The sequence below is a fragment of the Siniperca chuatsi genome, linkage group LG19 (assembly GCF_020085105.1).
Source record: "Siniperca chuatsi isolate FFG_IHB_CAS linkage group LG19, ASM2008510v1, whole genome shotgun sequence".
Classification (NCBI taxonomy): Eukaryota; Metazoa; Chordata; class Actinopteri; order Centrarchiformes; family Sinipercidae; genus Siniperca; species Siniperca chuatsi.
In genome coordinates, this window is record NC_058060.1 from 7,189,239 (window position 1) to 7,244,147 (window position 54,909).

The following is a 54,909-nucleotide window of genomic DNA, read 5'->3' on the forward strand; positions in this document are numbered from 1 at the left end:
TATGAATCATGTTTCTGGGAGAATGCTTGAACTCATACAAGCTGCCTACCACACTGTGGGGCCTGAAGATACGTTTCTGTCTCATATCACTTTTGAGTGAGTGTGGTTTCAGTGTGTTCAATAAAAGGAGTGCAAAGCAGGATTTTCTTGAGCGTTGCCTTTGTCGTACTTGTTTAGTTGAAATAAACCCTTAAAGGTGCTGTAAATGAGATTCTGAACACTAATATAGCAGCAAACAACTATTTGCTATGTAAAGATATAGTGGAGCAATGGCGTCCCGAGCAGAGAATGACTTCACACTCCCTCTGCCTGTGTGGATATGGCAGCCTCTCTGTGCTTTGTTTATACAGCCCCACCAGCTGCGCATTCATGTTAATGCACGTGAGTCCCTCGTGTGAAACTGTTTGTCCGTGAGTGAGGAGAGACGTTTTTTCCTCATTTAACGTGATGAATTAAGGATTTATTTCGACCAAATCAGAGTTGGTGATTTTTGGAGTAGCGGAAAGACTAACAAAGACGGTTTTGGTGAGTTTTATTTTGTTTCCGTCCAGTTTGAATGAAGTGTGTTTTACGATGATCTGCGAGGTGAAATTACTGCTTTTCTCAGTGGAGTCTGGTGTGCCGTAGCACCCATTTGTTTTGGTCTGAGATGCTGGTGCGACTTTTAGCGGCAGTGAATGTCGCTTACAGCTCCTTTAATTCACCGCGTTAGATGAGAAAAGAAACAGCTCTCCACAGAGCCAACAGTTTCACAGGGAGGAACTCACATGCACTAACATGCATGTGCGGCCGGACCGGCTGTATAAACAAAGCCCAGAAAAGCTGGATAACAACAAAGGCAGAGGGGGTGTGACATCATCCTCTGCTCAGGACACCATTACTCGACTATATTTTTAAATAGCAAATAGTTGTTTGCTGCTATATTAATGTTTAGAATCTCATTTACAGAACTTTTAACTTTTAACTGAGTGTACTTATTTGCTGTGTCTAAACAAAGAGTATCCACCCAAATAGACTGCTTTCACTAGCCAATGTTTATCTGCAGGACAGTGCCAAACCAGTAGTGAGAAAGGAAATAGGCTCTCAAATATGCGGTCTTGCGGACGCTCTAAAAGGAAAGCATACAGGGATTTTATTGTTATGAAAACATTTGACTTGACATTTTAGTCTTCAACCATGCAAGTCACAACACTTGCATATCCAAAGTTAGACTTCACACAGGTAGATTGCAACAGCTGTTAGTGAACATGTACTGTATTTATATATTTTTTAATCTTTAAAGTTTTATTTTTTTTATATATCGTTTTCTAATCTAATTATTATCCTTTACTGCCCACTTTCCTTTTTAGCTTCAAGAGTATGCCACCATGCAGTTCACTGCATGTGATAAATAACATTTTTGAATCAATATGCTAATTTCCCAATAAAGAAACACTGTGCAGTATATTAATGGCAGAGCTTCTGTGTTGCATTGCATTACATTGTACTGTGGTCATGTTAGGATAAGTTAGGTTCATTTTGTCATTTCAAAGTTTGGGTGTGGTGGTTTTTGACCCAACTCACGTTCCGTTGTGTTTGGTTGTATCATAGCAACCAAAGGGGGCGGGATATGGCTCGGAGAGGGAGCGTGTGGTTTCCAAGGACACCGTTGATAGCAAACTGCCGGTGAAAGTTTTGAAATAGAAAAGAAACTTGAAATACACGGTAGGTTTGCTCTTAAGTACACGTGTAGACGTAACAAATCATGGTAGAAACATGTAAAGTGTGTTTTATTGATGAGGAATGGTTGAAGTTAGTCTAACGTTAGCTAAAGACTGTAAATCAGCTTTTCTAACGAAACCAAAGCGTTAACTAACGTTATAGCATTAGTTAGCATAGTTAACGATGGCCAGTGTTTTGTCTAGTTAGCTAAACGTCGAAATTAACGGAAAGAAAACTTGACAAATAACACTGCAAGTATTTGTACAAATATTCAAACTGTTTAACTGTAAAAGGTTAAATAAGGTTACAGAAAATACTGTAAACCCATAGACATTATTGAGCACTATAAACACAACATGTCCTTATAGGTGTTTATTTTATATTAACGTTAACGCTTTAAATGCAGGGTAATATAGCTACATGTCCAGCTCTCAACAAACAGGTGTGCTGGAATTGCTTGAGAACATTAGATCTCCAGTATTGTCTGTTGTCTGACAAACTTAATCAAAGCTAAAAAAAAAAAGTTGAGCTTAGCGTTATATTTTGTAAGTTTAGTTAGTTTGAGTGACATGAAAGTCAGGTAAGGGCCCTGATGATATGTTTTTATAGTTTCTAAACCGTTTCATGGCCCTTTGACCTATTTTGAAGATCCCAAACCCTTCATGACCTTAGCAGCGTTTATATTCAAGTTGTCTCAATATTTGTATGACTTTAAATTATATAGCCTATTTAAAGGCTTGGAGTAAACACTTAATGGATTAGGTATAAATTCCACACCTGTTAAGCATAACTGGTTTAATTTTGGTTGAAAATATATTAGGGCTACAATTAGCAATTATTTTCATTATCAATTAATCTGCCATTATTTTCTCAATTAATCATTTTAGCTCTAAAATGTCAGAAAATGGTGAAAAATTCACAATTCCCTTAAGCCAAAGGAGACATCTTCATATTGCTTGTTTTGTCTGACCAACAGTCCAAACCCAAAGATATTCAGTTTGCTATCACATAAGACAAAATAAAATAGCAAATTCTCACAGTTGAGAAGCTGCAACTAGTTCATGTTTGGCATTAAATCTTTAAAAATGACAATCTGTTATCAAAGTAGTTGCTGATAAATTTCCTGTCGATCAGTGAATCAATTAATTGACTAATTGTTTCATCTCTGAAATATATCAAACAAATGTCTCACATGGCCTTTTCTTAATATCTACACATGGGGCCCTAAGCCCAAAGTTGATAAAATGTGAATTAGAGTAAAGTGAAGCGTCATGATGCTGAACCCTTATAAGCCACACACTGTTTTGTTTTAAATTTTTTGTTTCAGAATATCCCAGCCGGTGCTATGGGGGTATCACTGACCAGGGCAGCCCAGTGGACCACGGCCAGCACTGGTACTGGCAAACTGGAGGTCACACCAATGAATGAGTCCTTGTTGAAAGAAATCCTGTGCTTTGTGGAGCAGTTCAGCTCCAAACACCCACAGGAGGCAGAGCATGTGTTCGAGGAGCCGCTCCAGTGGAGTACCACTTTAGTGGCATCTGATTTCAAAACAGACTATGACATCAGGTTGGTCTAATCATGAGGCAGGCAGCTGGCTGGCCAGTGCTTTCAGTATTACGTGTCTGTGCAGGATATGCTGTCACCATGGTGTCCAAATGTATTTTACCTTGGCTATACTCAAAGCAGTAGGCTATAATTAATTTGTTTTTCAGCTTCAGTAAGACTGAGTACATTCCATTTTATTTCATCAGAAGTTCTGGTCTACTTTCAGTGTGCAGTTAGCTTTGTATCTCATAGCTGGGAAGCAGAGAAGTACAAAAGCACAAATACAGACTCTGATCTTCCTTAAGTGTGTTGGCATTTATAATCTAACACAAAAAAAGTCATAATGGGGATAAAGTATTAAAGTTTTTTTTGTTTTCTTTTCTCCTCAGTGACTCAGATGTACAGTCCCACGAGAAAGACAGTGGAGGGCATCCACTGTTGCAGCTCTCCCCTCCTACTGTTTATGTACGCAGCTTCAGCCAGCTCTCTAACCTAGTTCATCTGGCAGATGATAAGCTGGAGGAGGTTCGAAAATGTCTAGAAGGTAAGCATGATGACCACAGGATGAGATTTGAATTTGATTTGCATCCCAAGTAGTCCAGCCACCAGCATACCTCCATAACCCTCAGATTTAATTTGTTTGTCCTCCTAGTTATTCTCTACAACCATACAATTAGGCTGCCATTGGTAATTCTATGTATTTACTTTAGGGCCACTGCCAAAAAGAAATAAGGTGATATGTATTTGTCTGACAGAAGAATACATGATGAATATGGTAAAGACTCATTTCCACCGATGGTGGATTTTTTTATAGAGAGGGAATGTTGGTTTAGTTTTTTGAAAAAAAAATGTGTGTGGAAAAAATACAGTACATATCAGGCCTGCTGTATTGTTAGTTCGAAATTAACCCTACTGGCATTTTTGGAAACAGTGTGATCAGCTTCCGAATTTGAAGATTCACTAAAGCTAACCTCTTTTATTGTTCAGAAAATAGAGACCCTGTGGTTAAGATTCTTGGTCCGAGCTTTGCCAGCATCCTGGAGAAGGAAGACCATACTGATGTACTAAGTCTGGTAGACAAAGTGCAAGGGGAAGATAATAGCAAGGATTCAGAGGTCAAGGTCAAGCTGTTCCTTTTGCTACAAAATATGGATAACCAGCTCCTCAGCAAGTGTCTCAAAGAGATATCCGGGTAGGTGCTTCTTCTATCTCCAGCTCTCTCAGCATTCTATCTGATTATCTATCATCTGTCATGGCTAACCTCTTTCACTCAGACCAAACCATTTTTTACTTCGACATGTGGTTGTTTTTGATTGGAATAGGCAGTGGGTTTAGAAAAGGAACCTTAAATGATTGAGATGAACTGGACGTTTGTTTTGTTTTGTTTTTCTACATTTTCATTACAGACAAGTCAGGCTCGACCACACTGCAGTGAAGAATGAAGTGGAGTTGTTGAAACGATTCTGCAGTGAAGGGGAAAATAGGGTGTTGAAGTCGGTTCGATACACATCAGGTTTGAATTATCTCCACATCTCACTGGGTTGCAAGGAAAGCAATTGCTATTAACACTAATGCTGGATATTCCAAAGCATAAAAAGTCTGTGTTCTGCCGCCACAAAAGACATGGAAGTCATTATATCTGTCAGATTCCAGTTTACCAAGTCGTTAGTCAGTACATGTTTTTTGCTTCATTGCAGTAGCAATGAGCAGCATATGCACACCAAGTGGCCAAAGCAGTCTATGTCCCCTTTTCTCAGGTTGAATTGACACCTATGAAAATACTCTCCCAGCCAGCCTTAAAATATGATAATGTCATTATGTGTCTCTGTTTTTTAATGGATGATTTATATTGCAAGTGAAACTATGGCTCTACCCTGGGTTCATGTCTCAGACCTGTGCTGCTTGGAGTACTATGTCATCCTCTTTAGCAGCCCAGGCATTTGTGATGATTTCTCTTTTTGCTCCACTGTTTTCCCCTGTTTCCTTCTTCCTTTGGAGACAAACTTGTTGTGACTTGATATCAGGCTGCACTGCATAGTGTAAAGTTTGCTGCAAGATTTTCGCAACTGCAAACTTTTTTTTTTTTGCATTTCTTTTTAGATTATGAATTTTCAAATGGATGTCGCGCCCCTCCGTGGAGACAGGTGCATGGGGAGATTTGTTACCTTGTTATTGAGCCTTGTGACTCTGAGACCTTGTACATCACCTGCAGCACCGCTGGACTTTTTCTCAATGGGGTAAGACTAGGAAGATGAAGCACTGTGGACTACATCCGCAGCAACAGTCAAATATTGTTTTCTTTTCCTGTGTGTGAAAATGTTCAGGGAGGTTACTTTCTGGCAAATCATTTCTGATAGACCAATTCATCATTGTACAGTCAGTTAAGTGGCAACAAATGTTTGGTATGTAGTACTCCAGTGATTTTGAAAAGATTTATTCTGAGTTCCTTTAGTACTGTTCTTTAATCATAAATCTTGAGTGTAGGAGGTCGACCTTACCAAATTTAGTTACTGCGTGTATCCTCCTCCCTAACAACAATTACAATACCAATCTCATACCACCATCACAGTCAGTACAGTAAAATTATCTCAATTATCCATCAACAGAATTCATCGTCTGTTCATCTGTCTATAGTATCTCTTTCCTACACCTCATATATATCCCAGCATGTATTCCAGGAAAAGCAGGGAAACATTGTGGATATGTCACCACTATAGCCGTCCATCAGGCCATTGATTCAGCTAGATAAATTACTGAAGGAGCCACACAACTGCAAAGTTAGACAAGCCAGTATAATATTCAGTACTTATCGAACAGTACAATGCTCCTACAGTATATTAATCTCATGTTAATCTCTCTAATGATGAACACAAATTAAAGGTGCGATCTGTGATCTAAATGTAAACAAAATCCAGACCACCAAAATTCAAAACACAGGATCTGAAGCAGCTTTCATTCTCTATTTGATTGACAGGTCTTACACAGTTTTTTCTGTTTAAATTTTTCCTTTGTTTAACAGGTAATCAAACAACATAAACACACTAATACAACTGTCACATGCTACAAAAGAGTAGACACTACAATAATAATACTAATAATAATAATAACTTTATTTGTATAGCACTTTTCTAAAAACAATGTTTACACAGTGCTTTGCATACAGTAAAACCCAAAACAATAGCAATACAGAATGAAATTAAAGGTAATATATGAGGTAAACCGATACAGCTAAAAATACACCAACAAACAGAGATACTATTAAGAACAGATCAAAAACTATACATACAAGTTCACATAAAAGCCAGTTTATATAAGTGTGTTTTGAGAAGGGATTTAAAAGATGAACCTGACTTTGCTAGCCTAATTTCCTCAGGCAGGCCGTTCCAAGGCGCCCTAATAAAGAAAGCGCAGTCATCTTTAGTTTTCAGTCCGGACTGTGGAACAGAATATGCAGTTAAGATGCATAAACAATTATGAGTTTCCAAAACTATCAAAATAAAGTTAAAAACAATACATTTAGTAGCAAAAGCATTGACCAAGAGTGCTATTTTCCAGATCATTTAAAACTGACTTGAGTTCACCAAGAATAATCACTACTGACATTTTTAAGTCCCTCGGCACAATGTGCCAGCTGGAAGGGGCAGCATATTTAAGCAAAGTACAGTGGTCTACAATATATCCACACCCAGTAATAAATGTAGAGCACAGTGGTATGCTGCATCCAAGATCTTTAGACATTGGGCATGTGCCCAGTCATTAAGAGCAGATCACCATAATTCAAATTAAAGAAAGTTGCAGATACCAGTTTACAATACATTGTCTACCTTTAGACATCAACAAAATCAAAGTTACTAATGTATTCTGATGCTGTTAAAAGTCTCTTAACATAATTAACGCTTGTAGCATAATTAAAACAAGGCCTATGTTTTTAATTGTGATCAGGTGACAATCTCAGTCTATAACTTAAAGTTTTCTGTTATGTTCATAAATATACCTCATATTTGTATGGTCAGAAAATCCCAAATCAGGATTTTAAGTGTCCTGCAAAAAATCCCTAAGGGTACTATTATATAGACAGTTTTCAAATACTAGCCAAATGCCAGGAATCTCTCTGAATGTGTTTGCAATCATTTCTAAGAGAGGATTTTGCATGCTGCAGCAGCTTTCACTCTTACCCTGACTTTGCTGACAAGCCATAGGTTTCCTGCCTCTGTTTCTTCACCTGGAAATGGTTCAGCCAAGGTGAAAAAACTACAACCTTAAACCGATTGGGTGACATCGATGCAAATGAAACCTCAAAGAGCAGTAGTGTCTTAAGCCTAATTTAGCGGTTTACATGGTTTTTCGCTTCCTCTTTGAGGCTGCCTGGAGATACTCTGAGCTTTCTAACCTCAGCTATTCCAACTGACATGTGGGTCACATTATAATTGTGGTTTTTAGAATTAATGAAGCTGTTTTTCACTTTGTTTTCACAGTGCATAAAACAGGAGGGGGAGGAGAGTGGTTATGAGCGAACAAGTGATATGTACAAAGACCTGGTAACACTTCTGAAGAGCAGATCTCCACATTTTGCTGAGAACATAAACAAGCAGGTACAGTGGAATACAGGCAGATGTAATTATCATCAACACATTAAGACCTCATTTTGTAGCCTTGAATTTTAGCTCTCAAACCAAAGATGTGTGGGTGTTGAAATGTGTCTTTGTCCCATGAACAAGGTCCTTCTCTCTGAGCCTCTGATTTGATCCCTGATGCTGTGTGACTCATATTCGTAAACAGAGTTAGGATTGTGTAATCAGTGTCTGTGCTGTTCCACTAGTGAGCTAGTGTCTGGTTGTCACTGTGTTGAAAAATTTCTGAATTGACCTCCTCCGTGTTCCAACATCAAAACAGTACAGACCCATCCCACCCACCATCCACCCCCTCAACACACACACATACAGACAAACACACACACTCATTTCCAGACATTGAAATACGCGTGATTTATTCAGTAGTGCTATTTCCTGCTTTAGTAATTTGACGATATAACAAATCGCCTCAATAATAGATTCCAGCTGCACCCAAAAATCAGCAGAAATCTCTTTTTTTCTCACTCACACTGATGTTTGTTGGAAAATGTGGCATCATCACAGGATCATCAAAGCCTTTAAAGACCACTTACTGCTCACAGCCTGCACTGGACATCGGTTCTGTTTCTTACAAGAAGGAAAGGCAATAAGTATATTATCTTTTTTAAATTGTGTAGTTTTTTGTCATGATGTCATTCTCAGCAAAATAATGTCTAAATATGATTCAGAATGATATAATGTACCCAGATGTATGTACAGAGTAATAGAATTTACAGATAGGATACTAGGATTGACATGGAGATTCATTTTTCCCCGTGATTTTTCAAAACTATTTGACTTCTGAAGGGCCAGATGATGTCACAGAACTATTCTGCAATGTGAAGTGCCTTCGGGACAAAAGACAACAGAAACATTTTTACAAAACAAAAATGCTTATTGAATTGAGGGATTTTCCATGCTTGGATTTATTTGTACAGTCACTGCTGTACATTGCTGTATGTTGTCTCTAACAGCCATTAATGCTCAACCTGCTAGCCATGCTAGCAGATTGGCTCCATGGATGGTGATGTCGGTCCACCACTTTGGTCCAGACTGAAAAATCTCAACAACTATTAGATGGATTGCCATAAAATGTTTTACAGACATTCATTGTCCCCAGTGGATGAATCCTAGCGACTGATTTCCTGACTTTTCCTCTATCGCCATCATTTTCACTTATCCAGTGAAATATCTGAACATCTACGAGGTGGATTGGACAAAATGTGGTACAGACATTCATGGTTTCCAGAGGATGAATCCTACTGACTTTCAGGAGGAATTGTAATATATTTGTTGATTCCCTGACTTTTCCTTTAGTACCATTATCAGGTCAAAATGTTTATTTGTCCAGAACTTTGGTTCATGACCAAATACCTGCAAAACTAATGGCATTACCATCAGCCTCAGCTGTACTTTGTGTGAAGTGCTAATTAGTGAATGTTAGCATGCTAACATGCTAAACTAAGATGGTGAACATGGTAAAGATTATACCTAGTAAACATCAGCATGTTCGCATCGTCATTGCGAGCATGTTAGGATGCTGTCATTAGCATTTAGCTTAAAGCACTGATCGCGTGGCTGTAGATCATAGTCTGTATATAAAGATGGACGACATGTCAGCTCCCTCAAAGTGAAGCCAAAACATCTCAATTGTCTGCTGGTGGCTGGCTGCAGTACAAGTCATAAACCCCTCAGATAAGTTAGGTTTTAATTAGTTGTTTGATGCTATAAAAACGGGTTTTCACGTCATGATTGACAGCTGAGCTCTGCTCGCGACTAAGTCGACTGGGTGTATGGGCGGGACCTCGATACCGCGGCTCCAACTCCGATCACTACTGGCTCCAAATGAAGTCAAAAATGCAAGATGGCTGTTCCCGTATCCGGGATATTTTGGCTTCATTACAGTCTATGGGGAGGAAGTGGAGACGTGTTGTCCATCTATATATACAGTCTATGCTGTAGACTCTTCTACACTGCAAATCACGACCTATTTACTATATAGAGCACTATATTTACCCTCCACCATTTTATTTGATTGTCTGAATTCTGAGTGTGAAAATTATGCACAATACAGTATAGTGCCCTCAAAAATTCCCACAATGGAAAAAAAAGAAGTGTTCCACAATGCAATGCTCCTCAATTTATAGATGCTAAAATAGTCATTGTGTAGTCACCTGTCATTGAAGATGCAAAGTGATGATAATTCAAAAGTGTCCGGAATCTCAAGTCACTGCTCACTATAGAGTAAACTATTGAGAGTCTAGTATATTGGACGTAGTGAATGAGTGAACGACGGAGTGATTTTGGACACAGCCTTTTGTTTTGTTTTGTTAAAATTAAATTATACTAAGACTATACTGTATAGCGTACACAGTAGAATAGCGGTTCCATTATATCTGTGAAGTTGTGATGTGACTTCTTTACAGTAGGTGTTAGATCTAAATGTGCTCTAATAAGCTGGAAGTGAAGACTTTAGTAAACCAATGAGTAGTGCCAGGCTGAACCGTGTTAAAAAAACACATTCAGGCTTTTATGTTTTATGAGTCCTGTGTGAAGAGTGATGCCTTGAGATCTAAAAATGATGGACAGACACAGTAAAAATTGCTGTGAACGAATTTGTGGAGGCACAAATCATTGTCAAGGTCTTTTTCTTCGGGATTCTTTAACTCCTTTGATATGTGCCTTGCAGTGTCCTGTAACTTTACTTTGACTCTCACTGCTGAATATTTTCTCTCTGCCTCTGCTTGAGCTAATCACCTTCATATGATGTGGTCAACTTAAAAACGCATTGCTTTGAAATTAATTTGATTGATTGCTGACGACAGCAATCAAATGGTGCAATATGCATCCTATGTCTGAGATATTAAGTAATTGCAGTCATTCTTGTGGACATGATCCATTCCAGTTTTAATTTGAGAGAGCAATAGCAGCGGTGTCTGTCAGAAACACAATCTCGCATAGCTCCGACTCAGTTCCCTGATTGCAACGCAGAGAGCCCAAACTTGGAAGCTGATAGCCAAAGATAACAACACCTAATCTCCAAACATATCTGCTTGTTCCCAATGTGAGGAAGCAGGTCTTTTTTAGCAGTTCTATTAGATTAGACAGCCTCAATCAAATGAGCAGAGGCAGCCAAAGGAGACGAGGGCTGCTACACAGGGAGGAAGCAGACTCGCCTTCTCTATTCATTGCTGTGGATTCGTTTTGACATCACAGCGTGATTGGAAATTGGACATGCTGTGTATTTGCATGCACAAGATGCTCACTGAAAAGAAGAAACTCCCTGGGTTGTAGATTTGTTTTCGTTATTCACATCCTGAAATTAATATAGACTGCCTCACTGTCATAATCAGTCAGTAGAGACTGCTTGAAACTTGCCTCTGACAGATGTTTTATGGCCAATGGCTTCAGATTTGCTGCCCTGCCGGTTTTCCATCAGTATGGATCAAGTAATTACATACAAGTCTACCCCAAACACATGCAAATAGTTGGAGTTTAGGTTTTAGTAGCCAAATGCTTGGAAAAAAGGACAAAGAAATAAGAAAAGTGGTAATGATTGAATGTCACCTGCTATAAAAAAAAAAATTCAGCTTAGAACTGCAGGCGTCAGTCCTGCTTAACACAGCATTTGCCTCCAGGACTGTAGTGTTTTCAGATGCAGAAAGGCACCTGTAATAGGACTTTTTACTGTCGCATAACAAGGAATTTGGAGTGTTCCCTTCTGTGTATGCACATGGACTTTGTCCATTTCACATATAATAGAATTAAAGAATGTTGGTTAGCCTAATAAAGTCAGACTGTGGGTATGTGGTTGGGTGAATTGACTTGTATGTTTCCAATAGCAGGTCACTTTGTGTTTTATGGAAAACAAGTCTTTTAAAAGTGATTGGGCATGCTTGGCTCCAGATTGTGCGTGAACACAAGCCATAGAAATACATCTTAATTCTTTTTCCCTGCCCTTAAAAATGTTGAGCCCCTAACAAACAATGACAGTCTGAGCTATTTCAGCAGAGCAGGTGTCTGTGATTAAAAACTCTCCTGCCTGCAAACCTTTCATATGTGTCTTATTGGCATTCGTATATAGGTTGTAAAGTTTGGTATAAAGACCTTCAAAACTTAAAAAGAAAAAAAAATCATAACTGAATAACTGACACAAAGGCGTTACTTTGTCTGTGCCAAGCTGCAAGGTTTTAGGTGAAGGACTGTACAGAAACAATACACTTTTTGATATCGTTCCGCCAATTAACAGAGGGGGACCTCTTCTGTGTAAAGCATTGGGAAAGTGTTATTTTTTCTCAATAAAGACTGACTTGTTATGCAGGTCTGCATATTGTTGAGAAAGGGCTTTTATGTGAATTTTATGTTTTTCATGTGTCACTGATACTGCTCTGTAGTTTTTATATGCCTCTTTTCGGAGTGAAATGGCCAACACGTTGTCAGACATTAATATGTAATGTGCCTCAAATAATGAAGAGAGAGGCATCTTGTCAGCTGGGTGGAAAATATGGCGCACAGCTTCACAAGAAGCACAAGTGAACATCAGAATGACTATTTAGTTTTAATAAGCATCATTCAGAGAAATTTACAACTAGAGTACATACGCTTTTCCAAACGAAATTTATTGTATATCTCACCACTAGAATTTTGGTGCGAATTGAAAAAAGGCCTTTTTCCTCACTCTCCAGCCTTTGTCTTTTTCCACTTACCAACAGGATTTTGCAGTTCAAGAACTTCCATCAACACAAAAGATCCAGCATGTGGAATCGGTTGATGCAGAGGAACAAGGCCAACCCCAGAGGTCTTACGAGCAACAGGAAAAGAATGTGCATGAGAAGGCGAGACAACAGCATACGCCGAACAAGGCAGGCGGCAAGAAGAAATATGAACCGTGTCCGAGATGGAAGAATCTTGGTCTCATGTCTCCATGTGGGTATGTGATAATTCCTCTCGTAAGATGTGTCCTGAAATATCTTCAGGCAACCACGTAATGTGCGTGGCGGGGATCCCTCTTGTTGAGGAGATGAGCTTTAGCTGATAGTAATGCCAAGCCTCCGTCACATGTGCTCAGTGTGTCTGCCAGCAGTCACACATTATAAAGAGATGGTTATATGGTTTATAAATTTTAGGGCAAGTGCAAATATTCCTGATTACACAATGATCTGAGTTAATAAATACGTTCACATTGTGGAAACCCTTGTACAGACAGAAATCTTGGGAAAAAGTCTTAGAAAAAATCCCCAAAAGATCTATCACATATGGTCTTTGATTGATAAATAGATCTAGCAAGGGCTGAGCTGTTGCAGCTGTACCTTGTGATAACTATACCCATTTGAGGAGAAACTGGCTCAAGATAAAAGTATCTCAATTGCTAAAAAAAAAAAAAAATGCCAGCTGAACCCTTGTCTTGAATTGTTATATAATGATTATGTTAGAAAAATAACCATTTTTAAAATAGAAGCAGGCATAATGACTCTTATTTCACATCATTATAGTAAAGCAGAGGAAAAGAAACCCAGTAAGAGCTCTGGAGAGAAGTCTGGTGAAATACAGAAGAAAAAGCTGGGAATAGGAGCCAAGAGCAAGATGAAAGCAGAATTCTCTGTGTCCTCTTTACCTGAACGCCTGTCCTCCCAGAAAATGTAAGTGTTCCGATATAGTTCTCCTTTGTCAGAATCTGTAAGGACTGTTTCTCTGCAGGTGGAGTAACCTATACAAGATTTAGGAACTGATAAGAAGAGCTGAATGCTGTTTTACCAGTGGTGAAATTTGTAGTGGAAAGTATAACCTGCAAATATATTAGCCATTGTAGTGAACAAGAACCTATGTAAAAGCTTTTTCCCTCTCCGGCTCTTGGCAGCTATACTTCCTCAGCTGTCTCCATATGTGCAGCTGCCAATGAATACAGACTGCTAGCATCATCATCGCTAGCCACTGTTCACTGATAGCATCCTTTACTGCTCATCAGTTAGTGTACAGTACATGCAATAAACACCCCAGGGTGCATTCACTCAGTCACAGTCAGGACTGCACACCACCCAGGACAGTGTGTAGGCCTGGCAGCTTCGTTAAGGTCTTGTTCGATGTTAATCATGTTGCTTCCTGTAAAACACTCCCTCACATTGGTTGGCTCCTTCTGATAATGCGCTCCCCTGGCAATGCTGTTTGTACGAACATGAGAACTGCCTCTCAGCGGCCCTATTTGAATGTGTACCAAATTTCATTGCTCCATAGTGCCCAATTTTCATGATACAGTTAACCAAGTGGCCCGAGAAACTTTAAAAAGCCATCTGCGTTTCTGTTTGCATCAATAGCCTAGCAAGAGTCTTTGCTCTGTATATGATGACGACTCCAGTCCTCCCATGACATTATTCCAATCTTTATTTTCCTGCTGCTTAGCTCCTGAGGAAGTTAAAACTTGACACTTGAATTTCAAAATCCTTAATGAGTCTCCTTGTGTGTGAGATGAGCAGGCTGTTTTACACAGGAAGAGATTTCATGATATTATATTCCATCCATTTTGTTTGGCTATGTATTGTGTAGTTGTTACACTATCCCACACCTTTGTAGATTGTTATCTGAGGTCTAAAGTGCACTGTTATCTGCGATTTTTTGTTCAGTAAGACCCCAGCAGGAGCCATGCCAGTGGGCGCTTTCAGTGAGAGTTCATCAGAGAGTGAGGAGGAGGAGGAGCAGCCAGAGCGCCGTCCAGAGAGTAACACAGACCTGCCTTCTGAATACTGGCAGATCCAGAAACTGGTCAAGTACCTCAAGGTACGGGAACGTTACCCAGCACACCACTGTTTCCTTCCTCTGATGGATTTCAACCCAAAATAGTGATTTGTACAGAGAGCTGTACTACTGAAGGTGAAGGCAGGCCACAACTGACAAGAAACAATAAAGTCATGCTCTTTTCCTGTCATCTACACAAGAATTTTGATGCTGTTCTCCTGAGTCAGTATTCAAATTTCAAAAATCTCTTCAGAATTGCAATGCATGGAAAATAATAGTCATGGAGGTTCAGGAGAACTTAGCTGGTATCACAAAAGGTAATTTTCCAATCACATAATCCCACCTGTCTGTTTTGCCTCAGTCATATCAAGGTGCCACTCAGTAAAAAAGAGGATGTCAGATGAAGTAAAGTATGGATTGGTCCCATTTAAAGCGGCGCTTTGTTGGAAGATGCTTATTGAAGTGGCTGGCTCGGCTCGTGGATTCTTGGTTTCTGACACAGGCCTGTTTGGTCGCACATGTGAGCCAAGACACAAGGGAAAGAGCTGTCTGACGGCAGCAGCTGTACGCACTGTTTGCCCACACCGCAGAAGCATAAAAATGAAGCGCGCCTGTGATAGGTCTGACAGGGCATATGGTGAATATTAATGTGTCAAAACATGGAAGGAAAAGAAAAGAGGATAGAAAAGCCAATGACCCAGACTGGCTGGGAATACCTCCGACCACTTGACTTCAGAGATTACTCTACCTCACTCAGTGGTCCCTATTATCTATTTATCTGGACAGTATCATTCAGACAGATTATATTAAAACAGATTGTTTACTTTATATTAACAGGAATCTGCTTTGTTGCGCATTGCAAACCTGTCCCCTTCTATTTAACAGTAAAATACATTAAAAACTGATTCAACTTAAAGAAAATTAAATGAGTTAATGTTATTACATATTTTAACAGTTTGGGATTTCTTGATATTAGCAACAGATTTGTGTTCTGTGGCTTGGTGCTAAATAAGATCGTTTACTGTGCAACCGAGTAAACCTTTTATAGAAAACACTGCTGTAAAGTTCAGCTGTAGGTAGATATTTTTAGCTTAGCAAAATAGAATATAATAGAAGGAAATTCCCACTCTAAAAGCAGGCTGCTATTCCTTTCCAGAAAGGAAAAAAGAAGATGTAAATGATATGAAAGAGGCAAATTCAGATAAAAAAACCTCACTGGTCTGTATATTTTATACTTTTCAGTGGTATTGTGGCATGAGCTTTAGGGTTGTGTGTGTGTTCCTGCTTCAACAAGATGCAGCACTGCAGTAACCAACATGTCCCAGCTTTCTATCTGTCTGGAAACCACACAGCACAGTTATTTATGGGGTTTGTCCAGTAGTCATTTTATAATATCATTACCATCAGACGCTGAAACTTACCATGAGCCAAGTTAAATATCTGTTTTATTTTAGGAGGAGATCTCCCCCCCCCCCCTTTCCCTTGCACTATAGACAGCCGTTTGTACTCTAGGAAGTTTAACACTTTTATAAAGCGACACATGGATGTTCTGTTTTGTGTTTTAATGATATTTATGTAGGAACATTTGCCTGGGGTTCCAATGTGTTTGTTTTTATATTTGTATGACTGGAGATCTGTGCCTGTAAAACGGTTACATGGTCTCTCACGAAATCCAGAATGCAGATTTAAGTGTGTGTCTAGCAAGCATGGGTTTATACAGTATGTGTATGGAGATGTCTGTAGAACACTGTCATGGAAAACGAGTTTTAACATAATTTACCTTCCTTATTCCAGTCTGTAATGCATCAGTACCACAGTATAAGCAAACATTTTATCATACTTAATATTTAAGCATACATATTTACAGGCTGTGTTCTGTAAATATATAGTTATATGTACAGCATATAGGCCTTCAGTAAATTATGGAAACCAGACTGGAAACAAGACACGCTAAGTAACAACTTTGCTAAAAAAGACTAATGGGTTGTTTTACTAGTCAGGACTGAATAACTTCACATGGTAAGTTTAGCAACTAAGCCATAAAATATTTTGTCTCTGTTTAAATACAGACAAAATTCACCAGCTGCTATCAGTTAGGTTGGCCTGTGGCTTTCTAAACATAAAACAATTTTCATATTTTCACAAATATAAATATTATGTCTAATATACAATCTGTTACTAGTTAACATATAAACAATTTCAATATTGTGTGTTGTAAACATTTTCATAATTTACTTTTCATAATATTCATAATTTCTTTTTTTACTGAGCAGATGGCTTTTTCTCATCTTTTCTGAAGAGTCACAATGAAAGGATAATTCACCAGACAGCTTTTAAAAAGTGTCACTGTCAGTGCAACCTTTCTCCATAGCTTTAAAATAGTTACTATCTAATCTATTACTATAAATTTAGTTTAAGTGTAAACGCACTGTAGATTAACAAGCTGAACTGGGTCCTTGACACACATGGTATTGTTTTCAGCCCTCATTAAGGTTGCTCCCCCTCTGCTGGGCAGTCACAGTACTACTGGCCTACTACTTCTCTCATGAGAACCATTCTACTAATTGCTACACTAAAACTAATCCTGTCTCCAGTGTACAGGAGCCAGTATCAGCTCATTTTCTCAACAGAAGTGAATTTGTAGCTAATTATGTTTTAAGTAGTTAAGCATTTTTGCTTTTTTAATAACTACAGCACTCAATTAAAACATTAAATTTTTAGTGCCTGTAATGCATTTACAACATGTCTAATCTGTAGAATTTACTCAAGAATAATTGCATCATTTCATTCTCATGAATTAAGCAACTTTTCAATTCAAAGACCTGACTAGACGTTTGCTCAGCTTGCACTGCACTCATTTTATGACAGCAAGGCCTATTAAGTGATCAAGTTTTATGTTATAGGAGATCCTATATCAAATATGAAGCAAGAATCAGCCAGTAATCATTCATTCTGTCCCTCCAGTACCTTTCCCATAACAGAGCAGGAGATTGGGTTTGTTCTTGTCATTAGTAGCCTTCCCTCTAAGTCTGCTGCAGACTGCAGAGAAGTATGAAACCTCATGCATTCTCAATGGCTCAATCCTATGCCAAGACCCGCTACTTCTCTCTTACACTAAGCTCTACTCTGAGCACTACTCAATCTGCATAGTCATGCACAAACATGCACAACAAAACAGTATTAAGAAAAGAGCCTGAGGTCAACAGGGTATCATTGACAGCCATATTAACCCCATCCCTTCTACCACATGCTTAGTGCTGTGATTTATAGGAGTAGAGTGGCTCAGGCAGGGCAGTCTGTGTCTGCAGAATCCAGTCTGCTGCTCCAGAGTAACCAGACTAGAATAAGACCTCCATTCAGTAGTGTGAAGGCATCAGCTATTTAGTAGCTCAGGCCAAGACACCTGCAGTAAAGGAAGAGAGAAAATGTGTAAAGCATCTTTAAGTGGCTGATATCGAGTTCACCTCATGAATGGAATTTGATCCCTCATACAGCTTAATCTCTTTTAAATCCATTTTTGATTATGTAATTCCATCAGACAAAGGGATAAAGTATTTATACAACTGTCTTTAATCATTACTAGATGAGCTTCCATTAAACTGCTGATTAATGAGTATCTACCTAAATAGCATGCTGCAAATTCCAGAGTGGTAATCCTGTAAATTCTCTTAATGGGATGTGTTATTGTAGAGGTGACTGTAGTTGCTTAGTATTGCTATTTAGATATTCACTAATGTTTTACAAATTTTACTTCTTTTTTAACTTCTTTTTACCTTTATGTTTTGCATTATGATTTATATGTATTTTTTTATACACACCGTGGCTCTATGGATGGCAATGTCTCTGACCTTGGTCCAGACTTACATAACGCAAAAACTACTGGATAGATTGCCATGACATTTTGTACAGACATTCATGGTCCCCAGAGCAGGAATCTGGCTGACTTTGGTGATCCCCTAACTTTTCCTCTTGCACCACTAGGAGGTTAACACTTGGGGTTCAGAGTGAAATATCTTGACAACTATTGGTTGGATTGCTGCCAAATTTGCAAAAGATATTCAAGGTGCCTAGGGAATAAATTCAAATGATTTTCTGACTTTTCCTCTAGCACCACTAACAGGTCAATGTTTTCACTTTGTCAGTGAAATAGCTTGACATGTAGATGGATTGGCACAAAAATTTGTACAGTCATTCATGGTTTCCAGAGGATGAATCCTACTGACTTTGGTGATTCCCTGACTTTTCATCCATCTTCATCAACAGGTCAATGTCAATTTGCCTTATACTTTGTTTTGTGTTTTCAAAAGTCCCTACAAAACTAATGACATTCCCATCAGCCTCAGCTGTACTTTGTGTTTAGTGCTAATTAGCAAATGTTAGCATGCTAACAGGCTAAAGGAAGATGGCGAATCTAGTAAATATTACCTGCTAAACACCAGCATGTTGTCACTGTGAGCATGTTACGCTGTCACGCTGTCACGCTGATGATAGCATTTAGCTCAATGCACGGAGCACAGAGCACAGAGCTGCTAGCATGACTGTAGACTCTTAGTCTTGTTTTCCGTTGGGTGAAGTTTTCCAAGACATTCAGCACTGCTGTTGTTAGCAAATGTCTTGACTGGTGGAAGCTCACTTGGGTTTCTGAAGCAGACCCGTAAAGTTTTCATTTGGTTTTTAAAGGACTAAATGAAATGAATGAAGTTACATCACAGGTTATGTTTCCTAATACATCATTTATTAAAAGAAAATTAACTTAGTATTGGTATTACATATTGATTATTGAAATGCCAAGCCAGTTGGTCATGGCATACAGTATCTATGCAAAGTTAATATATCCCCATCAAGACAGTGCACAGATATTAAAGTACTCTTTGAATTTTGTTGTTCAGAGGTCGAATAGTGGTTGAATTGGTTCCACTTTGAGCATCTGCCCCTATCATGCTCAGAGAGTCAAAGATCTTTCACCGTAAAAGATTGTCAGATGTTGTCAATGTTTTAAAGAATGTCGACAATACTTCAAGACCAAAGCTAACAAAAATGAAAGCACATGATCTGTTTTCTGTTCTCCCAGCTATCACTCCTAAACATAGCTTTTTTTGTTGTTTTTATAAGGTACGAACCTTGCCTGCTGAATCCTTTGAAGAGTGAGAATGGAGGAGACAAAGGAAGCAGTAGATCCACTGCTGTTAATGGGCAAATGGTTCACATTTAGGCTAGCATCATGATATGGAGAACACATGTGGCCGTTATCCTGCTGTGTCAGAGCACTGCTTTGTGAGGGAGATATGATCAAACACCACTTGAGACTGTGGTATAGGCCTACACTGATGAGCCGGCCCCTCCAACAGCTGCATGAAAAAGATTACTGCCCCAGCCTTCTATATAGTAATTTTTCTACTTATATGGGTAGGTGATAGCAGGACATGTTACATTCATGAATTACATACATGAAATAATCTTTTTAGGATGGTCTCAGATTGTTTGGGAAGTGTGCAACTAATAAAGGCTTATGAAGCTTGGAACGGTAGAGGCGGCCTTGAATCCACTAGATGATAATTCTATCTGTGGTACATTTAAACCACTGCAAAAAAAGGAATAATATTTGATTGTTCAGTTGCCAGGATTGGACTGGATGTTTCAGTGTCACATATCAAAGCCATGTAGCAGGTCTAGTATTACAGCAGCTAAGTATTGCATTTTCGTGCCATGAGCTTCTGTTTTATCTGACTACTGATTTTTTCCCCTTCTCATGATCAAAACCACTGCATGTCAACAAAGTTTGTTATCCAATTGCATATGATACAGACAAAATATGATAATATAAAAAACACCATTGCTGCCATCCTGGACGGTATTTTACCATGTCAAAGTACTAACCTTAAGACTGGTATTTTAAGTGCCATAATGCTGTCAACATCCATCCACAGCTAGGACATTATGTGGATTTATGCAGTGTGTGGAGAATCTGAAAAAGACAACAAGTATTTGGACACTAACTTTAGGAGAAAACAGTAAAATAGAGTCAGCTTCTGCCACTGCCGCACATGTCAGGATTTGACCACACATGGCCAATTTTAAATCTCTATATTATTTATTTTTTTAGTGAACACGTTGTAGTTAAGTGGCAATAAAAGCTAATCAGTTTTCTGCCCCAAGTGTGTAGAGGGGCTTGAATTTAAATCAAAGAACAGATACCCCCCCTGAAAGCACTTAGTAGTGTTGTAGTTACTAAGTTGCTAATCACTGGGGTGCAGGTCTAAAATGATATGTGTTTATATAGCAACTGTCAAAACATATTCTGCTTTTGAAATGCTAACTCATCATTAGTTTCAGGGTTTCAGTGCTAAAAGTGTTCTTTTTCATCTTAGGGGCAAAATCTAATGGTTTCTGGGCTTGGCGCTGCTGTCAGATCTCAGTGCTCTGTTAGCAAATAATTTCTTTCCATCAGTGTTTACCACCACAAGCTAAACACTTACCATGTTGTGGTACAGACAAAACAACCCCAGCAGGAGTGGTATTATGGGGGGAAATAACAGAAGGAGAGAAAGGGTGGGGAAATGGGGGGAAGTGTGTATCCTCCTCCCTTTTCCAAATGTCTGCTTAATGTTTAATTTTCTCCTCCTCTCTTCCTTTTTGTCTCCCTTTTTCATTCATTCATGTTTGACATTATTATTTCAGGGAGGTGACCAGACGGCCACTGTGCTCACTTTGTGCGCCATGATGGACTTTAATTTGATGCAGGAGACGTGCCAACTGGCCATCCGGGATGTAGGTGGCCTTGAAGTCCTCATTAACTTGCTGGATACAGATGAAGTCAAATGCAAAGTGAGTAGCTGTGCCAAAGCTGGACCTGGATGGCCTGCAGGCATAAACAGAGCCAGCCGTGTGTGCCAGCCTGTGTTTTAGTTACAGAAACACTAGTGCTGGGTAGAGAGCGTGCCTTTAAAGACACAGGGTAGCAATTATTCTCCAGTGTGCCTAATGACATGTGGGTTCTTTTTAACCCGATTTTATTACGGCTTTTTGCCCTGTCTATTTTTAGTAGAAATGTGGGTGATGTTTGGCTACTAGATATCTCTGTATGTACTCTTAGTACAGATGGAGGCTTCATGTTGGCATAGACACAACGGTTTCCATAAAACAAACCTATTATTTTTAAAATATCTTACTGAGTGTGAAAGTTTATTGTGTGTGTGTTTTTAGATTGGATCTCTGAAAATCCTGAGAAAGATAAGTCACAACGTGCAAATCCGTCGAGCCATAGTTGACATGGGAGGCCTGCAGAGCATCGTGAAGATTCTGGACTCTCCAGTCAAGGACCTCAAGTCCTTAGCTGCTGAGACCGTTGCCAACGTGGCCAGGTTCCACAGAGCAAGGAGAACCGTCAGGCAATATGGGGGTATCAAAAAACTGGTGAGTATAAGCACAGAAAAATGTAAATTCAGGTTAGTGTAACATAAAAAACTGGATGAAAAATCTGCAGACCAGAATCTGATCTTTCTGTATTGGCGTAAATGAAAATATGTTGTCCTACAGTGGCAGATTTTCCATTAAAACGCTTGTCTGTTTATGTATGTGTCAACTAGTTTGTGATTTAGTACAAACTTTTTTGTACTAAACCACAGACAGCTTGGGACCTTTGGAAAAACAGGATGGTGCCTTATTCCGATGTGATCCACATATTACCATTACTATTCTGTTTAGAGTGTAAAACACATATCCACACTTAGCTGAACTACATTTTGATGATTTGAAATCAATCACCCTTTCATGTCCTTTTCACACTGTATGCAATTGCTAGATAGTGGCCCATCCATCCTTTTTCTCCCAGTCTTTGAAAACAGCAGAGTGGGTGCTGGGGTAAAAAAGATAGAATGTCCCCTACATCCTCTGACCTGCATTCATGTTTGTTGACAGAGCAACCTGTGATTAAAGCCTCCATGCCTTGTATATTTTCCTCAGCCCCAAATCGGATGTTCTCATGTGCAAGTCACTCACAGAGGCAGATTAATTTCACGCTATGCTACAAGACCACCTTTGAACTATGCTGTGTGTAATAGCTTTGCCTGCTCTGTCTCACTGGCCAGGAACTATGGATTAGAACACTGAATGATGGCCATAAACCGTCACACTAGGCTTTTCAGGCCTAACATCAACATCTATCCTGACAGTTTTCCACTCCTAGCATCTCTGGCTTTTTCATCCTTGCAGACCCAGTGGTAATAGAATTTTAATTACACCCTTAATCATAGCCAACAACTTGCTATTCCCATCTGGAACCATCCATTATCACTCCAATCCTGCAAGCAAACTTTTCAGAGTCCTTGAATTTATGTCAAGTTCATTGAGTTTGTGTAAATGTGTGTATGGACGTTTTCTGCTTAAACACTCTGCCTGCTTGTTTGCACACATTTTCATGTTTATGTTTATCCACATGTAAGTCTGGGTCTCTTGTCTCTCTGCTCAGGTAAAGCTGTTGGACTGTGTCCCTAATTTAGCCAACCTGACTGCAAACCAGGAGAAGGATGTAGAGGTGGCTCGCTGTGGGGCTCTGGCACTATGGAGCTGCAGCAAGAGTACCAAGAACAAGGAGGCCATCCGTAAGGCAGGGGGTATCCCTCTGCTGGGACGCCTGCTCAAGTCTCCACACGAGAACATGCTTATTCCTGTGGTGGGCACCCTGCAGGAGTGTGCCTCAGAGGTGAGGGGGGCCACATACTGTATATTGTACTTAATGTGGCACAAGTTGTCAAGCCATGATCTGTGAAATAAAACCTACAAGTCTGACATTAAAAATACAATAGAAATATATACTGTAAATAATGTAGAATGATTTTATTTTAATTTTATTGAAGGCTAAGGCTGGTGATATTCCACTATTTTTATTGTCAACTAATCCAATTAAAGACCCAAACCAACAATGAATTGATCCTACTGTACTAACAAGTACTATGTGTTTATCCAAAGCCTGGTATATCTTATTCCTCTTTGCTATAGAGCTCCATTGTTGTCTAAAAACTATTCAAAACACATCAATGAGCCACACTGTTGCACTGGGTGACATGTTCCTTCATTACCATGAACACACACACTGTAATTTATTTTGACTTAATCTCACATACACTTTCCTGCTGCTGGAAATGACCTGTTTGTAAAGGTTTGCGTCTTTACAAACAAGGGGCAAATTGTCTTGGGGCTGGGTACCACAAACAGTCACAAAGTCTTGACAGATGGACTAGCATGGGATTTGTTGACAATAAGAAAATTCATAATGGGATTGAAAAGTGAAAAATATGTGCAGAATAACAACAATGGCACGTAAACAATAAAAGAGATGTAAAGATATGTTTAACAAAAATATACAAAATTATGAAATATTTAAGGGTAGAAAGTAAATATAAAAGTATGATATTTACCATGAAATATATGAGAAAAATATTGAAAAAATAAAAGATACTAGCAGTACATATGTGAAATAGTTATAGATTAGTTCATGTTGTTCATGTGGTCTGTTAATTGTTGTGTCACTACAGGAAAGCTACAGGATTGCCATTCAGACTGAGGGCATGATCAAGGATTTGGTCAAAAACCTAAGTAGTGATAATGATGAGCTACAGATGCATTGTGCCAGTGCAATCTTCAAGGTACCCATTTTCCACACTTCTGCCCTTGTCATATGCATAGTCTATTAAAACATTAACAGAATTGGGGGAAAAAGGACAGAGTAAAATAGTTTTTCTTTTTCTTTTCTCTTAATTAGACCCAGCTTTTAGAGGAATTAATGTAGATCTTGATTCTCTCTTTTGCTTTGCAGTGTGCAGAGGACAAACAAACTCGTGACATGGTGCGAAAGTACAAAGGTCTGCAGCCGCTGGTTTCACTGCTGAGCAAGGCGGACAACAAGCAGCTCCTGGCCGCTGCCACCGGAGCCATCTGGAAGTGTTCCATCAGTATGGAGAATGTGACTAAGTATGCCGGACTCAGGGTCTCACTTTATTACCTCTCATTAACACACATGGATTCACACACACACACGCACACACACAAACTTTAACATACCAGAGATACAGAAACGCATTGTAGCCATATCTTTTGGGACGTATGCCTATGTTTGTAATGAGTGGTAACAGATTAGTATAACTTGATAAATCACTCATTGTACATAGGAACAGCAATCTAATGAGTCTCAGTGTAAAAGGGGGTTCACTCACATGTGTCTATAACTTTTGGAAAATATGTTTGCTAAGGTGATGTGGTTAACAGCAGTCTTACAGTATGTGAATACAGAACACCAATGAGGGGTTCAACTGACTTGCGTGCATTCTGGTCGTCATGCCATCATCACATATGTTACTTTTATGGGGGCCTCTCATTTGTTCATGACTAGCTGGGTCACTTTTTCCACTCACATGCTGTTGTCATATCTCTCTTTCCTTTACCATTGTGTCTGGTTGAAGTGATTATTTGCGTAAAATGTAAAGTTTTTGCACAGATTCTATTAGCTCTGATCTTTTATGTGAGTGTTTGCCTCTAGAATTCAATCTTTTCCACTGTTAACAAAGGCTCAAGTCAATGTGCTGATTTTATAGACTTCAGTGATGTGTTAGTCAAGGCATGTTAGTATTGAACCAAACGTAGGCATACTGAAAGAATCAGCCTTGAGATGGTGATTTTCTAATGTCAGAAGACGCAGGCTGACAGAGCCTTTAATCATTTGTCATGTAAGGCAGAGGTTTATTTAAGTGTCATTTAGCCTGGATCCTTCAGCAGTGACATTTCTGGATTGGTTTTTGACTTGTACTTTAGTGTCAGATGAATTTTAAGTCAGTAATTTTCCCTCTAAAACAAATAATGCCCGAAGACCGTGCCCTGGCAGCCCCATACATTTCCACTAGTGTTCCCTTGAAAGAATGATTTAGCTGTATTTATTTTCTTATTCAGCGTTAGGCTGGAGACATAAAATATAACCCACATGCTGCTGTAATTTAATACCTTGGTAACATATTAATCAATTCTAAGCATATTCTCTACAGTGTAGCAAAGAAACTGATAAGACATTGTCTTTTAATCATTTTTACGATTAAGAGTTTTTTTGAAGTTTAAGGCTTTTCTTCTGACTCCGAAATGCTGTATAGTTCAAATTGCAGTGGATTTCTAAAAATAACACGAAAAAGGAGCAGTAGCTCTCACAAGGATCTTTCTTCACTTCATACATCATAACTGACAGAATGATATCCTACATTTAAAGTCTAAGTTAAGTCCTCCCAACTGGAACTGAGTGTCTGCTGCCACATCGAGTTAAGTGGGGATTCCTTTACAGGAGCAGAAGCATGACAATAACATTCTTTTGAAGCAAGATGGACAGATCACTGTCTATTTAAACCACGTCATGACAGAAAATAATTTGGGGGAGTTGAATTTATTTAAGTGTTTTCAAATGATCGTTATGATTAAATGATTAAAGATAGTGGCATGGCTATTTCTCTATAGACAGACAGTTCTGTTTCATGGTACAAAATTAAGCTCGTAAACTGTCTTCTTAATAATTTTCTTAAAAAAACAACAAAATTGGCACAGATTGGGAACCCTTTTGACTACAGCTTAGCGTGATGATAAAACAAGTTAACTGCACTGGCCATGAGTAATGTGGCAGCTTAATACACTTAGCCAGTACAGGCTCTCTGCCATATGTAATGACTTGTCACACTGTTGCTATGTAAAATACTTGTATTACTACTGATAATAACAATAATAGAAATAATTATAATGATGCAATTAATCACATGTAAACCACATTTAGTGACACTTCATTTACAAACACTAAAAAACACTTTGGTTGCCCTCACTCTAAATTTAACATGTCACAAAGGTATCTTAGTGAGATTACCAAAGGGCCATAATATTAATAGAGTTCTCATTTCGTGGTTTATTTCCTGTGTGTGTTATGTTTTATTTTGTTTTTTGGACGACGTGGGCAGTTGGGTGTGAATGAATGTGAAATTTGGCCACCTCTTCAGGAGGAAAACAGCATGATGCACAGCAAATGTTTTTAATGCAGACTTGAATGTGTAAGTGGATCTGTTTTTTCATACTCTCTCAGGCTTATTTGAATCACTTAAAATGTCTAGGTCAGGCAAAAGCTTGGAATGAAGTGACCGAGCCATTACTGTCAAAAAGGAAAGGCTGCTAATGGTAACAGGGTTTTAGGGGCATGCGCTCATTTCAGAATCAATCACAGGCTCAGTGGTGTACTGAAATGAAAATCATTTTGGAATATATTTTGCTACAGCAATAATGGGAGGCAGAGAGAAGATTTTTTCTCTTTTTTTTTTCATTAAGTGCATGGTAAAGTGAAGCAGACCTTGTGGACATTGCAAACATGATTTTTTCTTTTATGTGTCTGATGATTTGCGTGATCTGGTCGGGGGACCTCCACTCAAGACAAGCAGCAGCATGTGTTAGCCATTTTCCTGATTAATGATGCATCAAAATGAGAGATGATTGATGCCCCAAAATATAATTACATTCAAAATGTAAGTGTGTTTGTTTAAATATCACATAAGCTTATGCTTTTCGTAGGACTTCCAATATTACAGAGAGGGTTATACCTGGGCCAAGCTTATACTGTATGTACTAGGAAAATGCTTGGAAACACTGAAATAATATTTTGTGCAGATTTATGGATGCATCGATATGTGGCCCCTTGAACCTGTATATCAAGGTGTTATGGACACACAAAAATGCTGTAAAAAGCCTTAACAAAAGAGTGAGGGAATAACTTTGCAATGGAAAGTCATGACTGCCAAGTCTCAGACTGTATTTGCCAGTGCAGTAATGTTTGGGGTCAAGATTGTGGGGTTCGCTTCCAATTACTGACTACCCCTCCATCTTACCTCTATTCCAGCCCTATGATGAGCACACAATAATTGCACCTCCAAATGATACTTCTCCTTACCTCACAAAAGGTCTGTGCTCACCTAAGTTGTTCACTCCTCTGCTGTTTCCTTTCAAATGAATTAGATCAATCTGTCTGTTAAATTTCAGACTGAACAAGCGACTAGCTCTCTCTTCATGGTCATTGCTAAGCGTCTGTGGGTCCCTGAAATGGCTTACTTTCACTTGGGCCTTCCCTAAAATGAGAAAAGGAAAAGGCAGGCAATCAATCATAAAAATCTGCTGCACAGAAGCCTCACTGTGGTTCCTGTGTCTTCTGACAGGCTTTAATAAGTTTCCCGTTGCGTGTAGCCTAGTGTTTGCAGTAGAAGCCGCTTCAGGCAGCCTTGTGTAATGTTACTCTTGCCATCACGTAATTACTTCAGCTGAGATTGGCTTAACAAAAATAGGCATGACTTACCGTTCATTTATCAAAAGTTATGTCTATGATTACAAGATAATTCTATTGTAGTCAACTGCAGATGACACTTCAGTGATGGCATAGGAAAACCATTGTTTTTCGTTATGGTGAATTTCACTGAAGTTAACTTTGGCAGCTCCTCTGTTCATTAGCAGTGTTTTCACTTGCAAGAATAGGCTGTGTGTCGGTGGACCCTAACCAAAACCAAATGACCTTGGCCATCTACAATAGCTTACGGACCATGATGCCAGCAACCGTAACTGTGAATAAAAACAGTCGTAGAACTTAACTGTACATCAGAGGTTTGTTGAGGTTTTTTGCAACCGCATTATATCCCTTTTAAATGTTTACTATAGTTTACCACTCTATAGCATTGGCAAACAAGGCAAAATCACAGCAAAAGAGGGAGGGAGAGTTTCCAAGCCGCAGCAAAGCTTTGGTTATGCAAAGTACGTACAAGGGACAACTGTAAGCAGCCGTGGGAAAATTGCCTGTACTGCTGGGTTACAGTAAGAGATCTATGCCCATGTGGCTGAGGGCACTTAAACAACTAATAGGACTTTTAGCCATGCAAGTGGTATGGCTCTAGTGAAGGCAATATTGTCGGTATGTTGGTCTGTCTGTCAGTCGGTTGGTCCACCACTTTGGTACAGACTAAAATATCTCAACAACTATTGGATGCATTGCCATAAAGGTTTTCACAGACATTCGTGGTCCTCAAAATTTGGTGATCCCCTGACATTTCATATAGCGCCACCATGAGGTTGACATTTGTCGTCTGAGTGAAATATCTCCACAACTATTGGTTGAATTGCCATATAATTTGGTACAGATATTAATGTCCCCCTCAGGATGATTTGTAATAACCCATTACTTTTTCTCCAGCGCCGTCATCAGGTCAAATTTTTCATTTGTCCGATACTTCGGTTTATGACCAACGCCTGCATTAAAATGACATTCCCATCATCCTAAGCTGTACTTTGTGTTTAGTGTTGCTTAGCAAGTGTTAGCATGCTAACATGTTAAGGTAAGATGTGTTAGCATTTAGCTCAAAGTACCACTATGCCTAAGTACAGCCTCTCTGAGCTGCTAGCATGGCTGTAGACTCTTAGCCTTGTTGGCTGACAGCACACTCAAGCACCAACACCAGTCGTCCACTTGAGTGGATTCAGTCTGAACCTGAGCTGCAGACATTGCAAATGTTAGTACGCTAACCTGCTAAACTAAGTTGGCGACTAAGTTAGTGAACATGGTAACCATTATACCTGCTTAACATCAGCATGTTAGCATTGTCATTGTGAGCATGCTGACGTTAGCATTTAGCTCAAAGCACTGCTGTGCATAAGCACAGCCTCTCAGAGCCGCTAGCGTGGCTGCAGACTCTTCATCTTGTTTGTTGTTCAGTTGCTGTAATAAATATAAGAAAACAATCTTCCTCTTCCTCTCTCTTCTCCACCCTTGAAAGGTTTCAGGAGTACAAAGCCCTGGAGACCCTGGTTGGCCTGCTGACTGATCAGCCTGAAGAAGTGCTGGTAAATGTAGTGGGAGCCCTGGGAGAATTTGCCCAGATACCTGCTAACAAGGCCACCATCCGCAAGTGTGGAGGCATCAAGTCACTAGTTAACCTGCTCACTGGAACAAACCAGGCATGTTGAATTTTCTCTTGCTGCATAAAGGGTCATCTCATCTTTAAAACATGCTAACATCCTATATTGAATCATGCATGTACTTTTTATTTCTATGATTTAACCAGGCGCTGCTTGTGAATGTAACCAAGGCAGTGGGAGCCTGTGCCACAGATATGGATAACATGGCGTAAGTCTCTTCCAGGGCATCCAACCTGCTAACATGGTCTTTGACATTTAGAGTACAGTCTACACAAGGCACACAGCCCCATGGGAGGTGTCTCTTAAAATGTGATTAGTGGTTTACTCACTGTCATTACTGAATTAGCTCCAAACACATATTCTTGGCCGTGTATTGATGTCATATGTTTTGACAGGGGAATGACACCAATTCCAGGATCCAAACACATGTATCATTAACTTGTCATGGGCTGATGCTTAAAGAAATCTATGTTCTTCCAATTTGTAATTATGCAGGTACTTTTCTCTTTCATCCCCAGCTTAATGACATATTTTAAAAGCTTTGTTTATTGTACCTGCTGTGTTAAATATGGTTGTGGTTTAATTCCCAGTGCTTTACTATAGCTTTGTGGTCACTGTCAGGACTTGAGCTGGTCAGACGAACATACCTAAAGCCCTACCCTGTCCAAGACTACATGGCTGGGAAAACACAATGAACCACAGTCCAGAGCAGTCTTTGTTTTGTGTTCATTTAACCTCACCCTCAATATTGCAGAATATTGTAGAGCTTCCATCTGTGCCTCATTGCTTTTACAAGGCTGTTATGGACTATAAGACCCGTCTTAATTAGCACTGGACACAAATACAACTTAATGACTGAGTTTACATTGTTAGTTAGCTGTTAATGCTATCATATGAGCCTATAACATTTGTTTGGAGGAAAAACCAAGGGGTTCAATAAAAAGTGAAGCATGTCAAAATAAAGCCACTAACTGTGGTGAACTTCACACAAAGTGTTTTACTTTGGTTCATCATGTTCTCCATGTTTTCTCACGGTATGTATATTTAGGCCAGACTTTGTAATTTTTCAGCCTTCACACTTAGCTGTAAACAGAAAGTTCTTATTTCAACGGCCACTTTTTGTATGTTTTGTGGTGATGGCTTATTTTGACACATGTATGTGTACAGTAGTTTGTTGAGCAATTAACATAACTCATATTTGATTGTTTCCTGCTCCAACCCAACACTGCTGAAGCTGTTTTTCAGATTCCCCGTGATTAGACGGTGTTTAGCTAGCTAACAAATATGATGATGATGTATGCCTGATACCACACAGTTAGCTACAACATTCCTGTCAGTTAACATGACTTAATTTCACCAACGGACACTTTTTCTCAAATACCACCTTCTGCTGATCAGTGCAATCATTCTCTCATCATCATTCTGATGCAGGTCATCCATAACTACTGAAAGCCCAAAACAAACACTGATCACTTTCAAGTTTTCCATGAAATACTCACATGTTTGTTTTCATTCTCGACCAGTAGGCAGTGTGTGGTTAATGACATAGCACTTCCTCCAGTGAATCCTGTGTAGCTACAAGAGTGAACACACGTTGTTTAATGCCTCCAGGATTTGTGGTCTCCTCCTCTAATCCATCACTGTCAGCTGCAACTTCATTGCTAATCTGTTTCATACCTGCTTCATGAGAAGACGGAGCTGTTTTGGCGGATGATATGACGCTTCACTTTTGTTTTTGGTCCGGATTTAAGAGGCCCTGCAGACTGGAATCTGATGTTATGATCCCTCTAGACTGATTTATGTGCAAACGGAAGACAGATGGCGCAGGGGACGTCCCTGATGAGTGTTCGCTCGTTGCCAGTCACGGAGATACTGTGATTAGGGAGTGTTTAAGTAATTATGACAGCATTCAATGTCGGCCTTGTTGGTGGAAGCACACATGGGGAACACGTTACATGTTATTTATACCAGACAACGGGTGCACTGTGGCGTAATTCTTTGGGTTCCCAGACCCTGACTGCAGTTTTGACTACAGTCATGTATATGACATGAAATACAGCTCATGCCTAAGTAAACTTCAGTCAGACCCTATGAAATATAGAGCGACCTGTCTCTGGCTCTGTTTGATTTGGAAAGGGGTCGTCTTTTTGGCTCAGGTTGAAAAACAAGCCACCAACATAAAGTGTAAGCTTGTCTCAGTTTCTATTTATAAATCCATGTATGAAGCACTATACACAGATGTATGCGAGTTAACCTCTGGCCCTAGCATCGCCAAGCTTTTCCATGGAGAGTGATTTGAGTGAGCAGACAGTGTGTGGGTTTCAGGCCTGGAGAGTAACTGAGCAGGACTGAAGAAATTTGTAATGAAAAGCCAATGCTGAAATCGATCGATGCTTTGATCCTACTTGGCTGTAGTTGTGTTGAGCCTGCTGCAGGCCAGGCTGATACAGCCAGAGCTCTGAGAAACAAACATGATCAAAAAAATTACACTCTTAAATCTTTCAAGCGGAAAATTATGCTTAACGAAAGATCTGATTGAATCACAAGACTTTTTTTGGTCTTGCTTATTCTTTCATTGTTTATTCCTTTCTCTTTTTTCCTTCTTCTCCACTCTCCCTTCTCACACTACTTCTGTCTCTTTCTCCCTACAGAATCATTGACCAGCTTGATGGAGTCCGCCTGGTGTGGTCCTTATTGAAAAACCCCAGTGCAGATGTTCAGTCCAGTGCTGCATGGGCCCTTTGTCCATGCATTAAGAATGCAAAGGTACAGTACAGTGAAGTACATTTGTCTTCTGCCTCTGTCCTGTGACTGTGTGAGTTAAGCACACCAAAAGCACATAGATTGCCTCTAAATCAAAGAGGTCTGCAGAGTTCGTGTCGTTTCAGAATAAAGGGTTATCCCACTCACAAAACAGAAGCCAGCTTATATCACCATGCTTGTCTCCTAAGCTCTCCCTCCAACCTGCTGCTGCTGGGAGGTTAGCAGGGGCAGAGCTGTGTCAGAGGAGGCTTACATGAACCTCGGGCTAATATGAAGCAGAGAAGGCTCCTTGGCACACTGGGACTGGTGAATTGGGAAGCAGGCAGGGAGAAAGCCTGAGTAATATCCTGTGGCATTGCTTCTCTCTTTCCCAGCTGAAAATCTTCCCCCAACAACATGCTACTAGTTACAGAGGCACACAATCCATGCATAGAGCATAGGGTACCAGACAGTTTCTGTGAACCCACTGCACAAATAACCCACAACATGTTCATGAATACTACTTTTATAGTTTTAGAGATAACTATTTATAGAATAAAATTAAAGGTTTGGAGGTCCATAAACATGACAAATTTTACACATAAAAGTTTGTTTGGGGAGTACTACTGCATATGTTAAAAATAATGTATAAAGTTTTTTGTGTCTCCAGAGCAAGCTGTGTGAAATCTGATCAGTGTCCTCAAGTGACGTCACTTGAGTCAGCGTCGGTTGGGGCTGAAGACTATAAGTTTGAAAATTAAAACAAATCTGGGGGTGTGGAGTTAGAAAGAAGTGAGCTTACCAGACCTCTGTAGCCCGCTCCTCATCTCTGCTTGAGGCTAGAGGCTCGAGGCTACGTTAGCTGCTACTAGCATAACACACCCGAATCTCCAGCTGAACTGTCGGCGGCTGAGTTGCATTGTAGGTAATGTAGGCACCAGGTTTTGACAAGGAAGAAGACATGGAATGAAATCTCTGGTTCTGCTGCATCGATTTTGATGCTTTTTTAAAAACTGTCCATTGTGAGTCAGACAATGTTATAGGAGTGCAATGCTAAATCGGTGGAAAACTCTTTTAAAACATTATGAGCTCTTTTATGCCATCGTCACAGGCCTTTAGCCTAGTCTTACACAGCAGTGTTGTCAGTCAACTTTAATTTCAGTTACACATCAGCAGGTCTTTGATCCACTGAGCACTTGTATCAGTTCCAACTACAAACGTATTGTTGTTCTATTAGATTATCGCTGTGATTAAGGTAAACAGCTTGTCAGTGGGACAAGCTGGTTAAGTTTATAGATATATTGGGCCCAGACAGGTGTCTTGGGGGTGAAATCCTTTTTTCGCTGGCTGGAATTTCTCTGGGCCAGAAGTGTAGCGAAAATGATGCATGGCAACCATATGGAGGGAGAGGGGGACTACGGAGCCACTGTTGAGCGCTAACAAAGTTTGACAATGTTTGTCTGAACGTCAGTGTGCCAATTTTGAGGGAAATTCATGAACATGCTTTTTGGGTGATTTTTCTGGGACAGGGGCAATGACAAGAGCTAAATAGTGCTCTTTGCCCATCGAGTTGAGGAACCTGATACAGCTGCTTTGGTGCAGTCGTTATTTAGATAAAACCCCCATGTGGTTTGTGTTAGCAGTTCCATAGTGGATTTATGAGAGAGCTGTGGTATAAATGCATCTGCTGGATGCTCCCTCCAGTATTGCTGCCCCTCCACAGACACAGACAGACACTGTGCTCTATGCCCACAGGTCCACAACTTAAACTGACTTAGTACCATGCCAGTACTAGTGAATCATTCAATTATCTTTTTTCTCCAATCAAGGAAGTAGAACCCTCCCAGTCACATGTAATGAGGTGTATCATTAATTTGCCTGGACGCAGAGGCACATTTAGATGCTTGATTTATTTTTCCTTTACATAGTAGCCATGTATGTTATAAAAACCTGATTGCTCCAGAGAAGGGGTCAGGGCACGCTTTTGCCATTCTGAGCTTGGCTTGCTCCCCTCAGCTTGCGATCACGCACAGCAGATAATGTGTTTTCTATTTCATTTCATCCTGGGTAAGAGGAGGGGAGAGAAAGGATAGCGAGAAAGGCCTTTCCGTGTGCAGCCTCATAATGTTTGCGGTTTTCAGATCTGGGGGCCCGCCCAGGCCATGAAAGAGATTCTGGCTAGTCTATCGCAGCTGGTGGCTTGAGAGAGCTTCCTCTGTCGCAGCGACTCCCGGCCAACCGTCATCAGTATTCCTGAGGAAGGGCTTCCTGTGTGTCGGGGGTCAGCTCCTGGCCCCGGCACCCCCTTCACTACCCTGCACTGCACACATGGCTCATCCTCTTGCACGGCATCACAGGGCCCATACACTGCACCCTGGCCTGATCTCAGCTGTGAGCTCTCTGTTAGAGAGGAGAACACAACAGTGCATCCAGCTCCCCCAAAGTAGCTGTACACTAAAACTGTAAATCAGCTATTGCTTTTTGTCAGTGCTGAATTTGATGAAATCCCTTCATTTATGCAGTAATGGGATAAAAACAACCTTACAGATCACATAATAAATTCTCTGATTACTGTACTCTACAGTGCCATACATCAGCTCTGGACATGTAGATTGATGTTGAAATGGACTCAAATTAAGCGTGCTTTGTGATTTGCATCCATAATTGTATGCTTTTGGGGAAATTTCTGTTCTATTTTCAAAGCACTGAACATTACAGACTCGGCCACCTTGATGTATTCTTCCGTGGCTGGCGATACGGTGAGTTGTGATTTTAAACAGCGGCTGATCTGCCAAGCCATACTGAAGACAGTGTCTCTGCCAGCTCTTCCGCTGTGGTTCTCTCAGCACTCCCTACCAGCCAGTTGGTTTGGTAGGCATTGCCCCATAAGTGGCTGTCCTGTGGTACCAGCTGGTGCCATGAACTCAAACCATGAAGCCTTGAGTCTACACTGTGTGTCAGCAAAGTTTGAAACAAAGTTTTCAATGTCACTTCCAAGCTAAGAGGTTGACAAAGATGTCAAACTTATTGCTTGTTTGCCCAGATCCACAATACAGTTCTGCTGTAAAAGAGGGCTTTGTTATTTTTGTTTTACACAGATAAAGATACTTTTACTGGTTGGTTTGCACTGATGGGACTTTGATTGTTGCCTGGGCTGATGGAAATACTTTGTTTGTACTTATTTAGTGTCCTTTGTTTTGTCTGCCTTGCTCAAATGCCCCTGCCTCCCTCTCCTCTTTCCTCAGTCATTACACTACCTCTGTCTTCATCATCCTCCTTATTCATTTTGACAGAGCACCAGCTAATAACAAACTCTTTGACTATAGGATGCAGGGGAAATGGTGCGCTCCCTCGTCGGTGGATTGGAACTGATTGTTAATTTGCTGAAGTCAAAAAACAACGAGGTGCTGGCAAGCATTTGCGCCGCCATCGCCAAGATAGCCAAAGACAAGGAGAATCTGGCAGTCCTTACTGATCATGGGGTTGTCCCATTGCTAGCCAAGTTGACTAACACAGTAAGTACACCTCACTGCTGGAGACAAACAACAAGGTTTTACTATTCAACAACACTGCAGTTACTGTCACTATACACATAACTGTCTTTACAATGGATTTTAGTTGCCCTTTTCCTACTCAATACAGCAGAAATCCAGCTAATGAGAAGAGTCTGTTGCAGAGCTGTAGTAGAGCTTGTTGTTTTCTACTTTGTAAAGACTGGCGTCTGGGGACCAATAGCATCCTGTTCTCCTCTCCACAGACTGATGACAGGCTCCGTCGCCACCTGGCTGAGGCCATTGGCCACTGCTGCATGTGGGGCAGCAACAGGGCGTCCTTCGGTGATGCTGGAGCCGTGGCCCCCCTGGTGCGCTACCTCAAGTCAAAAGACAAGGCAGTCCACCAGAGCACAGCTATGGCCCTCTACCAGCTGTCTAAGGACCCCAACAATTGCATCACCATGCATGGGAAAGGAGTGGTCAAGGTCAGTTGTAGTGCTGTTGAAGCTGGATTTCTGACTCCTTACTCCTGCTTTTTTGGAAATAATGTATAGTATATATAGTATATATATATATATATATAGATAATAGATATAGATAAAGTAGTTATTTCTCTAGTTTATTTGGTGCTTTTGAGACTAAATCTGGCATAATTACATTGAGGAAAATGTGATTTGGCCTCCCACCACCCTTGTTTTAGCGATGTGTAAAAAACACTGAGTAATAAACTTTGAAAAGCTGTGACTATTTTCAGAGCCTTTGACAGATGGAGCAGAAACAAAGTGGGTTTTATTCGGCGGCGGAAACATGACTCCACTTTCTAGCCGTCATGGGAATTCAGAAAAGCAAACAGCTCAGTGTGTGCGCAGTGCCATTTCTCCGGTAGACCCTAGATGCCATTACAACACAAGTCAAAGGGCTGTAGCTGGGGGTAACTGTTGCTAAGGGCTGTTCCTGGACATCAGGGTAGAATGCAGCAGCGATATGGTTCAGTCCAAAGAGTGGGGTCAGAGCTGTTCAAGGCTAAAAGAGAACAATGTTTTTTTATGGTCAACTTTTTTCCCCGACTCTGTAAAGCTACATCCGCCAGATTTCTTCATCATTGCAGTTGTGTAGTGCTCTTCCAAAAAGAAACAAGCTTTGTTTTGTCTAATATTTGAGCCTGTCGGGCTGTTTCCATGCTCAGCTCCAAAGACTGTTTATGTTTGTCTCTGACAGTGATGTGGAGATTTTATGTTAAGATTACGCTGTAATTGATGTCTTGTCACAGATGATCATGTACCCATATTTCAGCATTTTAGGAAAACATTGCTATCTTATTCTCTAATTCAATCATGTTTCACATAGAAAGTCTTTCACATGAGAAATCTTTTTGTGGCCATAGTGAGTTTAAATCCCCCCCCAAATAACAACTGCGATATAAATTATGAAGTGGTTATGCCATTGCAGCCAGATATTTTTTTCCCATGTTCATTAAATGGTGTACTTTAGCTTGATCTGCTGTTACAGTGTATGTGGTTCAACACTAGCCATAATTGGTAGCTGGACTGAACATTGGGTGTTCCGAAAGAGTTATGTCCAATTTGCAAAAGTCGTTAAGTTGAATGCTTTTTGTAGTTTGAGCCACGACAAAAACTGGACAAGCCCTCTTTTTGCTCTCAGTGTGTGTGTGTGAAATTCTAGTGTGAGTTTGTGTGTGTGCATAAGGCGTGAGTGTGTGTGTGCAAATGCAAGACATGCCACCCTTTTTAATCTGTCTCTGTGTTTGCCCTTATTAATGTACCAGTTAAGAGTTGCAACACTACTCCATAATGTATTTTTGGACTTTTAAAGAGCTTAATTACCAAAGGCCACGTAACTGCACCAACATTGCATTTGTTCTTAATCTCAGACATGGAAACACAACACAGGCAGCCTCATTGTTCAGTCTGGCCTCGGTCTCCGCCAGTCTGGGAGGGAGGCTGATACTTACCTGCCTGACCCCGGAGGAAACATTACAGTGTGAGAGCTTGTCAATCTCCTCGATTCAGTGTGCACTGTAATGCTCTGCTTCATGATATACAGGAGCTCGGTAGAGAGAATGTGTTAAAACAATATCACCAATATTTCTGAATAGTTCTTTATTGAGGATTGATACAGTGCCCTGTGTCTAATTTATGGCCCTGTGTAAAATTCTGGACTGCCTCTTGTATTATTGCAACCGTATTTCAAAGAGGTTTTCTGTGCCGTTGAGAAGCTCTCAAAACATGTTCACCCACGTGTAGTATATGATTTCGAATGTGCGAAGGTCTCTCTTACTGCAAAGTTGGTTTAGAAAGTAACTTTCCTCTCTAGCACACTTAATGGTGTATGGCCCAGTCCCTTAAGATTCACAGGGGAAATCAAGCATTGAGAAGAAAGTATTTCACACTGGAAAACACATTAGTGACCCGTCTTAGTCTTTTTATTTGACCCCTTCCAAAGCCTTCAAATTTGGTCCAGAGTCAGAAATTAGTAATGTAAGTAATAATAAATAATAAATTAGTTAATGTAAGTACTACATATTAAACATCTTTAAATAAAACACTTTGATTTGTTTTGGACACAACCTGCTGTCATTCACAAGTTCTTTTAGTCTCTGTTATTTTGTTGCCTAAATTTTCTTTCAGCATATTTTCCTTGGAATCTGCCGGCCTCTCAGATCAGACCTTGTTTAAGAAAAGGGATTCAGGTGCTCGCTCTCACAGAAAATACATACCAGGGAAAAGAGAATTTTAGCCTGAGAGATGAATCGCCCTCGCCGTTTGATTTGACATCCACTCTTGGTATCTCGCAGTTTTATATGGATGTGCTTCATTTTGTGTCATATACAATATCAACATTCCTTACCCCTGCGCTTAACATCACTTCCAAAAGGACTGGGGATTGTTTGCTGAAACCATAAATCCTTGTAGACAGCTTCAGCCAGCTTTTTGTATTAAAGAGGCTCTTTCATAAGAAAAGCTTTGTGAAGTAAATTGATGAAAATTACAAAATGCAGATGGTAATTATTGGTAATTTTCAACTGAAGGTATTCCAGAGCGTAGCTTTTGCCAGGTCCTGGTATGTATTTTAGGCTTTTACTAATCTAAATGAGAAAAACGTTTGCACTTTTGTTGCCATGAGCACACTTCTGCCCCGGCACGGTTAGTGTTTGTTTTAAGTTTTTTTTTCTCTTTCTCTTACAGAGTCAAACTTCAGGAGTGAAAGTGCGCAGTGAGGCTGTGGGGGGCACAAATTACATCAAATGGGAGGGAAGGAATAGAAACCAAGCAGAGCATCACAGGTTTACTTCTACAGTTTCCTGCTGGTTTGTGTGTAACATGACTTCAGGTTGAGGGTGTGGTGAGCAGATGATACAGGCGCTGTGCGCTGCCTGCTCTGTTATGACTACCATGTTTTTGAGATCCATGGAGTGTAATGTTTTAGAGCCATTGACTTAAGCCTCTCTCCCTCATGCCTGGACTAGAAATGGCCAACCATGGTCTTCAGGTTGAACAGGCTTAGGGTTCAGACTGAAACTTTTGCCTTAAAGTCATTGATTTGAAAGCTGCCCTCCCTCCTTTTCCTCTTCCTCTTTAGAGACACAGAAAAAGCAGCTTAACAGTCTCTGGCTCGCTGGAAGTTGCAGGGAATGTTGTTTACCTTGACTTCTCTCACCAACTTCCCCTCAGCCCAGCTAAACACTGCTGTCTGTTTGTGCTGTTTGCCTCCACGGTGGAATCTAAAAACATGGGGATGCCATAATGGCTGTCAGACCTGGGGAAACCACAGGGGAATTTAAGCCTGAACTGCAGGCAGACACGGTCCAACAGAGCGCACTTAACACCATGACACCTCCATGTGCGATAGGATGTGTGTGTGTGTGTGTGTGTGTGTGTGTGTGTGTGTGTGTGTGTGTGTGTGTACACATGCAACAATATGTCCAGCCATCCCAGACTGCACGCCTGCTCCTCCCCCTCCCCCCTCAGCCAGTGGGGGAAGCATGTTCCCCAGCTCCCTTCTTGGAGGTCAGGACTCACCGGAGTTCTCTGAAGTGCAAAAACCTCAGAAACTCACGATTCAGTTTTCAAACGTGGGGCAAGTGTTCATGTTACCACGGTCAGGGAATATCTAACAAGTGGCGTATTATATTCCTAGAGATCCCAGCTGGGAGGGAAAGAGCAAGCTAGAAAAAAAAGGCAGCAAAGAGAGACACGCTTATCTTAGCCTAGCTGTGCGCTTCAGGAGACCTTATTTGGCGACGTCTGAATAACATGCTATGAGGTTGGCAAAAACTCTGCCTCTGGCATTTCTCAGGCATCCTCTCTTTTCACAAAAGAGACTTGTTTAGTGAGTGTGGATGTAAGTTTGCTTTTGGAGGTGTTTTGGATGCTATTTAAAAATCATATAAAACCTGAGGGCAAATGTTTCACATATACTACTCGACACTGGTGCATTGAGAGGAGCTGACATCTTGGACTGCTGTATGCCTTTTTCCACAAAATGCTGTGATTATGATCAGGAGGAGGAAGAATATTATTTTCTCAGTTTTTAACTGGACTTTACTGTAGGTTCGCAGTCCTTTCATGCTATTACACACAAGCTGGCTCACCTCATCTTTCATCTGTTTTCCTTTCACTGTTTATCTTTGCGCCGAAAATCCTGGGAATGTCTTCTCTCCGCTTCTTTGGCTGTTTGCTAACCACACAAATGTGCGGAGCAGCGTTTTAAGTTTGCATGTAACATGGAGAGGGGTCAGGGTCAACCTCAGCTCTGCTCTGACATGCATTATGAAGTCTCAAGTTCGCCCTAAGTACTCATCAGCTGGATAGGGATTAGGCAAAGTCTATGCACAAAATATTACTGACAATGATTATTCAAGTTGAGAGTGACATTTCACTTGTGTGAAAGCAACAAAGGAATCCCATCCCTTCCTATGTTGATACAGTATGTGGAGCCAGTGCTGAACAGGATGGGAGAGTTTTGAATAAGAGGGAGACGAGGGGAGAAAAACTGAGAAAATGGAGGTTAGAGAGAAGCTTTTAGAATGATTCTGCTGCCTTAAACTAAATCTAAATTAGTGGCTGGATGTACATTTTAAAGAGGCTTAGTTCTTGGGTCATTTCCTTTGAGAGTGACAGTCTAGATATTGTCCTGTGTGTCGCTCAGAATCTACAGGAATGTGACATTGCCGCACTGAAACCAGGGAAACAATCCCGATGGTGTTCAAACACCAGTTGTAAGCCTGTGCAGCATGATCTTTGTTAAAGAAATCTTTTTCAAATCCCTTTTCATTCAGTGGAGAAGAAGGCCTTGATATATGAGGCTTAAAAGTGCCTCAGACTTTTCAGTTACTGTATTTATCAAAGCTTCCTATGTTTAGGAGCAGAGAGTCCTTAAGTGCTTAGTTGAGGGATGTAATGTTGCCGTTGGTTCATTATGGATGTAAACAAGACGATCTGAAATAATTGCAAGTGTGGCTTAGGAAACCTCAGTGGCACACCATTGTGATTTTACCAAGGAGCACACATTGAACAAATTTAGATTCATCCATTGCACCAGAGTATTTGTGCTTTCATTTACTTTTATTTTGATTCAGCCCCACAGCCGCCCATAAACATAATGTAGTGATTTTGCTGCTGATAAAATAGGGAAAAAAGCTCACCCTTCCAAAACACATGCCACTCAGTGGTATTCCATATATCCAGTGTGTTCCTTTTTGCTTATTTCTGCATAAAACGCAACTCTTTGAACGTACGAAAATCTTTTAAATGTTCAGTTTTATGTAACCCCCAAAAAAACTTCCAACGCTAGAGATTTCTGGAGAGCGCAAAACCTTGTTCTGCAATAAGATCTAACGAGATCCATTACACAAGCCACTAATAGTCGGATATAATCTGACCTTTGGAACGGCGGAAAGGCTGTCAAGTGGTGTGGTTCATGCTCAGGTTTTTAATGTCGAGCCTGCCCTGCACAGCTTTCATCTGAACAAACTTACAGAAGCATGTGTGCTTGCAGCTGTAACCCCTTTGCTGAGGCATGGTTTGGAAGGGTAAAGTGGGACACACACGCACTGAATACACACACGCATACACACACCGAGGGACACGTGCCAGTGCAGCCTGAGACTGTCGCCACACAGCCACTGTGTATCTTTGCAGCCCACGCTGGTGGTAGTGTGCAGCGACTGCTGCTGACATGGCAACATGTGCAGCAAGCTACCTATTTGGGCACTAGAGGTTTTTCCAAAGGTGTATTAGTACATTGTTTGGAATCTGTTCCTGCTGCCACTTGTAACCTCTGTCCTTTGTACTCCCGCAGCCCCTCATCCACATCATGGGCTCTGATGATGAGATGCTCCAGGAAGCTGCTGCTGGCTGTGTGCGCAACATCCGACTACTGGCCCTGGCTAATAGGAAGGCCCAATTATTTTATTGACAATCAATGATCACAGCACCCCTGGAAAACCAATAGGGAATGTACAAAAATGATTGGGGTGGGGAGGGGCGCTCATTACCACTGTCACTAGATAAGGGAGCGCGGCACAGGCAACACGACAATATGTTCACTTAGCCAGTTAGTAAACCAGGCTGGGTTGTGCTATATTATGCGTTACCTTTGCATGAAAATGTAATCTTTCTGTTGTTCTGTGTCAATGTGAAGGCCACTGTTGGCTAGTAAAAAAAAAAATGGTGTGCTCTTTAGAGAGAAAATGTTAAATCCCTACTAATTGTAATGATCCACATCTGCTGTTTCTCAAAACTGCATATGGCAGTGTGCAGTTTTCATCCACGGCGCACACAAAAGGCTTGTTTTTGACATAACTATTAAATCGTTTTTTCCAGTAAATTTAGCAAGAAAAGAATGAAATAATATATAAAAGTAAGGCAAGTAATACAATTAAAATAAAAGACACTCCCTACTCTCCCAAAGCAATCAGACTACCTTCCATTCAGCAAAAAGAAAAAATACACAACCCTCACCCTTTTCTGATCCCACCCAGTAATTTTTATACACTTCATTACCAGTACGAATTGGCAGGCTGTGACAGAACTGGCAATATTTACCTTAGCATCTGTCTTGTTTTACATCTACTTCAGAGTTTCTTTCAAATGTGTTTGAAAATAGTTTCAAATAAAAAGTATGAGAAAAGTGTTACAAATATAAGTACCACAAGTGTTTCAAATATGCTGTATCAAATAGTTTCAAATAAAATGTTTTATCTTGATGGATGAGCGTGTATTTATTTGTGCTCCTGCTTCCGTTTTAGCAGCAAACTTTGATCAATTATCTCATCAGGAGTTCATACAAACATTTTAGGAAGCCCTCTTCTTGCTCTCTGACTGTGATGAAAAAAATAAATGCTTCTTTTTCACGTTTGATCTTACGCCAAATACCCCATACGTTGTTCGCCGTGAAACACTTCGAAGCTGTGTTCTCTGCAGTAACATTCCTTAAGTAATCCATACAAGACCACAATATCTAAACAAGACCCACATCTGCTTGAGTTGCTCGATCTCCTCTTATACAGTCTGTATACTTCTGAACTTATATGAATATTTGTAACACATCCAAAACCAGAAAACACACAGCCTGCACTGAGATATTTAGAAAAAGAATAACTTGCTGTTGGTTATATCGCACCAGTGTGAGTCTGCACAAATGTTATGTATAAATACCACACAATAAGAAATGTCTATAACAATTAGGAATACAATAGTGCGCCCTGTCTCCACCACAGATATTATGCACAAGAATTAATTTAAATCAGGATTTTCCACATTACTCACAATTTATTTACAGTAATTTCAGATTTTGTAGGGGTATTTATTATAAATAATAAAATATGTTTTACAAACAAGCTCATTATTTTTGTCAGTAAAAACAAAAAATGTTGTACATATTTTGCCAGTTGGGATCATCTCTGTACCAAAGCACTTGCATGGCATTTAGTCAGCACCAACTATAAAACAATCTAATAAAGGATTTTTGGGAAAATGCAGCAAATTGCTCTTTTTCCCAAAAGTAGTTATTGTTTTTTTTGGTTGTTTTTGTTGCTGAATATCTTTTTAAAGGCTATTTCCATAATTAAAATCCCGTCTTTTTCTGTACTGTACATATTTACAGTCACGCTGCTATAGTTATGGTGTGTGAGTGCAGCTTGTTGCATCTGATCCTTTTGTCTTCTGTTCTTGTTTATTATAAACAGGCCATGTCAGGCTTGACAGTCTTTTGCACAGCAGATTTCAGTAAAAGACTGTTGGCCTCCACCACTGCTGCCCTCTTGCATGTCTGTCAACTTCTTTGTCTCTCTGATCCAACTGTCCTGGTCCCAGTTAGCTCAGATGCTCAGCACTCAACCGCAGAGGCTGCCACGAAATCTCATAGGACTTTCATCATTAATATCAGCCACGTGCTAAAATAGAAAATTAGCAAAACATTGAAAATATGTGGTTGAAAATCTTCATCGCTCTTTGAAGTTTAAACACTACCAGCTGTCAGCAGGGGTCACTGGAAGAGGCCAGATGAAGGAGAGTAGATGACTCAACTTATTACTCTGAAGAAGCAACTTCCTCCAAAAAAAAAAGAGGAAGAGAGACTAGGAGCTGAACGAAGCCACTGTCTCCTAACCATTCAAAGTAAATCAATTTACAGTGATTAATGGCTCTTTAATTCCGCAGGCTTCATGGCCTCTGCAACATTCCCAAGAAATGTTTAAAGAAAAAGCATTTAGTCACTTAAACAAAGTTTGGCTTTGTGTGGCTGCTTAGGCTTTCCTTTTCTTCATGCTTTTATATTTAGCTCTCTAATTTCTTTTAATTTTAGCTACTTTTCCTTTTAGCTCTCCTTTCATAATTTAAAGGAATAGTTCAACAATTTTGGGGAATAGTTTATTTGCTTTCTGTGAGATGATAAAATCGAAATCAATCTCACATCTGTGCGTTAAGTACGGAGCTGGAATGAATGTAGTTAGGCTAGCTTAGCATGAAGACTGAAAGCAGGGGGAAACAGCTAGCCTTACTCTCTCCAAAGTGAAAATATATGCCTAGCACCACCTCTATAACTAACATATTAGCACATTGAATGTCGTTTGTTTATCCATGCACAAACAGAAATATAAAAAAGTGCATTTTGTGGTTTTAGGGAGAGTTCATGTTAGCACTATTTCTTGTTTCTCCATCCACCCAGGGCTTCTGTGCACCTGGCTGTTTGCCAAGAATTAATTTCAGAACGTAACTTTGCCCTAAAACTACAACTTGTCTTGATTGCGTTTCTTTTTGTATATGGATTAAACAAACAAGATGCAACATGCTAATTAAACAGCTTTAGGCGCTGGAAGGCATATTTTCTCAGTTTGTACACAGCCAGGCTAGCTGTTTCCCCCTGCTTCCAGTCTTTATGCTAAGCTAGTCCTACCACATCCTGACTCCAGCACAAACACGAGATTGATATTGATTTTCTCATCTCACTCTTGGAAAGAAAGCAAATAAATGCATTTCCCCAAATGTTCAACTATTCCTTTAACAAACTATGCATGTTGAAGAATTTATGAGATGCGCAATTCCACTCAGTTTCAGTCATTCGGGGTTACTGTTGGCTTCCTGGAGCAATCTGATTTTGCAAACGTAATGTAAACAAGAAACCCAGTGTCTGTAATTGTGGTAAGGGAATAGAGAAAATGTAGTTAACACAATGAGATTTCAGCTGATTTCTTTGCCAGGATTTTCTTCGTATACATGGAATTGGCTTTGGGGATCACAGGACAGCTCAAGATGTTTAGTAATAAAAAGAGAACAACGGATTCTTCCTCCGCACATTGCAAATCACGGCTCATCAAGGTCTGAAGACATGACAGAAAGCCAATGTTTAAACACTTGTAAAGAAACAGTGCTTTATTTTCCGTTCGGAACCTTATGTTAAACCTCGCAGAGCACAGGAGAGAGGCTGAGGCAGGAGCCTGGCCCTCAGGCCCGTCGGTCATAAAGCCACAGCTGAGTGTATTAGTCGAGCCACAAACCCTCTGAGAAAAGAAACTGCCACTTTCTTTGGCTCGCCGTCCGACACAGGGACATTATTCACGGGAAATTAGAGGTTATGCCTCCACGCCTCAACAGAGTTAGCAATTACGTCCGGCTCTGGCCTTTCTGGTCACCATTCAAGATCCCGTGCTTCTCATCGCTTCACAGAAGGGATGGAAATAGTGGAGGGATATCCCTGATGTTGTTGCTCCTGTTTTGAGGGAACATGTGGGTCCTGGCATCTGCCACACCCCTGTATCTCAACTGGTGTGTCTCACCATTGGCCCGACCTTCACCCTGTCCAGACTCCAGCAGAGGTTTCCCATAGGTCAGGGTGATGGATGCAACCACACTTGAGAACTTTATTACACACTACACAAGACTTATGTGTGGAAATATCCTTTCTACAGTCGTGAAATTTGTCTGTCCACATTTTGGGTGGACAGAGTAATAAATATATATATCGCTTATTTTATAGTCAGGCAGTCCTTCAGAGAGTGGGCTGTGTATTGTGATACTAGCTCAATTGTTTTAAAATGGAACTGCTCTTTTGAAGTTTTTTAAAGACCCAACGTCTCTTCAGGCGTTCTGCAGCAATATTTCATAAAAGAAACTAATGAACAGTAAAAGTTCTTTCCAAATATTAGAAGTGGCTTTTCGTCCCCTTCAGTGTCTAAGGACCATTTTTAATAAAATCACAAACTGTTGCACAGCAGCAGTGGCAGCAGTGTGGTTTGCTTGCGACGTTGCCATTAATAACATGCGCGTACACAACGGCCTCTCAGAGCCCCATCCAAACAGAGAGCAGCGCTCTCTGGTAGCCGTGGACCGTGGGGTGAACACGGCTTCTCTTCTCAATCTGTAAATTAGCTTTTATATCATTACAGCATGCTCACACCACCAGGTCTGTTGGAGGGAGGCTCGTGTGTCACGCTCAACCGCTGTTTGCCGAGCGGCCAGCTTCTCTGCATCCATTTCCTTCCTTCCAGTTGCTCACAAGATCTCCCAATTCTGTACTCCTCAGAAGGTTCTGTGGTGTCCTGTGATCCCCTTGCATTTCTCAGTGGGTTTTGAGGACATTTATAAAAGGGCTTTCATGGCACTAATGAATCCTGACATTCCCTTCCATAAAGTGTAAATAACAAGCTGGTATGACAATAAATAAACAGAGAAATGAGTGAGCAAATACCACAGCGTCTGGGTCAGATTTCAAGGCAAGAGTAATGTGTCCATAAAGGTCTCAGAAATATTAATAATACCGTCATTGGTCATGACAGCTGTGGCTTTTGGTCATGTGTGTTAATTGCAAGCGTACATTTTCTGTGTTTCCGTGTTCACTTCTGAGCATTGCATGCTCAAAAAATGTTTTGGCACGCACAGAAATGAGATTTTGTACAGAAACCATTGTGCAAAGAATAATTTAATATGAGCAAACATAAATCCCTTCTGCGCTCAATACATGTATTTGTGTGTTTGCTGTTAGCCACATAAGCACATAATGATAACCTCTTAGTTAGTGTTGCTCTCATTTGGGAGAGCAAGAGAGGCACTGTGAGCAAGTGTCCAAGGGTTTGAGAGTTCTCATTGGAGGGAACTAGAGAGAGCGCTAATGAGTAAAACTGAGTGAGAGTTTATTATTGTGTGCTTTTGCGAGTAGTAGCAAACACGCAAATACATTTATTGAGCACGGAATACATTTTTGTCTGTTTAAATGAAATTATTCTTTGCGTGACAATAATTTCTCGACTAAATATAATATATGTGCTGGCAAATTTTTTTTGTTGTGCTAAAAAAAAAAACCCCATCGCATGCTCGCAATTGAGACACAAATATAATTCCATAGGTGGCAGCCTGTCTTTTGAATAAACTGTGTGAACTAAGCTGACAGTTAGCTAGCTCAGAGAACTTGTCTCCCCCCTTCAGTAACTCTTTATTGAATGAAATGAGGTACAGTCCAGGGAACAAAAAGCTTGGAGCGCTATTGTGACTGACTATAGCTCACCAGCTTTAGTAGTTTACCAACTAGCCCTATGAGTAGTCACTACGTCACCAAGCTTCCAGCACCACATATTTTGCCGACATGTGGATGATTTTTTTTTTCTTATCAAAACGCTCACATTTTCCTCCCATGAATACGAGAGGCAGAGCAGATTGGAGGAGGTTCTGCGCGGGACTTCTGTTAGATTAGTCATCCTGGCTCATCCTGAACCGTTACGGCACTCAACATCTAAGCATTTCTAATGAAACAGTCTTTGCTCACCGGATCTGATGTCTGTCTTGTAGTCAGCGTAAGGTAGAAGGAGGGGAGGGGGCTGGAGTTTAGGATATGCCTGTCAACCACATTAACAGATCATAGCTTTTTTTTCTGTACCTGACCTTGAAATTGAGGAAATTATGAAATCTTAGACACCACTGCTCTGATTTGATGAAACTTGGAAGGTATGACTGTAGCTTTAATAAAATCACACTGATTGGCCTCAAAAGGTAACTGCATCTTTTTTAAGGAACAGCATGTTTACAGTTGTATGCTGATTTACTGTCTTTCTCACTCTGCAACTTTCTTTGTAATGTGACATGTGATGATGTTCGGTATACTTTTCAGCTTTGTGTTCGCAGAAGTTGTTGCATGACCTAAAGCCTTTCTGGACCTTTCCTTCTTGCAATTACACCAAACTGGAAAGGAGAGGATACTGATAGCCAACAGGCAGTTAAATTCATTTGCAGACAAAGGATAATGTCAAGTAAAGATGCTAAAAAATGCCAAGTTCCTCACACAGAAGACAGTGATGAGTTGGCACACACTCCCAGCTGCACAGCTGTGAACCATAAGCCCGGCCAGGTTTCCCTTGCTGGATTAGGAACCAACCTGAGAGCTCCGTATGGCACCCCACCAAAAATTATATTATCCCAGAGTTTTCATCACAGTCTTTTCATCAAGCTATCACAACTGCGGACCTGAGGGGAAGACATGCAACTGAGAGGAATAGCACCAAATCAACAAATCATCAGCAAGGCATTATAGAACATCCTATTTAAATCTGTAACTGATTGCGCGCTTTGAGACGTGCTGTCTGCCGGCTTGAGTTTCTTCACAGAATTAAGAGTAATATTTGTAAAAGTGGTTCAATTAGGCAAACGTTCAAAATGCGTTTTTCTGCTTTGGTGTGGTATTGTATCCTTTTTATGTGGCATTCTCTTCTATTTGGCCCCTCAACGCCAATGTTTTTTTGCTTTAATTCTGACATTAATAAATGTTCTTTCCCTCCGCGCAATGCATAAATAACCCCCTGTTCCAGTCTAGCTCACTGCTGTCTGTCGGTTTGCCCAAACACTCCCAAATACTTCAGAGCTTTGCAACTGTCTGCTCATAAAGAAACCTGGACACTCAACAACCAAAGATAGTACAACCAGAATTATAGACGCGATGACACTTGAATAACCGAAACATTTCACTGAAGTTTTCACACTGGCATTGTAAATGACGCGGACAAATGTGCCTCTTTGTTATTCTAACGTGAGTGATGAGTTCTGACAAGGCTTAGGTGCACAAAGAGCACACTTTGTCTGACTTAATTCAACTTGGATCGACAATGCAAGAAAATCAGGGGGTCCAGTTCACAGTGAAAGCATGTTCATTGACAGATGTGTCCATCACCTCCATGTACACTGGATAATGGACTGGCATCTCCTCCCTGTGAAGTACTATATGTATATTTAGTAGCCTTTTGTGTATTCTTGGAATGCCATATTTAGAGACACAACAGAGGATGGGAGGGTTTAAAGAGTATTGGGTGTTCCAAGTTACAATTATTCCCCACTGTAATTTCAAGGAGCAATCCCAGTGACTTCTAATGGCACTTGGTTTTGACTCTTGATTGCTTTCAGTAGACATGGACAGACAGCACATGTTTCAACTTGCTGATTACTGTCCCAAATGTTTAAAACCCCTCTGAAAACAGTAATTGGGTCATTTTAAACAACCTGCAAATTTTCTCCTCAGTCATATTTTCCACCAAAGCTGGCAAACTATTGAACAAATATGTCTGTGGCTTTACAAGTAGTCCATGTGCTACAGTGTAATTCCAACTTGGTTTACATGGCGAAATTAAGTCCAAGTCTGGAGTGAAAACATCATCTTAAATGAGGGGCAGATTATGGGTGCAGAGACTGGGGTTTTAAAAAATAATTTGGATTGTAATGGCGTAAGGTGTTGACATTGAGCTAACACTGATTTCAAGTAATGGCTTTCATAGCCAGATCCTTTAATACACATTCAATGATGAAGTACCCGAAGGCAAAAACAGGGTGTTCCCAGCTGGATCCATGATGTGTAATGAATGTCTGCTTTTTAATTTTACATTCACTGCCTCAAAAAAGACACACAAGTCTTCCATTTGACAATGGATACATGGATTACAGTGTGAATCTTCACCTTGGGCCTTCTGCTGCCTCTTTTTACTACAATATTTTATTTCTTAAAAAGCAGAACTATTTTATTGCCTCCGTAAGTGGAGTGTTTTGTTATCTGTAAAGGGATCAGAGTTAAATTGAAAGTATAAGAATAAAACAAATGTTATGAGTGCAAGGAAATAAAACTTTCACTACAACCACCACTCTGGCAGGCCAGACCTGATCCACATACCAATGAACTCCAGTAGAAGTGATATAAAACAATGCAAGAGTGAGTGACACATGTATATAAAACATGTACAGAGATTAGATGCAAGAACAGAACTACATGTTCCCAAAATTACACTGACATATAACATTAAATTAAATTGTCTTGGATGGAAGCGGTAGGGTGATGTTAAACCTCCCGGCATTGTATGAAAACGAAGCTCCAGATGTTGGGATACAGAGCCTAAGATGTCTGATATACTGATATAGATCAGTATATGGATATATTGGAAATTGGGCCTTTATTAAAGGGGTAGTCCTGAGTTTTACACTAACACAAAGATTGGGAAATGGCAAATGACAAATTAAAAAAAGAATGGTCAAAATTGAAGCCGCAGAGGCCAAGATATTTGGACAAGATCCAGCACCCATCCTATACGGGCACTGGGATGTGTGTGTCTTTTTTAGCGTTTCAAGATATTTGGACATCGGCATTTCAAACTGGGAAATTTCACAGCAAAATCAGTTCATTTCAATTGATCCACCGCAATCAGCAGATTCGTTCACAGGGGCAAAGTACGCACAAATCTTTTGTGTTGGGTTCAAGTTTGACTTTTGCAACATTGACCAATAGCAACCCATCTTGACAGTGCTGACCTTTGAGGGAACAGAGAGCCGGAGAGTCCAAAATGGACGAAGCTATTGTAGCTTATTAGCTGTGTTTCGCCATCAACTTTTATTTAACCCTCTTCTGCCAGAGTATACAGACTGGAGAAATGTTTTTCAGGCAACGAGACAGGAGTCGATGGTACAAATATGTCTCTTCAATAAACTGTGTTAACTCATTGTCCTTGTCAGTGCCCGATCCGTTTTGCACATGCGCAAAATAGGTCCTGTCAGTCAAAGAAGGTTACCGAAGGTTGCCTGTTCAAAATAATAAAATTAAATCTTTCAAATCAAGATAACAAAATGGTTTTTAATCATTGGAAATGTAATAGTTTACTATTATGTAATAGGGAATTTACTGAAGTTATTAAAAAACCTGACACTTGTCAGTGCTGATCCATACTGCCACTGGCTGCAGATGCCCGTAATTATTCCTGCCCGATTTGTACCACGCATGTGTGAACATTTTACTTGACAGCCAGCGAGTTTTTTAAAAACTTTATTAACAACACAATAACTTTTTTAACAACACAATATTATAGTAGTCTAAGTTAGAAATAGAGAACGCTACAGAGGATTACTCTGTGATTTCAAAATATATACTGTGATGTATATTTACAACAACTTCCATAATGACATACTATTTGGAACATGTATTTTTCATACATTAAATGAATTGTATTGAATTAAGATATAATTAAATACTATTTTGTCATCTTAAGTGTGAGTAGGATTGTTTTATGATCATTCAGTCATTCACATCACAAGTAATTTTGAACAGGCACATTTGCTGTAACCTTCTTTGACTGACAGGACCACTTTCGCACATGTGCAGAACGGATCGGGCAGCCGGTACGGATTGGGCACTGACAGTCCTGTTAGCGACTGAGCTAACAAGCTTGCTGACTGACAGTTAGCAAACAGCCCAGCACAGAGAACATAAAAAGAAACTTTGAAAACTGTTGTGACTGACTAGTGCTAGCAAGTTCCAGGCTTGCTAGCATTTTAAGCTGTTAGCTTGCCAGCTACAGTAGTTTACCAACTAACCCTGCGAGTAATCACGTCACTAAGCTTCTATAACCATATATTTAATGAAGACGTGTGGATGAACTCTGATGTGCCATTTTCTGGAGTGACCAGCCCTAAATTTGTAGTCTTCAAGTCCAAGCTGAGAGAACCCTGATGACATCACTACGACATCATCAGGGTTACTTTCTCAGACTTGACAAAGCTCCTCCAGAGAGGAAACAGAGGACATTCTATAACTGTTTTCACAGGCTGAATTGTAGCTACTCCTTAAGACAAGTCACTGATTTTGACTGTTGTAAAATTTGTGGGGTGCCCCTTTAACCATAAATCAGACAGTAAAATCTTTTTGTATTGATATAATGGAGGTTTCACCATTTATTCATTTGTATACTTATGGATTTAACTTTTCATTTAAAGGGGTAATGTATCCCAGGTTTCCCTACACCATGTAACAGGTATAAAGAGTCAGGTGTCACATGATATGTCTATTTTCTAACCATTACAAGAATGAATTTCTGAGCTCCTGTGTCATTTGAACACAAGAATTGTCAATATCTGCACAATGTCTTAGCTGTCTGCAACTTCAGACTAAATATATTGGTATATTGGTTTGGGTGCCAGTCTTCAAAAACCATTATTGGTCAAACCCAAGTGACCAGTAGAGCTACAAAGATTAGAGGACAAAGAAAGCAGATGCAATGTAATTCATGAACTCCAGTTTGAGATGAAACAGAGCTGTGTACAGGGATCGCTTGCAGAGTCACCAACCCTTACGAAGCGGGACATCATGATTAATGTGGTGCTCCTACCTGTTGAATCGTTTTGTATGCCCCCACTGGACAACAGGCAGGAGTCGGAAACAGAGATATGTGGGCCAGAGCAGAGGCTTTGGAGAAGGTGGATTAAGATTAAAGAGATGCTAGAGATGCAAGCCTCCATATTTTCCCATCCCTATAGGTGAAGAAGAAGGTCGTTCTGACCCAAAGGTTTAGACAACAGTGACAAGGTCATGGGAGGTAATGGAAGTTCACATCAGGCGAGAAGGAAAATTTACATATTGTGTATAACCTGAGCAAATAAACCCTCCCCAACCTTAATTAAAGTGATTACATGACTGGGCCATTCATAGCATGTTTGCACAAGCTGTTAGTGAAAGTTAACTTCCCCCGTTAAATGAAAATAAGCACAAATAAACAATAATTACACGGATCCCTAACCCTTCATATGGCGCTTGTTGCTTAGTCACGTCCTTTGAATCACTACCTTGGATAAACCCCAAAGGAACACACAGCTGAGGACCTCAGAACCTATGACTCATGAGCCCATAATGTGACAGCTTTTATAATGGAAGTCAATGAGAGGGTGCATCAGGAGTAATCAGCAGTGGCATGGCTATATACAGTAAGAATCGCTTTTTTTTTTTTTTTTTTTTTTTACTGAATGTTACCAAAACCAGCTTGGATAGTGTTTTGTTTGAATCTGATGGAATAATTATCGTTACAGCGAAAGCCTTGAACTGTGTTTGATACTTCAGCTTCAGGCAGCTTGAAGATGAAGATGTTCTTAAAAAAGAGGATGCGCAGCTTTATTCAGGTATGAAATACAAAGAAAGTTACTCCTAAAGTGTTCTAAGAACAAATGTGATAAGAATAAGACAAAAAAAAAAATTGGCACAGGATCATTTAGGACCAAGGTATGATCTTGCAGTGGAGGGACCGTCTTTACAAGCATCCCAAACAGGTTTACTGCATTGTAAAGTAAGTCTGCAGCAGACTGTTGGTGATAGGTTTAATTCAGTCTCCATGCACAGTGCAGGGGCTGTAAAAAAATTCCCTTCCACCAAGTGACTTTGTCCAGTATTGTAAGATTTTCCTCTGTATGCAAAGTCACACATTCTGCAAATGTGGTGAGAAGATTCTACTTTGTTCCAATGTTGTTTCACTTGTTTGGTGAACTTCTTAGACAAAAGTTAATATGTTTTTGTCAATATGTCAGTAAGTTTTTTGTAATTTAATTACCTGCAAATATTTTAGGACATTAAGACGGTGTTGTCCCTCATTCGTCCAGGAGTGTTCTATCGTAGAAAAGGTTTCAGTCGTAGTCATCTGGACACTGTTTTCAGAATCAAGACTTTTCAGGAATCAAGTCATTGAGAATGACTTCCGGATGGGAGCCGAAACGTCTTGATTCCAAGAACAGTGTCCAGATGACTACGACTGAAACCTTTTCTACGATTTTAGGACATTTACACCCCTAAAGTACTATATCAACTAAGGCATGTTCTGTGTTATTACAAACTAGCATAAGTTAGTTAGGCTATTATTCCACCATAGGAATACAAGATGCAGTGGACTTAAGTGGAACTTTGGGCGACAGGGTACATACACATTGCAACGCTGAGCTAAGCACAAAGCAGGGAGAAACAGCTAGCCTGCAGTGGTAGCAGAATTCACCTACCAGCACCTGTAAAGCTCACTAATTAACACCTTGTACCTCCTTTGTTTAATCTATATATAACATATATTAATCTATGGGACAGTTGTTTTGGTTGGGAGTCGTAACTCCCTAGTGTCTCTGCTGATTTCCTGGCAACAGCTCAGAGCCAAGAAATAGTGCGGCACATATGCTAACCCCATAAAATGTCAAAATTGATGTTTTTACACTTTGGTTTTTATACATACTAAACAAACAATATATAACGCATTAAGTAGGGAGCTGTAGGGGTGATGGTAGGTGAAGTTTGTTATCACTGGGGAGAGCCAGGCTAGCTTTTTACCCCTGTTTCTTCGGTGT

The 54,909-nt window shown here is 40.2% G+C and overlaps 1 protein-coding gene across 4 annotated transcripts; it reads left to right on the plus strand.

Moving 5' to 3' along the window:
• Positions 1-1,590: 1,590 nt before the first annotated feature.
• Positions 1,591-43,017, plus strand: odad2 (outer dynein arm docking complex subunit 2). 4 transcript variants are annotated; one of them, XM_044175972.1, is made up of 23 exons: positions 1,591-1,704; positions 3,029-3,270; positions 3,639-3,793; positions 4,237-4,441; positions 4,656-4,762; positions 5,350-5,486; positions 7,725-7,841; positions 12,572-12,789; positions 13,352-13,498; positions 14,477-14,630; positions 21,267-21,413; positions 21,792-22,001; positions 23,056-23,289; positions 24,122-24,232; positions 24,403-24,557; positions 29,408-29,588; positions 29,696-29,757; positions 32,201-32,315; positions 35,618-35,806; positions 36,049-36,270; positions 37,677-37,784; positions 38,992-39,089; positions 42,107-43,017. In XM_044175972.1, exons 2-23 carry the CDS (start codon positions 3,047-3,049, stop codon positions 42,231-42,233), a joined length of 3,423 nt encoding a protein of 1,140 aa, XP_044031907.1. In that variant the 5' UTR covers positions 1,591-1,704; positions 3,029-3,046; the 3' UTR covers positions 42,234-43,017. The 4 variants fall into 4 exon arrangements, with proteins under 4 accessions (XP_044031907.1, XP_044031908.1, XP_044031909.1 ...); XM_044175973.1 differs by lacking the exon at positions 38,992-39,089; XM_044175974.1 differs by lacking the exon at positions 37,677-37,784.
• The last annotated feature ends 11,892 nt before the right edge of the window (positions 43,018-54,909 follow it).

What these genes read in the sequence shown, in the direction of transcription:
- odad2 (XM_044175972.1), top strand. Translation starts at nt 3,047, where the DNA reads ATGGGGGTATCACTGACCAGGGCAGCCCAGTGGACCACGGCCAGCACT. An exon ending in GTCGGTTCGATACACATCAG is followed by an intron (nt 4,763 to 5,349) that starts GTTTGAATTATC and finishes ATTTCTTTTTAG; the next exon opens with ATTATGAATTTTCAAATGGA. An exon ending in TAGCCAAGTTGACTAACACA is followed by an intron (nt 35,807 to 36,048) that starts GTAAGTACACCT and finishes TCCTCTCCACAG; the next exon opens with ACTGATGACAGGCTCCGTCG.